Consider the following 70,934-nt stretch of genomic DNA (forward strand, 5'->3'; position numbering starts at 1 on the left):
TATTAAAATATTAAAATATCTAACTAAAGGAGTTGTCCCTTTGCAACTGAGCCCAACCTCTTTGTGTGGGTATATGTGAACACTGCCTTAGGACTGAGACTGCCACACTCATTATAGGTGGGTGTTAGAGGGGAGCTGCTCTACACTTGGCAACTACATTTCCCAGCCCCCTTTGCGGGTAGGGCAGAGTCACGTGCCCAAGTTCTGGCCAATGGGGTGTTAGGACGCTTCACACTTGGTCTAGATGGCTAGAGTCAGTCCCAGACTTCTCTTTTGCTACCATGGTGGTTGAAGTTGCAGGTGTATTTGCCAGAGGACATGATAAAAGGTTTTGAGGTCCTGGTTTTACCTGATAGACTTTAGAGATGAACCACCACGCCAGACTTCCTTGTGTAACAAACTTATATTAAGTCACTGATAGTCACTAAAGAGTGTTACCAAATTTAACCAACTGTGATAAGCACAGTCTCCCTTTTCCCACCAGACAAAAACCCTTACCAACTTTTGTTCCCCACCAAAACCTCCTGGATCAGATCCCGGCCTGGAGGAGGTATATGATAAACACTCATCTCATGGAAGTTACAAGCTTCAAGTCACTTCTAGCTTAGTTTCCCTAACTGACTTTCCACCAGTGGAAAAACAGACAAGAAAGCAGAAGAGGACAGCTTGGCATGAGAAACACTGGTTGTAGAAAATGAAAAAGAGAGAAATTGGCCAAGCAGAGAGACCTTCCTACAGGGAGAACTCTAAAAAACCCCAGGAGTCAATAGAGAAAATGCACCCAAGTAAAAGGGTAGCTCATCAATAAAGACACAGGAGGTGGAGGGGATGGGACCAGGTGTCCTGGGGGAGTATGTGAAATCTGAAATGTGTGGGAGCTTCCTCCCATCTCCCAGGCTCTTCTATCCCTGAGGAAATAAACTCTATGTCTTCTGCTGTCCAACCAGGTTCAGTCCAGCACCCACACTGAAGCTTAGGTTCCTTGGGCCTGCAAGATGGCTGGTTTTATGTCAGCTTGACGCAAGCAAGAGTCATCTGAGAGAAGGGAACCTCAATTCAAAATGCCACCAAAGATTAGGCTATAGGCAGGCAAGCCTGTAGCATATTTTCTTAATTAGTGATTGGTGGGGGGAAGAAGGTCCAGCCATTTGAGGGTGAGCCCACCGCAGGAATGCTAGTGGTCCTGGGTTCTGTAAGAATCCAGGCTGAGCAAGCCATGAGGAGCAAGCCAGTAAACAGCACTTCTCCATGGCTTCTGCATCTCCTGCTTCCAGGTTCCTGCCTTGTTTAAGCTCCTGTCTTGACTTCCCACAATGAGCTATGACTCAGGATATCTAAGCCAAATTAACCCTTTCCCCGTACAAGTTGCTTTTGAGCAATTTGCTTTGACCACATCGACAGTACTACTAAATAAAACAGATCATGGGTATACTTGTGACAGACATGACTGTGTTGTTTTGGGTAAAGATTGTGTAAGGGTTTAGTACTTTGGACTAGGGGAAGCATTGAGTATTGAGTGTTGAGAGCTTGGAAGGTAAGAGTGTTGAGAGCAATGGAGATGAGGGAAGTGGCATTTCAGAAAGAACCAACGAGTCTACGAAGTCATTTGTGGGAACAATTCATGGTGTTTAGTCTGCTGGGGCTGAAGAATCAACCATTATTAACAAGAGACCAGAACTACAGAAGTGAAACATTTGCTTTGTTGGATAATTGTCCTGGTTAGCAGGTGCTGATAAATAGGCAGTGATTAAAAAATGCCCAGAACCATTGTGGTGAAATGTTCTGGGAAGTGTTTCCTGAGAGTCAGCGCACAGAAGCTGTGTTGTAAAGGTGACCTAGGCTGTGCCTTTTGCTGGCAGCTACACTTGGTAATGTCTAAGAGTTTCCCAGGTGGTACTGGTTTTGAAGGAACAGTGAGCAGCCAGGAGAGACCACTGGTGAAGGAGCAGCCTCAGTAGCAGTTGAAGCCCCAGGACTGAGGGGTCATGAAGAAAGTCCAAAAGAGGATATTGGTGACAGTGCAGTCCAGCTGCAGCCGAATGCAAGAAACATTTTGGAAGATGCCAGCATATGAGATGACCACCAAGAACAGCAACAGCTGCATGGTGGAGCCCGCCTAAGCTGAGAAGACAAGCCGTGTGTGGCAGAGGGCAGAGCCAGAGAAGCAACCCAGGCCCCATTGGAGGAGCCCAGAAGATCCTGAGTTGATCCCAAATGCTGGTCTTTGAGTTATTTACACTGCTGGAATTAATTTTGCATTATTCAGATTGTGACTGTGCCCTGGTTCTTTCCTCTTGAAGTAAGAAAGTATTTAATTTATTTTTGATTTTATAGGAACCCTCAGTTGGGAGACTTTTAAAAATGAGATACTGCTTTCTCATCTCTCCCCTTCTCTCTACTTCCACAGTGGCTTCCAAAGTCTGGCTCCATTAGCCTGCCTGCCAGCATCACCTCCTTTCTCTTTGCTCTGAAAAAAAAATTACAAGTATCCAATTCCAAGAGCAATATTCAAATCACTCAACAGACATTACCCTATCAGCACACATGTCCTGACCAACCAGAGTGTTTGGTTTCTGACTCCTTACACCTGTAAGGCTCAGTAATGGGGAAAGCTGAGCAAGCCGGATTTCACTTCCTGCTTACAGTGTGATGTCTTAATGATCTGTTTGCTCTTCCTTAGCTGTCACCTAGGTCATCACTTTGTCAAAACGTGACGCTGCAGCCCTGAGGCCCTCTCCTTCCTCACAGTTGTCACAATCTAATTATACCTGCCTGAGACTGAGTGTCCCCAGCACCAGCCCTGAGACAAGGATTTGAATACAATTTATATATATGGACCTCAATTCCAGGAAGCAGTAGTCTGTTCAGGGAGATGGATACAGGGGAGGGAAGGGAAGGGAAGGGGAAGGAAAGGGAGGTGAGAGAAGAACACAGGCTCTATTGATGAACAGGTTGGCAATGGGATTACATCTTGTTGAGAACCCTTGGGAGATGTGAACTGTACTTCCGAGTTGTCCAAATTAATAGACCGTGGAAATTGGGAATATGCTTCCTAGTTTCATCCAGCCAGAGGCTGAGGGCTCACTTTTCTCTGGGGCTTCTGGCCACAACAAGCTGACTCCATGAAACTACCCATGGGTAGCCAGGTATAGGGAGTGCACATACACATATACACACACAAACCACTCCCCATACCCATGCATAACACAAACACACATGCACACATACATACCCATGCATAACACAAACACACATGCACACATACATACCCATGCATAACACACATAAATACACACATACCACCTCAGAGGCTATCAAATGGCCCTACACTGGGTACTGGCTTTCTTCTCTGCCCTTTGTCACTAAGAAGCTACAGTGATCTGGCCCCTGTGCAAGATTCTTTCCAGCTTACATTTATACTCTGTCATGGTTTGAATATGCTCGTCCCAGGGAGCAGCACTATTAGGAGGTATGGCCTTGTTGGAGTAGGTGTGTCACTGTGGATGTGGGCTTTAAGACCCTCATCCTAGCTGCCTGGAAGTCAGACTTCCACTAGCAGCCTTCAGATGAAGATGTAGAACTCTCAGCTCTGCCTGCACCATGCCTGCCTAGATGCTGCCATGTTCCCCACCTTGATGATACTGGACTGAACCTCTGAACCCGTAAGCCAGCCCCAATTAAATGGTGTCCTTTATAAGAGTTGCCTTGGTCATGGTGTCTGTTCATAGCAGTAAAACCCTATGACATAACCCCGTGTTGTTTTGATGTTGAGGGTTTAAAATTGTGTGTGTGTGTGTGTGTGTGTGTGTGTGTGTGTGTGTGTGTGTGTGTGCAGAGGCTGGGCTGTGCACCCCACTGCATGCTTATAAATGTCATAGGACAGTTTTCAGGAGTAGGTTCTCTCTTTCCATCATGTGGGGCTCCGGGATCAAACTCAGGTTGTGAGGCTTGGCTGCAAGCTCCTTTGCCTGCTGAGTCACTTCATAAGCCCCTTGGATCCGAGTGTACCAAAAGACTACATAGTAAAGTCATGGTCGCCACAGTGGTGCTATAGAGAGGGGGTACAACTGTTAGGAAATTGTGCCGAATAGCAGGCTCTTGAGTCATTAAGGGCCTGCCCTTCAAGAGGATTATGGGCCCCAGCAGCCTCCTTTTCTCTCTTATTACATCTTGGGCTCTTTGCCATGGTACTGCCTGCACAAGAGCAAAACAACCAGGAGCAAAGGATCATGGACCAGAACCTCCAATACTAAGCTGATAAATTGATTATCTCAGGGATTTTTGTCACAGTGACTGAATGTTGACCCCTCCTTTTAAAATGACAAATGTCTGTTTCAGAGACAGGACATGACCTTTAAAAGGCACTGCCAATGGCCAAAAGGCCAGCAAAATGGCTCAGTGTATAAAAAAAAAAATGCTATGAAGCCTGATGACCTAGGTTTGATCCCCAGGACCCACATGGTGGAAAGAGAAAACTGACTAACAAAAGTTGTTCTGTGACCGTCATGCACACCTTGGCATGAGTGCATGAACACACACACACACAAATAAATGTAATTAATTTTAAAAAATTGTAAAGGCACAGTGCAGTTCTATAAGACTTCAAGTACAGCAAGGCCTTTAAGAACTGTGTATTTTTGTATTATTTACATCTTTGTTTGGAGCTTCTGTCAGAAGCCAGCTAGAGTCTCCCTCCATAAGGAGGCAGCCTTGCCATGCAGTGAAGTCACTATTTCTCTTGATAGGTTGTATAATTAATTCTTTCTGCAAACTTTGTTTCGATTAATTATTTGCAATCACGGCAGTGATTTGCTGAGAGACTCAGTTCCTGCTCTGGGCCTCTTGGGTGGCCTGAGAACATGAAGGGCTTCTTACCTGAAGGATGTCAGCAATTAGTGTCCATTTCGATCGCCAGGCACGAGCTGACTGCCCGGGAGAACATCAATTAGCTCACTGGCTAAATCGTGCTCAGAAGCACGGGTTACCAAGGGGACTGTGGTCAGTGCCAGGATTTAAGTGGCACTTGTCTTCGGGGATCGTCTTTCCTGAATTGCGGCCACGTTCTGGGCCTGGTGATTATCGGCAGGCTGATTAGACCTCATCCCACATGGAGAGTGACTTCCTAATCGCCATATGCTGGGGAGAAGAGTGTCCAGGCACTAGCAGGTACGCCCCATGTGACATTCTGGGGGCTGTTATGGGTCCTACACTGTTGCTTTGAGCCTATGGCCTGAGGGTGGGAAGCACAGGGCACACTTGTGACTCAGCTGGACACCTTTGGGTGGAACTCAAGGGGCTGGCAAGGCCCCAGAGGGATTGGAACCATGGAGCCATTCCTGGAAGGTTGCAGATGCTGTCTGTGGATGTTGGCCTGGGAAGAAAACTGTATGGCAGTGTCAGGCACTGGGCTGAAAACAGCCATGTGTCATGTAAACAGATGATCCGTCAACCATCAGCTGCAGGTTCTGCTGTTTTCCCTTCAGATTCTATAACCTGCAGGATGGAGGTGCTCAGTAGCAGAGCATTTGCCTAACAAGTCTGGAGTTCTAGGTCCCGTTCTCAGAATTACTAAATACTGGGGAAAAGAAAAATATAGAGGATTATATCATGGCTGGAGAGATGGCTCAGCGCTTAACCATGCTGCTCTGGCAGAAGGCCCAAGTAGGGTTCCTGGTTCCTGAGTGAAACTGCTTACAACTGCCTTCTGTAACTCCTGATACCCTTTTCTGCCCTCTAAGAGCACTGCACTCATGTGTACACACCTACTCACACGGACATAATTAAAACAAAAGAAAAATCCTTAAAGAATGATTACATCACTTAGTGATGACATCGTAGACACAATGTTGCTATGACGGCCTCACAATGACAAGTCTTCCAGTGAGGCATTTCTGACAGTACAGAATAGGTCTTTGATACTTTATGGGTTCTTCTTCTTTCCATCTTTTATCCATCTCCAACCACCACCACATATCACTAGATAGGAGAGAGGACAGAGTGGTGGGGGTGGGGGGAGAGATCCTTGACACAATAGCTGAAACTATCTGCAGTCGGCAAAGCCACGCCTCTGCTAGAGCACGAGGCAAATCTTAGTCAGCTGCTGACGATGGTCTGAAGCAGCTCCAACCCAACACCTGGGATTATAACAAAACATGTTCTCTTAATAGTTTTGTTCTTTCTCTCTCTTTTTTTTTAAGAAACCAAAATCCCAGAATTCTCACTACAGTCCCTAGGACTGCAGTTAGCACCATCTGTGGTTACTCAGCTCTAGACACAACGCAGGAAACTGAGGCACACAACTGCAGAGCTGGATCTCCTCTTGCTTTACATAACACAGCAATTCCAGAGTTTGCCCCGGGACCCGTGGCGCTCCTCCGTGTCTTCACTTTCCTTGTTTGGTAGGAACCCAGCAACAAGAGAAGGCTGACAACACCCAAAGAAGTCCCACCGTGTACAAAATCAGATACTCTTTCACAGTTTGCACAATTATAGGCCAGCACCACTCAGCAAATTGCTTTCTTTTGAGAGATACAAGTATTTTTATAAACATATAATTTATGTCAATAGGTCAGGATTTCTTTATTTTTAAATATTTATTTGTTTTTACGTTATCCGCATGAGTGTTTGTGCATAAATGTATGTGTACAATGTGTGTGTCTGTTACCCTTGGAGGTCTGAAGAAGGTGTTGGATGCCCTGGAACTGGAGTTCTGTGTGGTTGTGAGCTGACACGTGGGTGCTGGCAACTGAATCCAGGGCCTCATAAGCACTGAGCCATCCTTCCAACCCCGTGGTCATGATTTATTTTTGCTCTCAAATTTAAAATTGTAAGGGCCAGAGAGATGACTCAGCAGGTTAAAAACACTTGCTGCCAAGGCCAAGTCCAATGCCCAGGGCACACAGGGTAAAAGAGAGAACTGAGACCTGCAAGCCACCATCTCAGCTCACTGTGGCACCTAAGTGCCCCCGCTGGAACACAATAAAAACTTTTTTTTTTTTTTTTTTTTTTTTTTGAACTGGGGACCGAACCCAGGGCCTTATGCTTGCTAGGCAAGCGCTCTACCACTGAGCTAAATCCCCAACCCCGGGAACACACAAAAACTTAAAGGCCCAATTTTAATTTCTAATATGGGAAAGATCAATAGCTATAACCCACATAATAAAATTTTCTTTGGGCATTCAATACTTTTGAAGAAAGCAACAGTCTTGAGGCCAGAAAGACTGAGAGCTGTGACATTAGCTGTCTTAAGAGCCTGTGTTTTATAGTCCCTAGATTAGTCACTACTCTAAGTATAGTCTTTAACTTGCATTTCAGTCCACAATGGACTGAATATGTGACAGCAACCAGGGTGACCTCAAACAATTCATGTGTGCTTTGTCCTAACCAAATCACTTTTGTTTGTGTAATCACAGGTTCATCAGGGCCCCAAGCATAGAATTTGCATAGCTAATGTTACCAGTAAGAACCCTCACCAAACAACCGATATGGAAATGAAATTTTAAAAATGATTAAAGGGGAGAGACACATCCAGAGCATGTCCAAAACAGAGGTCAACGCTAGGAGCAAACCACTGAACTGAGAACAGGACCCCCTTGAGGGGAACTAGAGGAAGGATTGAAAGAGTTGAGGGAGCTTGCAACCCCATAAGAACAACATTGCCAACCAACCAGAGCTTCCAGGGACTAAACCACTACCGAAAGACTGTACATGGACTGACCCAGGGCTCCAACTGCATATGTAGCAGAGAATAGCCTTGATGGGGCACCAGTGGAAGGGGAAGCCCTTGGTCCTGCCAAGGTTGGACCCCCAGTGCAGGAGAATATGGGGTGGGGGTAGTAAGGGAATGGATGGGGGGGAACACCCATATGGGGGAGGGGGAAGGATGGGGGCTTATGGACAGGAAACTGGGAAAGGGAATAATAACATTTGAAATGTAATTAGAGAAATATATCTAATAAAAAAAGAAAAGAAACAAGCACGTGCACACACACACACACACACACACAATATATATATATATATATATATATATATATATAAATAATGATTAAGGGGGAGAGCCAGTGAGGTAGTTCAGCTCGTGAAGGTGCTCGCTGGGCAAACCTGGCCCCTGCATTCACCTTGAAATCTGCATAGTAGAAGGGGAGAACTGGCTCCCACAAATTGTCCTCTGACCTCCACACATGCCTCCCCAAAATAAATAGGATGATGTAATAAAACATTTTAACGATTGAGAGATGGAGGATGTGGCTCATCTTCATCACACGTTTGCCCAACAGGCATGAAGTTCCCAGTTCCACTCCCAGCACCACAAGATGGGAGGATTAAGAATTATGCTAAGAGGTGTGATGGTTTGTATGTGCGTGACCTAGGGAGTGGCACGATTAGAGGATGTGGCCCTGTTGGAGTAGGTGTGGCCTTGTTAGAGTAGGCGTGTCACTGTGGCTTTAAGACCCCCATCCTACCTGCCAGGAAGTCAGTGTTCTGCTAGCAGCCTTCAGATCAAGATGTAGAATTCTCAGCTCTTCTTGCACCATGCGTGCCTGGATGTTGCCATGTTTCTGCCTTGACGGTCATGGACTGAGCCTTAGCCTGTAAGCCAGCCCCAATTAAATGTTGTCCTACGAGTTGCCTTAGTCATGGTGTCTGTTCACAGCAATGGAAACCCTCTCTAAGATAGAGGGTGTGGTGGTTATTCTCGGTTGTCAACTAGACTGTATCTAGAATGAACTACAATCCAGAAATAGAGGGCACACCTGTGAACTGGATCTTGAGACGGGAAGACACAAGGTTTTGATGCATATTTTGAGGTGGATGACACACACCTTGAGGCCACCTTTAATCTGGGCCAGACCTTCTGCTGGAAGCCTACATAAGGACAATGGAAGAAGGAAGGTTCGTGTGTCCTTCACTGGGTGGCCTCACTTTGCCAGCACATCCACTCCTTCAGTGGGGCTAGCTTCTTCAGGATTCCAGTAGATACCGACCAGGTGAGACACTGAACCTTGTGGGACTGAGCGACTACTAGATTCTTGAACTTTCTTTTCACAGCTAGCTTTTGTTGGGTTAGTTGGGCTGAAGCCTGTAAGTCATTCTAATGAATTCATATACATATATATGCTGTTGTAAAAATATAAAAAATAGAAAGGTATCTTTTATCCACACTAGATCTGGCACTGTGGCGCCCCATGATATCTGATAGATATCTTAAGACTCAGTCAGCAAAGTCTCTCTCCTGCTTTGCTCCATCCCTATCGCACTGCCAAAAGCATCTCTCTGAGCCTGGCAGCAATCTTTCTACCTATCTAGTTCCCAAAGCAGGTTTCCATGCCAGAAACACACATACCAATTCCGCGGCGGCCCAGTGTCTCCAGCCACTGCACACTTTCCTACACTCAAACTGTCACATAAAAGAACACACAACACAATAACCTTTGACCCAATTGATAAGATATAATTGCCCAGCTAAACAAACAAAGCCAATTACACATCCATCCCTTAAGAACATTAATAACAACCTGTAAATACACAGAGAAGAATCTTAACGTTGGCTTCCATTTTCTCTCTGCCGTGACAACCCTCTCTGTCCCTCCTGTCTCTCCTCTTTCCATTCCAGTCTCCTCTTCTTCCCTCAAACTTTTCTCCGTCCATCCTTCCTTCTTGTCCAATGACAGGCCTCCTTCTATCCTGTACCTGCCCTCATCTGTATTTTACAAATTAAGTGGGGAGAAAGTTCTGGTGAAGTCACCTGAGTCCTGAGTTCGTGACTAGGCAGCCGTCCTTGGGGCAGTGGAATTAGCATCAAAATACAGATAACTCCAGGGCAAACCACAAAGAGAGAGAGAATTTAGAGAACAATAACTAATACACTAATTCAAAGTGGTTGGAGAATTGACTCAACAGTTAAAAGCACTGGTTATTCTTCCAGAGATCCTAGGTCTGATCCCCACCACATATACATGGTGACTCACAACTGTCTGCAACTCCAGTCCCTGGGGGATCTGATAAACTCTTTTAGTTTCTATGATTCTACACATGCATGTGGCCCACAGACATGCATGAGACAAAATACCCAATATGTAATATAAAATAAAGAATTTAAACAGGATATCTTTTATTTATTTGTTGACAGTTTCACATATGTAAAATGTATCTTGATCATACCCATCCCCCAAAGTCCCCATGAGCTCTCCCCAGACACCCCCAACACACCCCTATCCTATCATCATGTCCCCCCTTTTATTTATAGTTCACTGAATACAATTAGTGCTGCCTGCTAGAATGTTGGCTTGATGGAATGATGGCTTGTGGGAGAGCAACAGCCATGTCATTTGAGCAGACAGCATTTCATAGCACTCCTCCCCAGTCTCCAGCTCTTAATTGTCTTCCTTCTCCTCTTCTGTGGTGTTTCCTGAGCCTTGGCAGTGGTAGAGGGAGTTGACACAGACGTTTCATTTAGCGATGAATAGTCAAAAATCACTTATTCTTATCACATTGACCACTTATGAGTCTCCGTTGTAACTGCTGACTACTGCAGAGAGAAAGGTTTTTGCCCAAGGTTGAGGGTGGCACTAATCTGCAGGTATAACTTTGAATATTTAGAAGTTAGTTTGACTACATGTCCAGCTAGAAAGACAATAATAGTAGTAGGTTCCTCCCTAGGGCCTATGACTTCCAAGCCACGGGTTTGGACCATGTTTACAGTACCAGGCATGAATTCTCTAGTATAATGCTCGAGTCTAATTCAAACATGGTTGGTTGCCTCTCAAACCTTCATGCCATTATTGCACCAATGGGGTCCAGCACACAGGTTCCAGTTTTGGGGAAGGCCATTGATGACTTTGTGCCCTCAATGGCCTGCACAGTGCTTTCTGACACTATCAAAGGCAGGTCATTTCTGCAGATCAATTTCTCTATGTCCTGCAACCAAAACATGTTATGTCCTCAGCGACTGAATCATCCTTGATACTATATTGAACTTGCTTTTGCTCTGGCTGGCTTGAGAGATTCAGAATTCTCTGTGTATTGCACAATGTCTGCGTGTGTACATACAGTGAGCTACAACAGGAGAGTCTAACATTTGACACTGGAACACATTGTTATACTTGAGAATGGTGTGACCTAGTTACAGAAAAGATTTTTTTTCCTTAAATCTCATGATGTTATTTATTTAGAAACAGGGCCTCACTATGTCACCCTAGTTGACCTATAACTCCCTTTGTTTACCAGGCTGGGATCAAACTCACAGATACCCTCCCACCTCTGCCTCCCTACCAGGCTCCTTAGCAGAATGTTTGAAGTTTCAGATCATGTTGGGATGAGTTTTTCCTCACATCCTGGGGTGGCCAAGCTCTGTGCTACCAGCTCCATATTTGCAGTTGGGACCAACAAGAATCAAGTCAATCCACACCTTGCCCCTGACCTCTATACTGGACTATACCAGCAGAAGAGCAACCTCCTCATCTTGGTCCTTCCACTTGGAAATTAGGGACAGAAGACTCATGGAAGATTAATTGATCTAGGCACTTAGATGCCAGTTGGTTGCCAGATATATAAAAGTTTTTGAAAGTGTCTATGCAATGTGATCAATTTGTGTTTTACTTTTACTGGTCAAGGATTTTGAGCTGTTAATAAATTCTCAGAGGAATATAGAACCAGGTCAAGAATAATGGCTTAGGGGTCACAGGAGCTGCTGGAGGCTCTGACTGGAAGAGGATGCTACAGTCAGCATCCACCCATCTGTGGGTCATGTGTGAGGCAGTGCTGTTCTGAGGGGGGGCATGGCAGTGTCCTGATTTTGCACAGCTGATTTCCAGCTTTTTCACTGTTCTGTCCAGGCCTGGATCCTTTGACCTCCTAAGCTGTCCACAGGCCTCCTGCTATTAACCTTGAGAGCAGAGCCTGAAGGAGTCAGGGATCACTACAGCTGTCAAGGTGAAACAACAGGGACAGTTTTTCCCAGGGGCTAGCACTGTGTCACCCCACCACTGGGTTCCCCAGGCCAGGCCCAGTTCTTCGCCAAGGACAGGAGAAGTACCAGCCTTTATCTTCCATGGGTCACTCAATCCTCTGACCCTTCTTATAGCATGGTGCAGACAGTGATCTTGACACTGAGGGGCAGCTGGGGTTTGCACTGCTCCAAAATCTTGCATGCTTGATAAGCTAGCCAGCTGGCTCCACTTCTGGTCTGGGCTTGTCTTCTTTTACAGGTTGGAAGAGACCTGGACAGTCAGGGAGGGACACAGAGGATGAACATGTTTCGGGGAAGAGATTTGCCCTGAAAGTCAAGGCTGACCCCTACCATCTCCCATTTACACTCTCAGCACCTCAGGAAGGCCATGTTCAGTCTTCTGTGACCTAGACCCATCAATTGCTCAGCCTTCATTCCCTGACCCACAGGATTCTTCCTGTTTCACTTGGGAAACCCCATATTCATAATCATCATAGGCACCTCCTTTTCCAGGAAGCCCTCCCTGACCTCTTCCATGGCACCAGGGTCTTCTCAGTGTTCCCTCTTGCTAGAGTTGGGGAGATCTAGGGTCAGAAGGACCCTTAAAGTTTGATCGAAGAGTTGCACAGCTCCAAGAGTGATCCAGCATCCTCTGGAAGCTCACTCACAAGACACCAATGAGCAGGCTCCCTGTGGGTGAGGGAAGTAATTGAAAAAGTGGGCCCCTGAGGTTGAGAAGCACCAAGCCGGTCCGGGCCTGTGAAGACCAGCTAGAGCTCTGAGTTTGCAAGGCCCCATTAAATTACCTGCCAGTGTAGGCTCAGCACTTGGCTGCACTGTGAGTGCGCTGGGGTCTGGCCGCCCCACCGTCGGGGTCCTTCTGCTACTGGGGTTGAGGCAGAGCAGATAGACTTCACCCCAGGTTCTTCTCCCACTCCCTGCAGGCCCAGCACCAATTTCAAAGTGTTGTTTCCTTTTATTGGCAAAGAAGACGTCTGGGCACCTGTCTCATTTATTTCTCATCAGCCTCTCAAGGTCCCAATTCTGTCAAGCAGGAACCTGCTGGGCTGGAGAATCAAACTACTGCTTATTGGCAAGTTATAAATTTTATGGGGCTCTTGCTAAGCACACCAAGCATGATCTGGAAAAATACAACTTCTCTCTTCTCTTGGTCCCATCCCACTGTTGCTCAAAACCCGTAGCAAGTGTCTCTGCGGGCCAGGTGGTCTCTGTACCATCTTCGCCTCTGGTGGGAGGAATATGCCTTCCCTCAGCCTCCCTCCACTAACCTATGGGACTCAGAAGTTCTTCTTGGTGTCTAGTCTGTTTATTGCTGCCACTGGTTTCAAACTAACCTGTGACACAGGCATTTTTCATCCCCACTTTATAACTCTAGCACAGGCTAAGCACACAGTAGGCACTTACTGTATATGCATTTAGAAACTGGGTATTAGGTGCACCTGCTTGTAATCATAGCACTCAGGACGATGAGGGAGGAAGAGCATGAGTTTCAGATCAGCCTGGGCTACACACTCAGATCCTTCTCAAAAACATCACACACACACACACACACACACACACACACACACACACACACACACACACACACACTAGTTTAGTATGTGGATGAATAAACGGTATTTATTGACAATTGGAAGCAAACATCCATTTTGAGGATTTGGTGTCCTGGATATATTCAAATGTTGGGGGTAGTGTACCCCGCCTTGTGAAGCTTTCACTAGGGACAGCTGATAGGGGAGCTGCAGCTGACCAAGAAACAGAAAGATACAAACCCACCTTTCCCAAATCTCCTCCTCCTTGCCAAGCGAATACTCCCCCAGGGCGTGAACAAAGAAGGGAAGAGCAGGTCCTTCAATTGTTTTTGTTGATGGTTTGGTTAGTTTTGTTTTGTTTTAGAGAGGATCTCACTTTGCAGTCCTGGAATTACTGTGTACACCAGGCTGGCCCCAAACTCACAGAGAGCTACCTGCCTCTGCTTCCCAAGTGCTGGGATTAAAGATGGGCACTGCTATGCCTGGCTTGAATTTTTAAAAGTTTTTCTACTTCTGCAGACACAAGAGACCTGTGTGGCCTGATTGTGAATTTCAGCATTTTTTTGGAGAGCCCAGGGTTCTTCCTTCCCCAAGCACCTGTAGGTTTCTTCCACGGTTGATCTTTTTTTCCTCTCCATCCTATTTGCATGACTACATCCAGCCAATTAGGGCCCAAGTGGGCCTGGGTTGGGGGTGGGTATAAATTTGAGCTACAAGACAGCCAGGGCACTCAATGGAGGATGAAAAGAAGGTAGGCGGCTTTTGAATCTCATCAGGGACAGAAGCGACCACCTTGCTTGGTTTGAGGAAGGGAATTTGTTCCTGTAGCCCTTTGCAGCCTCCACTCATGGAGACGCGTTGCTTAGAAGTCTGTTGCTCCGGCCTGCAAGAATTATTAACACTACTCAGAGCTGCACCAATGGAGCTAGTATCTGTGACCTAATGACGTCCAGTTGAGAGCGGGCTACTGTTGCTACCTTCTGAGCAGGTGATTGTGGGAGGAAGCAGCTACCAGCTCTGGGAGGGGCAAAAGGGGTGGGAGCAGGAGGGAGTCTTGGTGGATCTTTTCATAAAACCTGCAGTGCTTGGGCTGGGGATTTAGCTCAGTGGTAGAGCGCTTACCTAGGAAGCGCAAGGCCCTGGGTTCGGTCCCCAGCTCCGAGAAAAAAAAAAAAAAAAAAAAAAAAAAAAAACCTGCAGTGTAGGGCTGGGGCTGAGGAGGGTAGAAGCAGGAGCTGGGACAGAGAAGCAGGCAGGAGCTGGGCACAAAGGAAACCAGTAAGAAAAGAAAAGCCTATTTAATTAGGCAGTGGTGACACATGCCCATGCCTGGAGGCAGAGTCAGATAGATCTCTGTGAGTTTGAGGCCAGTCTGGTCTGCAGAGTGAGTTCTAGAACAGCCAGGGGTAAAGTAAAACACTGTCTTGAAAAAACAAACAAACAAACAAACAAACAAACAAAGCAAGGAAAGCCGGACTAGAGAGATGGCTCAGAGGTTAAGAGCACTGACTGCTCTTCCAGAGGTCCTGAGTTCAAATCGCAGCAACCACATGGTGGCTCACAACCATCTTAAGTGAGATCTGATGCCCTCTTCTGGTGTGTCTGAAGACAGCTACAGTGTACTTATATATAATAAATAAATCTTTAAAACAAAACAAAACAAGGAAAACCTATTTCCACTGGGCCAGGGATGGTATGCTGTTAGAGGAAAGGGTAGCCAGACCAGTGAGGAACCCTGTGATTGGCTTCTCTTTCTTCCCAACCCCTTAAGAGCTAAGGAGCCCCTCCCTTTCTCTTCTCTTCCCTCCCAACCCCCTGCCTCCCCATTGGTATTTAATATTTTAAATTTACTCAGTAATAATGTTGACTCATTCTAAAAAATTCCCAACATATATAACTGTCTAAAGCCAAAATTAGGTTCCCACCTAGCTTCCCTCTGAACCTGACAGTTTGGACAGGACTGGCGGCGGCATCTGTCTAGAAGCCGTGTGAAAAGTGTCTGAGTGTAGATGCTCCGGAGGTGGAGGGAGCTATGAAATTATATGGAGGTTGGTACCTGTATTCTCTGCCCCACGGTCATTCTTGCTTATACCTGACATGTGGAACATGCTGGGTGGGTCCCAGAAAGAAACTTGCCTGCAGTGGCCAAGCAGAAGAGGAAGGGACAAGCCCTCAGGCCCCTCCCTTGTCCTGCTCTGCTTCATGGAGATAGGGCTTCTTGTCCTTCTGGCAATGCTGATGTGTGCTAGGGCTCTCGGGTCTTCTTCATAAGGTGCAGTTTCATGTGTGGAAGAGGGTTTGACTGTGGGTCAGGAAGGGTAAGGCTCCAGGGCAGGTGGCAAGCCAGCTAGGGCGGAAGGCCTTGGCATGCTCTGGGTTAAGGGCTATCTCAAATTATTGGTGGCCTGTAGCTACAGGGCCGCTATGGGCTTCACATGAGGAAGGCTTGTGTACAGCCAATCCCCTATCATTCTCTGGAAGAGCAGCCTGCTCATATCCAGCATCTCCATATGGCAAATTATCAGGAACACAGGCTGAAAAGGCAGTTAGCTCACGAGGCCTGTGCTGGCCATGGTAGTACACGCTGGCGGCCAGCGGGGCAGACAGGCCTCAAGGGACATGGTTGTCTGCCTGCTGTGTCTGCTCTCTCACTACTCTGCCAAACCTCTGAACTGTTTGTGGACTAGGCCAGATAACAGATTCTGAGGCGGCCCTCTAGACCTCTAACTACACTTGGGCACACTCAAGGAGTGTCTCTCTGTATTGTCTCACACATACTACCTTCCTTTGCATAAACTGTTCTAATACTTTTAATTAAATTAATTATTGAGTGTGTCTGTGTGTGGGGGTGAGTGTGGAGGTCAGAGGACAAACTTTGGATGTCACTCCCAGTCCTTCCACCTCATTTAAGATAGGGGTTTTTTTTGTTTTGTTTTGTTTGTTTTTTGTTTTTTGCTACTGCATAAGCCAGGCTGGCTGGCCCAAGCGCTTGTGTGATTCTTTTTTTTTTTTTTTTTAAACAACCCAGATTTTAATTTTTTTTTTAACATTTATTTATTTATTATGTATACGTCATACAGCTTTCTGCCTGCATGTATGCCTGCAGATCAGAAGAGGGCACCAGACCTGATTATAGATGGTTGTGAGCCACCATGTGGTTGCTGGGAATTGAACTCAGGACCTCTGGAAGAGCAGACAGTGCTCTTAACCACTGAGCCATCTCTCCAGCCCGCTTGTGTGATTCTTATTTATTTATTTATTTAATGTGTATGAATATTTTGCCTTCATGTATGTCCGCGCACCATGTCCATACTTGGTACCTAAGGAGGCCAGAAGAGGGTGTTGGATTTCCCAGAATTCCTGGAACTGGAGTAAGATGGTTGTGAGCCACCATGTCCGGTGCTATATAACCATGAGCCATGTCTCCCTCCCCATCCCCAAGACTCTGTAAAGCTACCTCGATGCCGTGCCATTTCCCTCAGATCCCTAGCTTGTCCCTGTCTGTTTTCTTCACTGACAGAGATCGTTAGGATACAGCACAATTCATCCACACATTCCCCTATGTTGTTCTGGGTGCATCCTGGTGATGATGCCTGGTGGAGAATGAAAGCTTTTGTGGGATGAAACTCTTAGAAGAAAAACCACCTCGGCCGGGTAGAGGGGCATTGCTATAGTGTGAATCTGGAATATTCTTGCCTGGAGTGGCCAAGGGGAGACCCATGTGTTGAAATCTTGCTTGGTACCAGGTCCTGGTCCTCTCAGGAGGTGACGGAATCTGTAGGAAACTTTGATGGAATCTATATTTGGATACATGCCCTCGAAGGGGACTGTGCTCTCTTCCTGCCGCTCTCCTCCAGTTTATGGTTATGAAGTAAACAGACCTCTACCTCCATACACACCTATGATACACTGTGTTCACCACAACCGCGGGCTGAAACCTCCAAAACCTCTAAAACATCAACCTTTTTCCTCTTTAAGTTGATGTGTTTAAGGTATATGGATGCAGTAACTGAAAGCTGACTAACATAGGACTAACAAACACATATCAGGGATTGAGCCAGGCCTATGCTTGCTAAGTCAGTGCTCCCGTCCCCACATTTTGTAAATATTGTTCACTGCTCTACTACAGGCTGTATTTGATTTATATTTTTACCAATAACTTGTGGAATTTGAGCTAGTTAATTTCTTCCACAGTTTTATGCCTTAACCTTTTTGAAATTGACCTTTTTTTTTGTTTAAAACTCTTTTTTGAAAAGACATTTATGGGGTTGGGGATTTAGCTCAGTGGTAGAGCACTTGCCTAGGAGCGCAAGGCCCTGGGTTCGGTCCCCAGCTCCGAAAAAAAAAAAAAAAAAGAAAAGAAAAGACATTTATTTTATGTATATGAGCACACTGTTGCTCTCTTCAGACACACCAGAAGAGGGCACCAGATCCCATTACAGATGGTTGAGAGCCAACACATGGTTGCTGGGAATTGAACTCAGGACCTCTGGAAGAGCAGTCGGAACTCTTAACCACTGAGCCATCTCTCTAGCCCATTCACTGTAATTCTAAGACTAGGTTTCCACTAGTTGCTACAAGCCAGTGGCTGAGTGCCTTGAGTCAGAATGTGGGTCCTATCCCCTGAGACTCAGGACCCTCTGTGGGCTTTACAGACACTTTCTTAGAAGCTCCCACTCCCTATTTAGAACGTTTCCTCTCTGTATGTTTTCTTTTGCTGCCACAACAAGTTGCCACAAACGTACTAGCTTTTAAACAATGTAAATCTGTTCACTTACAGTTCTGGACACCAGAAGTTGCCTTGTGGTTGTTGGAAATAGAACCTGAGTTCACTAGAAGAGCAGCCTGTGCTCCTAACTGCTAAGCCATCTCTTCAGCCCTGGTTGGCTCTTTCTGAGAGTCTCACAGGGTAGCCCAGGCTATCTTTAAACCCCTGATCTTTTTGCCTCTGCTAGGAATAATGGGAACGTGCTACCATGTCTTGATCTGATTTAGAATTTAACTAGCTAGGTGTCCTGTATTTTTTTCTCTGTCAATTTTTGTTCCCTTGGTGTAGGGCCTTTCCCAGTTTTCTGCATGGTAGATATTTCTCTCAGCTAATCACGGCTAATCCATACTAGTGTCTGCTTCTCAGAGGCAGCCCTGCGGTGAGAGGTGATGGCATGGTCACACAGCAAGATTTAGGCTCAATGTCTACTCCCAGGGAAGGACATGTTTGCTGTCAGAACACAGACAGAGCAGACATCAACAGTTGGTCTAGGAACCCAGCCCACTGACTCCCAGCCTGGGATATCAGGCTTACTCCCTATACTAAGTAGATGGTTCAGTCATCTGCTTAAAAGTCTACAGACTATTTCTGGGAGGACTGGGGAGGTAGACGGTTGCCATGGAGAGGTCCAGGATGAAAATATATGTGAGAGAAACTGTTTTCACTTTGTTGCCTTGCCAGCCTTTCACAATTCTCTGCATATTTTTAATCTCTTAGAAGCCCAAAGATCACTAGGGTCACATTAGAGGCTGCTGTCTGAAAGCCACTGGCTTGAAGGAAGCCACCCTCTCCACATTGCTCAAGGATTTTGTGGAAGGTCTTGTTCTTGAACCAGTGTAAAGCAGTCCTTCGGGGAAGACGGCCTCTAAGATGTCTCCAGGCACCCTCTGTGGTGCTTCTGATCCACCAATGGTCTTCTTAGGGAGGTAAAGTGTAGGTGTTGAGGTAGGGAGTTGCCTCCCACCTTCCTTCCCATGTCCTTTCAAACCGACGTCATGGAGCTGGAATTAGAGTAGTCAGGTGAGTAGAAATTCAAATAAGATAGAAAATTCCATTTAAAAATGATATTTACTTAAAATTACATTTATTTGGGACTGGAGAGATAGCTCTGGAATTAAGAGCACTTGGCTATTCTTCCAGAGGATCTCAGTTTGGTTCCCAGAATCCGTTTCAGGTTGCTCACAACCATCTGTAACTCTAGCTCCAGGGAGCCAATGCTATTGGCCTTCTCAGGTACCTGTACTCATGTGCAATACCTGAATGCAGTCACACACACACCTATACATAATTAAAAACAAAAAGAAATGCTTAGAAAATCTATTTGAGTTATAGTCTCACTGTAGAGCTGAATGAGCTGGTTTTGAACTTGTGGATGAGTCTCCTATCCCAGCCTCCCTAGTACTGCTGAGTACAGGTGAGCCATTCTCTACTTCCCCTCAACTCACATTTTCCCAGTCAAAGCTTTAAATGCTTCTAATGATGGGTACCTCATGCTCTCAGGGCAAACCTTTGTAAGTACAACCCTGCTCTGCCAGGAGTGATTGGTTCTCTTTGACTCCAGACCAGGTCCTGATTTCTCTCTTGGGACATCCTGTGGGCCCTTTACTCTGAGCTCCGTGCTGAAGAACCTCTAAAATGCCTTCTCTAGATTTATAGGGTCTGGGCCTTCCTGTCCTTTGCTTGCCCACAGCCTTTCTCACAAGGCCCAGCACCCAGGGGCCTCATGAGAGCCAACATATATCAGACATCACTTCACTATGCCCGAGTTCAGAGCAATCAGAGAGTCTTTCCCCCTAGAGAAAGCTGTGTCTACAGCAGAGAGCCACAGGTCTAGAGCTACCAGAATACTAGGGTACCCCTGTGGTTACAATTTTGAAATTTTAATTTCTTTAAAAAAAAAAGAGAAATATTATAATATTATGTTTTCATTTTAATCCCAGGTGTGCGATATGGGGCTGCATCAGACTGTCCACAGCAAGTGTCTATGATTTGCCTCATGTTCTAGTGGGGACATGATTTTGCCAGCTGCAGATGGTTTCTGCGATTGTGTGACATTTGGAATTCTGGGGACTTTTCAGAGGGTTTATAAAGGCCCTGAAAGGGGTTGTTGGTTGTTTGTTAGTTGTTATTGGTTGTTGTTGGGTGTCGTTTATTAAGTGGTTGTGCCCAAAGAAGAAACACCAACAAGAAGAAATTAGATATTCTGATGGCGATGATCAGACTTGCTCCAAGGAACTTGACACCCCTTATCAGCAGGAAGAAGACTAACGATAACATGACCCTCTTTCAAACCCCTGACTTTATTCAGGGATCTCTTTCCTTTCCTCTCTATTTCCCCCTCCCCCTTCTCTAGTGTTAGGGGGTTTAAAGGATGGAGACAGATGGAGAAAAGAAAAACCTACAAAGTAGCCAAAGACAACTATGGCCTCTCCCTGGATGGGCCTGAACTCTCTGGCATGGGAGGGCTGTGGGCATGGCTTGAACGTAGAGTACTTGCTTCCAAGTGAAAGACCTGAGTTTGATGTCCAACACTATAAATAAGATAAAATTAAAACAATCAATCAATAAATGAAATACATTCATTTTTAAAAGAGAAAAACAAAAGAAAACAAATACAGGCTCAAATAAACAAAGAAAACAAATATATCTAACCTAGGATTTTACACCTAGAATGGGGTTAAAAATTTTGAAAGTGAATTGTTTTCTTTTTTTTTTTTTTTTGGTTCTTTTTTTTGGTTCTGGGGACCGAACCCAGGGCCTTGCCCTTCCTAGGCAAGCGCTCTACCACTGAGCTAAATCCCCAACCCCGTGAATTGTTTTCAAGAGAAGTGACAGGCAACTTATAGATCTTGCAAGACTGGATCAGAGATTCAGTCACAGCTCAAGCCGGGAACTTCTGAGGCTTGTGAAAGAGAGGGAGACTGGGGGATTCACTCGGTGGCAGCTGGCTCTAATGGTAGCTGCATAGTGGAGGTCACATGAGTGAGTTTACAGCCTCCCAGCTGTATACCTTCCAGAACAGTCCAAGAACTTGGCGCTAGCAACAGAGCTCCCCTGGCACTGCACCCATGGGAGCTGAGTGTCCCCGCAGCTCTGTGCGCCCTCTGCTGGCACCTGAGAGTAGCCTCCTCTCACTGAGAGAAGGGACTGGGACTCTAAGCTGAGGGCAGGAAGGGCGGTCAACTTATATAAGCCATGGTCTATGATAGACATTTAAGCAGAGGATGCTATTTTAAGTGGCCAGGAGACACTATCTGGCACATGGGTGCAGGACTCAGGCAGAAGTGGGCGGCCCCTAATTCTAGTCATCAGAAGTGTCACCAGATAGAAATAGTGTCTCAAATAGAAATAGGGGCTGAAGGCAGTGGCCAGACATCATGGGGGCATGGAGAGCAGGCTTTAATTAAAGTGCTTAATGCACTCAGCGATGTTTCTATTTTCTCAGGACTGAAGTCTCACCCATTCCCATCCAGAGTTCCACTAATGACAAGCAAGGGTCATTCATAGCTTGTTGAGTTCAGTAAATAGTTCCCAAGGCCAGCCCCTGTGCAAGCACAAACCAACAAACTGCAGGGGAAAGGTGTGCTAAGAATAGCTCACTGTGTGTCAGGCGTTGTGGCCCTGCCTACCATAGTTCAGTCCTCACTTGGGTCCTCAGAGTCCCATTTTTAAAGGAGAGGAAAGTGTACTGGGTTCAATAACTCCCTCAAACATTCATAGCTGGGACAGCATTGGAGGAGCAAGGCTCTTGCAGAAGTTCCTATTTTCCTGGCCACAGGTTTGTTCAGGATCTAGACATGTGTCCTTGGTAATTCAAATAGAGTACCTGCTCTGGGAAGGGGCAGGGAGAATAAACACTGGAAATGGGGTCTATCCGGTGAGGAAAGGTGGCTACTGAAAGGTCAACCATCCTCCAGTACCTGGCCACCACCCAGGAGCTTATAGGCAGCACAAACTGGACCCAATGGATTATTAGGGGAAAAAGAAAAAAGCAACCTGTTGGTGTCGACACATGCCTTTACTCCTAGTCACAGGCAGGTGTATCTCTGGGAGTTCAAGGCCATTCTGGTGTACAGCATAAGTCCCAAGATAGTCAGGGCTATACAGAGTAACCACGTCTTAGAACAACAACAATAACAGCACAAAGCAACAAAGAGAGCACATGAAGGCCTTGGGGAGGAGATGGGGGTTATGTCTGGAAGGAATTAGGGGAGTAATTAGGATGAACATGACCAAAACACATTGTATGAATCTGGGCATGGGGGTGTACTGCTTTAATCCCAGCATTTGGGAGGCAGACAGGCAGATCACTGTGAATTCGAGGTCAGCCTTGTCTATATAGTAAGCGCGCCAGGCTAGCCAGGGCTACACATTGAGACCCTATTTCAAATTTAAAAAGAAAAGAGAAACCAAAGACAGTGTATGAAATTCTCAAAGAATTCATTAACAATACTATTGAAAGAAAGAAAAAAAAAAAGAAAACCAAAAGAGGAATTAAATTAAAAGAAACATGAGTACATCCTAATCCTTATTAGAGAACAATCTGGATAGAAATATTTATAAAAACCAATCATGTGAAGGGAAGGAGGAGACAGCTATCCAAAAGCCAAGGAGAATGTCACAGAAGGAATTCCACTGCCATCTATGTCTTGGGTCTATCTTCTGGAAAGGAGCAGTTTTAAGTCCCCTGAGCTTCTGTAGCTGGCGCTGGCTGAGGAACCATCCTTTGTGGTAATGAGAAGGAGGTCATTCTATATTTCTCAATGTTTCAATGTAGGCTGGCCTGGTGACTTACTTTGGCCAGCAGAAGTATGTAATAGCTCCGAACTCAGGCCTAAGGGACCGCATCAGTTTCTGCCTGCTGCCTTTTTGTGAATAAGTCCAAGTTTATCTGCAGGAACAGTTGAGAAAGAGTGGGAAAGAAGCCATTTGTCAGGTTAGGGCCTTAAGCCTACAAGAGTGCCCTGATATTGACAAAGATTGTTTCTCCTAAGCCTGTCAGATCCTCTGGGGCTGCTGAACAGAGAAGGGGGCGTTCTGACTGAGGTAGCTCAGGGAGAGGTCAGAGAGGAGGGGCAGTGGGGAGGCTGCCACAGCTGTCCCATGAGAGAGGCAGGGTGGCTGCAGTGCTGTGAGAGTAGACATTATTCAGATCTACTCAAAGTGGGTTGGCGGGAGGAACCTGCTGACGGGTTGGATGTAGGAATGAGCAGAGGTTTTCACTCAGAGCATTGTGGGCAGAGGTGCTCACAAACTCTGGCTTCAGGCCTAACAGGCTGTACTGGGGCTCTGGGCAAAAACAGATATCCAGGAAGGCCCTGGTCCAGTTCAGAACAGGAAGGTGTGTCATGCTGTGGCATATCATACATGTATCTGCTGTTCAGTGTAGCCACCGCAGGAGAAGCAGCTTTATTTCAGGCCAGCAATTTAGTGGTGTGTGTGTGGGGGGGTGCGCGTGCGCGCATGTCTTGGGGGTCAGGGGCTGGCATTTCTCTGCTGGAAACAGGCAGCTGATTGAAAAGAGGGACTAGCCAAACCTTTTCCTCAGAAATCTGGGTTGTTTGCATGGGTCTTAAGTAGCTACATGGCACCCTCTGGTGGCTTGCATGGCTCTTCACTGCCCTCTGATTTTGGGCTCCTACAAACTGTTCTTCAGGCAGAAGGCTTGTGAGCCTGGGGGATGGATGCTCCCCATCCCCCCTCGTTTGTTGAGTGGACCAGGGAGAGAGAGTGAACCTAAATCACAGATGATCGTGACCGACCCTAGTTCTTACTGAAGCATAAGAGCTATTGAGGTTTGGCCTGGTAGAAAGTAGGTGGGGTTCCTGTGAAAGACCCTAAGGGCTTTCACCAGCTTTACACCCACTGCCTCAGGTCAAGATTAGGCCAAGTACCAGCTTCCAGCCTCAGGTCATGGCTAGGCCAAGTTCCATTCTCCACCTACAGTTCTCGGGAGGAGCAGGGACATTCTTGAAAAACCGAAGAATGTACTGACTGATAAGTCACCTGACCCTCCGGTCCCAGATAGAGTTCGAATGCATGTCATATGCTTGCTAGCCAGTAGATTCAAAGGTCAACATGCTTAGCCAATAAGTTTAAACTGTAACCTTGCTGATGTAACCTGTACCCCTAAAGAAGTATAAAAACTGCTTGTTATAGCCATTTGGGGTTGCCTTCTAGTCACTTGCCACAAGGGAATGATTGAAGTTCGACCCGGACACTCTGGAAAATAAACCTCTTGCATTTGCATCGAACTCCGTTCTCATGTCTCACTTGGGGGTTGGAGGCGTGTCTCCTGGTAGTTAAGACTCACTTCGAGCCTTACAATCGAATGGGTGTACCTGGGGATGAAAGTCTGGAAGAGGAGGTGGCTTGAGGGGCTAGTCCCATCCATGGTCAGCTTTTTGCTTACTTCTTAATTGTTCCCACTTATAAGTGTTTATTTCTGCTTTTAATATATTTGAGGAAAATACACATGAAAGAAACAAGCAACATCCACTATGAAGAGTAAGCCTCACTCTAATCTGTTTCTCTCAGACCTAGGGGCAATGCTATAGTAAGTGATGTTTCAAGCCAGAGACCTGGTATGCACCCTTTAACTGGCATTTATCTGGCACTTGATAAGCGCTAAATACCCTTGTAATAAAAAAAATTACTTGTGTGTGTGTGTGTGTGTGTGTGTGTGTGTGTGTGTGTGTGTGTGTGCGCGCGCGCGTGCATGTGTGCATGTGAAGGCCTGAGGTCAAGACTGGGTGTCTTCCTTATTTACCATTCACATTGTTTTTGAGATAGGGTCTCTCAGTGAATCTGGAGTTCACCAGTTTGGCTAGACTGGCTGTCCATAGAGCCCCAGGGATCTGCCTGTCTCTTTGTCTTCAGTAGGGAGGAGGAGGAGGAGCAAGCACTTTCTCCACACCCATTGTATTATAGGCATGCCCTGACACAGCTGACATTAATGTAGGTGCTAGGGGTCCAAACTCAGGTCCCCATGCTCAAGGGTTACACACTTTACTGACTTAGCAATCTCCTCTGCTGGCTGGCTGGCTGGCTGGCTGGCTGGCTGGCTGGTTAGTTATCTGCTTTTACTTGTTTAGTTATTTGGTTGGTTGGTTGAGATAAGGTCTGTGATAGTGCAAGCTGAGCTCAAACTGTGGAACTGCGGCTACACCTGAACATTTGATCTTCCTTCCTTCACTTCCCAGTTGCTAGATTTCCAGGCTTGTGCTACCACAGCCCCTCACTCTCAGAACTTTGGACCCCCGCATTTTGAATCAGTTCAAGGTCCCAATCCCTTGGACTTAGAAGTTTAAGACTTGCTGCTACCAATGACTGAAGGTTTAGACACTCTGAACTGAGCTCTGTAGTACCTTTGAGGATACCTATGATTGAGGGTCCCAGCACCTGTGGGCTTCTCCCTCCCTACTCATCCATCTGGGTAAAAAGCCCCTTTCTGCTTATTTTCTGAGCCATCCTCTGTAGCTGCCCTATACTTCCCTTGGACACAGCCCAGCTCAACATCCCACCTGCCCTTTCTACAGGCCAAGGTAAGGGCCTTCCATAGCCAGTCATGTTTCCTTGTGCCATCAGCAGGGTGTGCCAACCTCAGCTTTCAGCATTAGGCAGGGGGCTGGGCCTGGTGTTGGGTGCAGCCCGTCCTTTGGGAGCCATGCTCAATTTCCTCTGATGTAAGTTTCCCCACACCACCATTTCCCTTCAGCTCCTTTTTTCTTAATACCTTTTCTGTGCATGGTCTGTGGCTGATGCCTCCAAGATGCTAACCAATACAGGAAATCTCAGAGGTCAGGCCTTCACAGAGGAAGGGAATGTGAGTATTGTGAAGGCCTCAAAGCAAGATGACAACATTCTGCTGTCACCTGAAAGTGAGTCTTGAGCAAGGAATCTAACTTGTCCATTCGAGGCTTCTTCATAGAATGATATGCACCTCATAAGACAGTATGGGGTTGAGATGTTTAAAGCCCATAGAACTAAATATTAGTCACTGTTATAATTAAAAAGGAAACAGTAATAGAATTGCCCAAAGACCAAATTAAAAAAGAAAAACAGTTTATAAACTATAGTTGATCGATGCTGATCTATTCCGCTATCATTTTTAAAAATTTTTATGTGTATGGGTGTTTTGTCTGTATGTATGTCTGCACCACATGCATGTCTGATGCTCATGGGGGTCAGAAGAAGGTATCAGATTGCAGTTTTGGTGCTGAGGCCCAAAGTAGAACCCTCGGAAGAGTGACAATTGTTCTTAATCATGGATATCTATGTTTACAGCCCCTGTTTTTTTTTTTTTTTTTTTTTTGTTTTTTTTTTTTAAAGACAGGATCTCAAATAACCCAGACCTTACTCTTACTAGGTAACAGGGCTTTCTTAAGCTCCTGATCCTTGGCCAGTGCCTCTCAAGCACTCAGATCTCAAGTGTGCTCCACCATGCCCAGAATACCACTATCATTCTTAAAGTGTCAGTAGAGGGCTAGAGGTGCGGCCAGGTGCCTGCCTAGTGTGTGTAAAGTTTCACTCCTAGTGCTTAAGAAACGAAAATCAGCTCAACAGTAGTAGCCAATCCACTGACTTCCATAGTCATCCACAAGCTGCCCACCATGCTGCCATTGTTTTTGAAACAAATGACGGTTGAGTGTGATGTTGGTTTTGTAAATGACAGGCTAAATCATGACTGAATTAGGAGGTCACTCTCTGGACTCAAATAGTCCTGCCCATCAGATTATGCCTCATTCTGGGTCTATGTGCATATGGGGGGGGGCGGGAGGGAGGGTGCAGTGCCAAGGCAGAGGTTGGTGACAGGCAAAGCTAGACTCACCTCTGACATATTAGCAAGAGTCCCTTTCTCTGCAGAGTGCCCAGTTTTAGGTAAAGCAGATTTGAGTCGCAGCTCAATGGTATAGCATTTATCTAGCCTGTGTGCAAGACTCTGGGTTCCAGCTCCAGCACCGGAAAACAACAAAGCCAAAAACTAAACAGACAAAAGAGTTATCAATTTGGAAATAAGAACAGACTGCCCATTTGAAGCCCACTTTGTGTGTGCATGTGGGAGAACAGAAGAGCAGAAGGCGATGTTCAGAGTTACAAAGTAAGGCTTTCTGGGAGGCAGGAGCTCAGGTCTGTGGAGCCCTAGTTCTTGCTCTTTTTCCAGGAGTTGTCCTCCCCATACTCAACTTCATCTGCACAAGGAGGTAGAGATTGTGACCACTTTCAGCCTTTCTCAGAGTCAAATGGGTCAAGAGCCACAACCATGCTAGGCAGGGATGGAGGCAGGAGGGACAAGAGGCCACTCTCTGGTTCCAAAGCCCTGGATCTTACCTGAAGGACCTGCTTCTGGAGCCCAGGTCACTGCAGTCTAGACAATATGCTGGCTACGAAGCAGACAGACCTAAGTAACAGATGAGTCTGTCTCTGTACCCTGTGGTGGTTGCACGGTGCAGCTAGGTGCAGAGATGGCTGATTTGCTATACTGTCTTTTGTAAATGCCACTTATTTTTCGGGGATCTAGCCATCCCGCCCCCCATACTTTTATGCTTTTTGAGATGGAGTCTCATGTATCTCAGTCTGGCCTTGAACTTGCTATATAGTTGAAAACTACCTTAAACTTCTGGTCCTCCTGCCTCCATCCTTAGAGTGTTGGGGTTACAGGCATGGACATGTGGTGGAGATTGAGCCCCAACCAGGACCAACTGAGTCAACTTCCAATCCCTGACCTTCTCAACAGTCTACTCTCCTAGGCTCAATTCCTTGTCTTTCTGTCTCCTCAGTATGCTGAACATAAATAACTTATAGTCTCTCACACTCAGAAACTTAAAAACATTTTTTTAAACAAGGACATTTTATGTGTGTTTTGTCTGCAGGTCTGTGCACCAATGTGTGCAGAGCCCATGGAGGCCAGAAGAAAGCATAAGGAGCAGACAAGAGGTTTTTCAAACCTGGATCCTTTGGAAGAACAGCCACTGTATTTTTAAGGCATCTCTCCAAAAACCTCAGAAACTTTTCAATGGTCTCCGAATAAAGTTAGCGCTGCAGGCTCATTGTTTAAGAGCCAAAGCCTCAGTTTCCCCACCTATATGATGGGTGAAGGGCTAGTGACAGGCTTCACAAAGCCTGCTGTGTGCTGCTAGGACCTGAAGGAACTCCGCAGTTACCACTCTCCAAACTCCTCCTACTGAGCCCGCCCCGTTGCAATGGCGCGTGCGCAGCATCCTCTTTCTTCTGGTTTCAGTACACTCGAGGACTCGGCGCTCGACCACAGCGTGTCAGTCTGTCTTCCGGTTTCTGCCCGACGCACCTGCCGAGCGCCGAGCCACCGATGGCTATGGCTGTCGCGGGTCTCTGAGGAATCTCGAAGGCCGGGAGTCGGGGGCTGGAGCTGGAGAGTAGGCTACCGGCTGACTGTCGGAAGTCGCAGGGAGAGAGGAAGGGTGTTGGCTTGCTCGGAGCCTACACCGAGAGCGCAGCGGTGGCTGAGGTAGGTGTGGTGTGTGGTTTGAGGTGACGATGCGGTCGGGAGATGAGGCTTTGCGGGCCTCAGCGGCGGGTCTCTGCCCGCGACGTGTTGCGTGGCGCCTGCAGAGTCGCGTCCCGTGGATGCGCGTGGCCGTGCGGACCTCTACAGTGCTCCCGGCTGGGTTTTTTCAAGTCAGTCGGGATGCGAGAGTTTGCACAACGGGGCTTCTGGTTGCGGTATCTGATTTCGGTGGTTTGTGGTGTCGCATTACTAAGCGACTTTATGTTAGGGTCCTCCACTTCGTTCACGGAGCTTTTTTGTGTCTCTCTGTGTGTGTGTGTCAGATAATGCACCAGACCACTGAATTCTAGTGGTGATGGCGAAAATCACAGGCTCTCCTTACTGACTGCAGTCTTGTATTGTTTAGTCACTTCACTTCTGTGCAGGCTATGGCACCCCCCAGGCAAATCTTGGCGGGAGGCTGCCTTGAGTAAGGGGCGTTTCTCCAGGTTGAGAATTGTGCTGCCATGTGTGGCCAGAGTGGGAGGGGATGGCTTCTGTTTAACTTTTTCTTAAGGATGAGTGTAGGCGGGGAGGAAGCGGCAGTCACATGCAGAGATCCTGTCAGCGACGGCTTGGGAGGGAACCGGTCCGACCTGGCGCTGGCTGTTTAAGAGATGACTCTGATGCCTTTCTGGACAGGTCTGCATGTGTGTAGTCTCTAGATTTATTTATTTAGTCTCACTATGTACCTATGTCCGGCCTGGAACTTGTCATGTGTACCAGGCTGTCCTCAAACTCACAGGTATCTCTGACTGCTTCTGCCTCTCAGAATGCTAAGATTAAAGGCGAGCACTACCATGCCTGTCAGATTTCTTAATTAAGGGAAACAACAGGCACCTTGTGTCCCGTTTATTTATTTTCTGAGTTGCTGCCTCCTTTCAGGATCAGATGATTGGTACCTTCTCTGAAGCACACCACAATTCTAGGTACACAAACTCTCCCACTGTGTGCTGTGCCTCTAAGGTCTTGGAAACAGACTTCTTTGCTTCTGTGAAATGATTTTGTCCTCGTTCTCTATGGTTAGGAGTCTTTCAAGGTCACATTAACAGTGACTTTGCTGTGGAAAAATTTAAGTTATTAAGCAAAGTGTTTAAGTATCCGATTTTTCTGTTGAAGGGCAAAGAACATCAGATTTGCTGTCCTACTGTTCTAATTTATAAAACCTGTAAGTGCAAAATATAATTTTCATTAATTTTATCCATCCATTCATCTAAACTAAGAGACAGTTTGCTATGTTGGCCAGATTGGTTTTGAATTCCTAGATTCAAGTGAGGATCCTTCTGCCTCTGCCTTTTCAAATTGCTGGAACTGCATGCACATATCACCAAGCTGCACTGATTCCTTTTTTTTTTTTTAATCCTAATTAAAAATATACATTTATTTTGTGTGAATGGGCATGCATATGTCACTGAGTGTGTGAAGGCTAGAGAGCTTTCAGAAATGTATTCTCTCCTTCCACTTTTATTTAGCTTCTGATGATCAAACTCAGGGTATGTAGCAAGTGCCCTGAGCCATCTCTCTGGTTCTTGGGTTTTTTTTTTGTTTTGTTTTGTTTGTTTATTTTTTTTTTTTTTTTTTTTTTTATTTTTTTTTTAAGGGAAAGTTGAAAGTTTTTTTTTTTTGTTGTTGTTGTTTTTATTTTTGGTGTATAAAAATAGCATTAACTTTTTCTTTTAAAAATATTTTGTGTGTATGTATGATGCCACTTCCTTTTTCTTTTAAATTATTTTGTGTGTGTGCATAGGTGTGATATATATATATATATATATATATATAAAGATGAGAGGACAACCTTTATGGTAGTTCTAGCAATCAAACTTAGAGGAATATACTTTACTCACTGAATGGAATAGGCTTTACCCATCTTGCCAGGTCTTGTTTTGGTTTCTTGAAACAATGTCACTGTGACGTCCAGGCTGGCTTCCAACTCAGGTTCCTCCTGACTCTGCCTCCACTTCCAGAGTGCCAATATTATAGTCATGAGCCACGACACTTAGCTTCTGGCCTTTGTATTTCTAGCACATGTTCCTAACAGTTATCAAAAGCTCAGTATGTGTGGCAGAGTAAATGTAGTATTCATTGATAAGTATGTTACATATTTTCCTCAGTGACTAAAATGACATGGCATGATGGTGTTGGCCATGCTGGTGGCATAGGCCTGTAATTCCACAAGTCTAAAGCAAAAGGGTAGCAAGTTCGGGGCCTACCTGGGCTACAAAATGAGTCTAAACCAGTCCAGGCAACTTAGCAAGACCTGTCTTACAACAAGAACAACAAAAAGGATGGAGGTGTAATTAGTGGCAGGGGACTTGCCTACTATGTGCTAGTTTTACATCATATCCTTAGTACTAAGGAAAAAAATCCTTTTAAATAATGAGGTCAGACCACTTAAAATGACCTTAAGGGAAGTGCCCTGGGATCCTGTTTGCTTCTCTGTAGGACTCTACTTCCTGCTTCATTGATTTACCAGTGTGCTCTGTGCTGATCTCACATCTTGGGTTTTGTCTTGGTCTTGTTACAAACATGTGCCTTTGTTGAACTGTGGGAAAAACAGAGACCTTTGTTTGCTGCTTATTTGCTTCTGTTGACATTTGTTTTTCTTAGATTCCTTCTGCTGAAGAGAGGAAAGCTCATCCAAGGCCACAATGTCACTTCCCAGTTATCCAAGAGCTGCCTGCTCAAGCTAACACTGCCAGAATCCTGCTCCCTTGGGAGGAGTCAAGCTGACTTGGCATGAGGTCCCTGCCTTCCTGGGGTTGAGAGAAGTACAACTATGGCATCTTTGGATGACGCAGGGGAAGTGAGGGAAGGCTTCCTGTGCCCTCTGTGCCTGAAGGACCTTCAGTCTTTCTATCAACTTCAGTCACATTATGAGGAAGAACACTCAGGAGATCGTGATGTCAAAGGGCAAATTAAAAGTAAGAAGTGAGCGTCTATCTCATTTCATTCTATTAAAGAGACCTTAGTTAATGGAATAGATTTACAGGCTTTCATATTCCCACTTGGTGAGATATCTAATGCTTGTGTTCTGTGTTGTTGATTCTCTGTGTATTTATTTACCTGTGTTGTTATTGTTCTGAGACCAGGTCTCTATGCAGACCAGACTGGTCTCACAGAGATCTGCCCACTTCTGCCTCCTGAGTGCGGGAAGTTAAAGGTGCTCACCAGCAGGCCTGGTCCTTATGTATCTTACTTAATCCACATGACAGCTATGCTGCTGTGAGTTCTGTTTTGCTGGCTAGGACACCAGACTCAGAGAGCCTACCTGAAGCTAACAAACTTTCACTGTGGTCTGCTGTCTCTAACCAGATTACTCAGATTATCTTGCCTTCAGCTGGGATGATTTGGGCAAGAATGCTTATCCTTTGATATAAAAGTGGGGGCCTAATACATATCATTTGCCTGTCACTCATTTAAACCTTCCTGCCATCATTCCTTCACTGGCCTCTACAGACCAGAAAAGGAATGTAACAGTTGAGGGCAAAGAAAAGCAACCCTCAAAGTTAATTTAAAAAAAAAAAAAAAACTTCCAAAGAGAGAAAGCTTCAAAGGTAACGTTAATTTTACCTAATGTTTTAACCTCCAAATAAGTCACTTTTCCTCTGGAGCTCACTTCCCTAGTGAACTAAGTCACATCTCTCATTCCAAGAGTGAGCTAAGTTGCATTTCCCAGTTAATAGCATTTCTGGAGGCCACAAAAGACAGTGTGGACACTGGATTTATAATCTGTTCTGGGTAGAGAGAAGGGCTGAACCACTAGATGGCATTTCTAGTGGACTCTGTCCTCCAGACACATAACTCGATTATCAAATATTTGTCCCTGGACTTCCATACTCCGTTTTTCAGTTCATTAAAAAAAGAAAAAGAAAAAGAGCTGGGCAGTGGCAGCACATGCCTTTGCCTTTAATCCTAGCACTCTGGAGTCAGAGGACGGTGGATCTCTGAATTCAAGGACAGCCTGGTCTACAGATTAAGTTCCAGGACAACCAAGGCTATACAGAGCAACCCTGTCTTTAAAAAAAAAAAAAAAAAAAAAAAAGAAAGAAAAAATGCTGAGAATATCAACAAACATTAGTTGCAACTTTCATACAAAGACATGATGAAGTCAGATGTTTTTAGAGTTCTCAGAGCTGTGATTGTCCAGAAACTCCTGACCGCAGGCACTGAAGCAGAACCAGGAACTGCTAAGGGGAGTACAGGAAAGGGTGGTGCTTTGTAATGTTGGCAGTTTCTTTCATGTGCAATGTCATGTCACTTGAGTCTCCCAGGAACCCTCCTGGAGCCTACTTAGTGTCATTTTATAGAAGAGTGTGGCTCAGAAGTGTCTAGTATTGTTTCCAAAGTCACACAGCAGTTGGCAGAAATAAGCATGGAACCTACCCATACGTTCTGACACCTGGAGGTCCAGTGCAGCTTTTTCTACAGAGGATTACTTATGGTGGAAATCCCTCTATTCTGATCACAACATACATTGCAATTTCCAGAAGGTTGCAGGGGTGTTGAGGAGAAAACCCCAAATCAGATTATCTAAGCTTCCTGTGAACAGCCAAAGGGTTTTCAAAGAGTTTCCTATCCTGGCATTGCTAACTTCAGTCATACACATGCTACTCAGAAGCCTGGTTAGGCCAGCTTGTAGAAAGGTTAGAGGTGTCCTCAGACTTCTATAGTAACCTTTTACTTTTTAAATTATTATTTTTATTTTACAGATATGGGTGTTTTGCCTGTATGTATATGTACTGCTTGTATACCTGGTACCCATAGAGGCCAGAAGAAAGTATTGAATGTCTTAGAACTGGAGTTGCAGATAGTTGTGGATGCTGTGAATTGAACTCAGGTCCTCTGAAGGGTAGAAAGTGCTCTTAACTATTAAGCCATTTCTCCAGCCTCTTACAGGAACCCCTCCTCTTCTTCCTTTTCCTCTACCTCTTCTTTCTCTTTTTCCTCTTCTTCCTCCTTTTTAAAGATTTATTTATTTATGTATTCATGTAGATATGGGTACTTTTCTGCATGTACATCTGCACACCTGCAGACAGCCACAGACAGTTGTCAGCTGCTGTGTGGGTGCTGAGAATTGAGCTTGGGACCTTTGGAAGAGCAGTGAGTGCTCGTAACCATTGTAGAGCCATCTCTCCAGCCCAGGAACCTTCTTAAAAGAGGGAAAATGTATGACTGTTTAAGGAATGTTAGCGATGTGAATCTAGGAAATATACATAGCATGTAAATGCTTCTTAGAAAGAGACTCATGAAGGTCTTCCAGGATGAACCTTCTGCAGAGTTGGGCAGGGCTCATAGAGCGATTGCCAGACTTTGGCTTCCACCCAAAAGGAAAAAAAAATCTTGTTTTTATTCCTTTTGTTTCTAACTTAGAAGAACCCATATTTCTTTATTGCAAATAGCAATTTGTTAGTTAAGTTTTTTTTTAATGTTTCTGGTTCAAACTTTTTTTTTATTACATTTATTTATTTAGTATCTGATGTAGATACACCTACTAAGGCAGTGTGTGGAGAACAGAGTACAGCTTGTGATAGTTGGTTCTCTCCTTACACCACGGAGGTCCTGGAGGTTAAACTCGGGCTGCCAGGTAATGGCTATAAGCATTATGTGCTGAGCCACCAGGAAGACCCCCATTTTTTGTTTTGTTTGTCAGACAGAGTTTCTTATAGTATCCCAGGCTGGCCTCTAACTTAGTGGAGGATGTTCTGGTACTGATCCACCTGCCTCCACTTACAGATTCTTGGATTACAGGTATGTCTCACATGTCCTGCTTGGGTAGAATTCTTAGCTTGTAGTTTTTGTGCTTTAGTAGTCCTAGTGCTGGAGAGGCAGAGTGGTAACATAGCTGCAGGTTAGAAGCCGGCCTGGACTAAATAGGAAGACCCTGTTTCAAGAGGAAGTGAGAGAGAAAGTAGGAAAGATTGACGTAAAAGTTTTTTTGAAAGCCCCTTTAAAACCAATTCATCTCTCCATTTGGTCTATTGATTCTTCAAATTTTTGTGCTATTTATTTAATTTATTTTGAAATATGGTCTCTCTGTGTAGCTCTGGCTGGCCTAAACTCACTGTTTAGATCAGTACGTTCTTGAACCCACAGAGATCTATTTGCCTCTTTTTTTCTGAGTGCTGGAACCAGAGGTGTGTGCCATCATACTCACAGGTGTTTGGGAATTGCTGCACAAGCCACTCGAACACCAAGCTCAGTCTAAGAGGGATGACTTAATGAATGCCACACCCCAGACTGATGGATCAGGGCCACAGGTCAGACTTGGCAGCTGACTGTGACTATAAGTCAAGATCCTGTAGGGCTTTTTAAGCCTGAAATTTACAAACATCTGTGACAAGTTATTTCACCAATCAGGATTTAGGGATAGGGGACTTCTTTATAGAACATGCCTTTGTTGTACACTTATCCTGCTCCCATTGGTTGGAGTATTCAACTATAGTAGAAGACTTGCCTTGTCTGAACTTGTCAACCAAGATGGGACTTGTCTAACATTCATGTCTTAACCAGGATGTCAGTTACCCACATACATTTTTCTTTCTGCCAAGTAGTATGTCAGTTCCCAGGGAAGTCTTGGGAACTTAAAGTTCACTTGACCTCTATTTAAAATGGAAGTCTTTTCCAAATAGTTTCTTATAGTGGTACAGGCGTCTCTCTTATGTTAGGGTCCATCCCAGGGGCAGTTTATAAAAGCAAATACCATAAAAGCTTATACACAGGTTCAGGAAGTGCTGCTGGGTGGAGTTCAGGTCCAAACTTCTTGTGGGTAACTATACAAAGCAGTTTTACTGACTTTATCATGATTGGTTTTCAAGGGTACAGAGCATAATAGAATTCATAATCAACTTGGACATGAGAAAGTTTCCTAGTAACAGAAACAATATATGAGAAAGTTTCCTTATAATGTTAGTAACAGCACTAGACAGATAACAGGCCTTAACATTCTATCTAGACCTTAATATTTTATGTAGGCCTTAATAGCATTTATATTTATAAACAAAAAGAAATGGAATACCAAAATATTGCATACAGGTATCAGGTTTCGAAGGCAGCTTTTAAAATTACATTTATTCATCTATTTTGTGTTGGTTGGGGCATATGCCATGGTACATCTGTGGAGGTCAAAGGATAGTTTCCTGGAGTAAGTTCTTTCCTATCATTTGGGTGCTGGTGGTCAAACACAGGTCTTTAAGTTTGGTGGCAAGTACTTTTTTATCTATTGAGCTATCTCACTTGCCTCTTGGAGTCAGTTTTAAGTAGACAAGATCAACTCACTATTTCTGAAAGTGTCTGTGGGTTTGAGCCGACTCTGGTCTAGCAGTATTTAAGCCCTTTTACAGTAGCCAGAAGAAAAGATGGTTGAAAATTGACTGTAGCTTCTGTTTTATTTTCAAAGATGCATGGATGGGTTAACTGGGCTCCTTTGGAAAGGCTACATCTAAGGGGTTGGGGATTTAGCTCTCAGTGGTAGGCGCTTGCTAACAAGCACAAGGTCCTGGGTTGGTCCCAGCTCCGGGAAAAAAAAAAAAAAAAAAAAAAAAAAAAAAAAAAAAAAAAAAGGAAAGGCTACATCTACTCAGCCGACAGTCCCTTTATTGTCCAAAGTGGTTAAATAGTGGGGACTGCCCTTTTTGTTTAGGATAGTTTAGTCGTGTTTACAAAGTGAAGACTATGTTAGGCATGGTAGTACACACCTTTAGTTTTGGGTGGGAGAACTAGTTTAGTTTAGGAGGATGTCTGCTAGTTCAAGGTAAGTGTAGTGTCATCTATGTAGCAAGTTCCAGGATAGTTAGGGCTACATAGAGACACCCTGTCTGAAAACAAAAATCTACCATCCTGGTTCCCTCATTGAATTTGATTTGGCTCTTTATGTTTAGATGGACTATTAAACTTGGCAGTAAGCAGGTACTTAGCCTGTATGTTGGAAACATGAATAGCATTCTGCTGGTCCTGACTTCTGTGGGATTGGTAAGAAGGTCTTTACTTACTGCTGTATTTCTCTTGAGATCTGAATATTCTTGTGCATTTTTAAAATAAGGTTGATTTCTTTTATATAATCTTGGGATTATTTGTGGTATTTGTTTTATTTTTTCAAGATCTTGTTCAGAAGGCTAGGAAAGCAAAGAACAAGTTGTTGAAACGAGAAGGAGATGATCGAGTGGAGCCAGGGACCCAAGGATACGAATCATTCAGCTATGGAGGGGTTGATCCTTACATGTGGGAACCTCAAGAGCTTGGTAAGAACATTTATTAATTCATTCAGTGCTTATGAGATACCTACCCTGTTTTAGGTCTTTTTTTTTTTTTTTTTTAATTTAAAATTTTTATTTCTCTCTCAATTTTAAAATTTTATTTTTTTTTCTCTCTCTCTCTCTCTCTCTCTCACACACACACACACACACACACACACACACACACACACACACACACACACACACACACACACACACACTTTGATTATATTTTCCCTGTATTAGTCCGGCTTCTCTAAAGGAACAGATAGAATATAGACTATGTTTCTAGTAGTTCAAAACTGGCTATCTCAAGACGGAGAGGCTGAGAATCTTGTAGTTGTTTAGTCTCTGTAGTCACAATCTGATGGATTCCTAGAGAGCTGCTGGGCTTCAGTCCGTGCTGCAGTCCTGAAGAATTTGGATTCTGCAGCGACAGAATGGGCGAATTTGCCATTGAGATTGAGGACAAACAGACTAAAAAGCAAAGTTCCTTCTTCCATAGCCTTTTATGTGGGCTGCCACCAGAAGATGTGGCTCAGATTTAGGATAGATCTTTTTGTTTTAAATAATCTAATTAAGAAAATTCCTCATAGGAGTCCTTGACAGCTTGGATTTTAGTTGATTCAGATACTGTAAAGTTGACAGCCAAGATTAGTCATCACACCCCCGTCTGTCATCCTCTCTGATCCTCTCCCTCTCCCACTGAACCCTTTCTTCTCAACTGGTCACCCTCCTACTTTGACTGGGTTAGGTATTGTTCTAGGAGCTGACTGAGAAATCATCAATCAGTAAACCCTCAGGGCTAGGCATCTTACTGGCCTTAAGTCCTGCTAAGGAGAGAAAGTGGAAGGGAACGAATTGAGATCTCTTAATTAAGCACTGTGCTAAATGCTTTGTATGCGTGCCTTCCTTTGAGTGTGTGTGTCTCTAGGAACCTTCTGAGGATCAAATAGTGGCCAAACTACAGCAGCAGAGGGTCATCATTCTGGGGCTTTCTTGTGTCAGCCTAGCCGCAGACCCCACTGACAGATCTGTCTCCTTTCAGGTTATCTGACAAGTGAGGGCACTGTGCAGCTTACTTTCCTCATGTGCACAGTTATAACTTGTCCTTGTTAGTTCCTTTTTAAACTGTAAGAGCTGGGAGTAGAACCTGAGGGCCTGGCAAGCGCTGTACAAGAGGTTCGTTCCCAGCTCTATTCTTTTTTTGAGATGGGGTCTCACTATATGTAGTCCTGGCTGTCCTGGAACTCATGATATAGATCAGGCTGGCTTAGAACGTAGAGATTTGCCTGCCTCTGCCTCCTGAGTGCTGGGATTAAAGTGCATACCACTATGCCTAGCTTCTTCTCTACTTTCAAACTGATAAAAATGGTCTTTCTTTTGGTTATTTAATTTTGTGAACATATTAAACAACTTTCCCCCAACAAAACTCAAACCATTGAATTAATATACTTAGAATGGCACTTTTTTTTTTTAAGTTGAGACTGGAACTTACTATGTAGTCCTGATTGTCTAAGAACTCTCTTTGTAGACCAGGCTTGAACTCAGATCTGCCTGACGCTGGGGTTAAAACCATGCACCATCATGCCTGGCAGGATTACTTGGCTTTAAAATTATATGTTTAGGAGATTACCTGTCAGTAAAGCTGTCAACCAAAATATGTCACGTGCTGAACTAAAGTGTCTCATCTTACTTATTACTTAGCTGTGGAATGGTAAAAATCACTAATTTTGTTTGCTGGGATTGAATCTCAGTCAGCAGCCTGGTAAGAAAATTTATTAATTCATTTATTAGTTCATTCAATACTTATTGAGCATCCGTGTGCCTCATCCATGCTGAGTATGTACTCTGACACTGGAGTACATACCTAGCCCAATAAAGTACTTTTTATCCACAGAGTGGATAAGTAATGCTTCTTTCAGAGTTCTTTACTTTTGTATTCAGAACTCTTGTGAGATAGCTTACTCTAACTGAGCACACACATGGCATGCACACACACAGACAGACAGACAGACAGACAGACAGACAGACAGACACACACACACACAAATAAAATTAATAAAAACAAATCTTTAAAAAAATACATGAGAAAAAAGGGACACTGACCAGGGTCACTGATTGCATCTTTATTAATACCACTGGGGAAGGTGGTATTGAATCTTTGAACTGTTCTATCCAGTTCAGTAGCCATATGTAGCTATTGAAATTTCATTAATGAATCAAACAAAATCTATACGCACTTCAGTTGAGCAGTATCCCTCTGTGGTCAGTGGCTTCTCTGTGAGTATGCAAAAATATTTTTATCACTGTAGAAAATAGCTTTATAAATACTATTGTTACATGATTTTCTGGGACATGTAAAAGAAATATCTGTTCACTTCAAATAAGGAGGGTGCAGACAGAGCAAAGAAAGTTCCCTCCAGTCCAGTTTGATGAGATAAATGAGTTTATTGGGGGTTATTTACAGGAACATGGGTGACTTGAAGCTGCATCACCAAAAAGCTCCAACCCCTTGCCCACCAAGATACCGTTTTACTTTTAATGTTTAAAGATTATTTAGTGTTTAAATTGTGTGTGCCTGTGTGCAAGTGTGTGCACATATGTATGCTGTTTCCTGTGGGGTCCAGAAGAAGGCATCAGAAGTTACAGGTGCTGGGAGCTGAACTGGGGTCCTGCAAAAGCACTGTGTGTTCTCAACTCCTGGACCCTCTTTCCAGTTCCCAGCTCTGTTTTATCTGTCTTTAGTCTACAGCAAAGTTTCTGCAGAGCTGGATTCAGAGCACTGTCTAGGAGTGAAGTAGTGGTGATGGCTGTAGGTTCAGGCGACGTAAGGCACAGACAGAACTGATGAAGTACCATGCTTATGTGTACCTGTCCTTGTTCCGATTGGGGACTCTGCTGGTCTCAGCAAGCAGTGTCTAGCCAAGGAAGGATGGCCTGTTCTGCAGCAGTCAGACGCACAGTGGCTTACTGCAAATTGGAGTTACTCTGGCCAGGGTTCAGAGGTCTACTTCTTTTTTTTTTTTTTTTTTTTTTAAAGATTTATTTATTTATCATATACAAGTACACTGTAGCTGTCTTCAGATACACTAGAAGAGGGCATCGGATTCCATTACAGATGGTTGTGAGCCACCATGTGGTTGCTGGGAATTGAACTCATGACCTCTGGAAGAGCAGTCGGTGCTCTTAACCACTGAGCCATCTCTCCAGCCCCCAGAGGTCTACTTCTACTGCAGATGTATATCAGCAATTATAAATCACATGTGAAAGCTGATTAGAAGCATAAAGGAGAAATTTCTGACAAGTGAATTTTAATATTTTGTGATGGCTTATTTTCTAATTGCCACAGTCCTAATTGCTGGTGTGGTTTTCTGATTAACCTGCCCAATTAAACAATGGAAAGAAGTGCAAATGGTGGATGGTCAACTGGAAATTTTAGAAGTTATTTATAATTATCCCTAGGATTTCTAGACTAAAATTTAGATTCCAGTGCATGATTAGGAAAGACAGACATGGGTGAGTAAGAGTACAGTATGGAGATGGTCCGAAGAGGCTTCAAACAAGTACAGTATAGCTATGGTACAGCACGGTAACCACAGTGAAGAGATATTGTACTTAAGTTGCCAGGTGAGTAGGAGTGAAGTGTTCTTGCTACAAAAAATGAGTGAGGTAATGTATGTTTTAATTACCTTCATTTAGTCATTCCATATCTATCTGGCTTTGTATCCCCAGATACTTCAGATACACTGAGGTCAGATACTACTTGGTTCCATTTGTATTGGGAACATTTCTGCTAGGTCTTAGGTGCTAAACTGAGGAAAGTATCCATTTAACTGAACTAAGGGCATACATTACCACTTACTGGTCCCCCACCAGTAAGGGTTTATTGTTGTTATTATTATTACTATTATTAATTATTTTGGTTTCTCAAGATTTTTCTGTGTAGTCCTGGCTGTTCTGGAATTGATTATGTAGATCAGGCTGCCATCAAACTCAGATCTGCCTGCCTCTGCCTCCCTCTCCCTAGGACTAAAGATGTGAACCGCTACCACCCATCCCCTACCCTCTGCTTTTGAAAAGGGATTGTTTTTAGTTTGATAAAAAGCTACATTGTGTTAAGTCACAAAACTAGTCAAGCAACTTGTCTAAAGTGACACAGTGTGTAGCATATTTAAAATTTGAGCTCAGGCTAACTCTAATAAGAACTTACCTGCTATGCTTTGAGGTTTCTCATGTTGTATTTTGGGTCTCCAAGAGCTAGGGTTAACATCGTAATGAAATTCCTTTCATCTTCTTTCTAGTTATTAAAGTTTTGGTAAGGTTCTAAAATCCTGCTTTTTTTGTTTTTGTTTTGTTTTTTACATGCTTTTAAAATTCATTGAGGATCTAGAGAGGCTCTATCAGAATCGTTAACTTACCACTTCTCTTCCCCTTTAGGTGCTATGAGAAGCCATCTTTCTGATTTTAAAAAACATCGTGCTGCAAGGATTGACCACTATGTTGTTGAAGTCAATAAATTAATAATCAGGTTGGAAAAGGTAAGTTTTGTAGTTTTATTTTGTAAGTACATATGTGTTGTGTAAGTGATGAGTATATGACTCTTGAGAGAACTGCAGAGGACATTGAAGACAGCTGGCCTAGCTGGTCTCCCTGAAGTGAATTGCTCACGCTGAAAGACTTGCTAAGTGCCCAGCTCCCCTTTTATGCCCATCATCCCTACTTGCTGTGGTATATTTTCTGGAGTTGTCCCGGGTAGTCACTCAGTGGGCACAGTGTGTAATGTCATCTGATAACAGCTCTGTGTATTGAGTTGTGGCTAGGGCTAGTGTGTGTCATGGGGCCATCTAGTGTAGCCTTTCTTATCCTGTAGTGCTAGAGTATATTTGCATGATTGGCTTACACTCTGACCCTAGATACACTTGCTGTGCATCTGGATTGTGGGGCATTGGTAGTTATAGTCCTCTTTTTCACTTTTGTGGTGCCCCAGCAAGCACTCTGCCACCAACTAAGTCCCAGATCAGGAATGCTCTTTATGTAGACTTTGTGGACAGAAATATGTGGCCAGTCTAATTTTCCAGGAAGACTGGAAAGTCAGGAGTTCACCCATTGCTTTCAGTGGCTCCCATACCCCACCATGACCATGTTTATTGGAGAAACTGGTAACTGACAAGAGGTTGGAAGTGAGCTGTAGGTACCGAGATTCCTTCTGGATAGGAAACCAACGTGTCCCAAGTGAAATGATATGGATAACAGGATTGGGGCTGGCTAGTGAGCCTTAAGAAGTTTGAGCATACATTTCCTGCTGAATGTGAGTGGCAAAAAATGTAGAGAGTGTCCTTTAACTTATTAACTCCATTGTGTTTTCTTGTTTAGCTTACCGCATTTGACAGAACAAATACTGAGACCTCAAAGATTAGAGGTAAGTTTAGACCTTTGCTCATGATCATTTCTTTTTGGCTTTCTCCCTGAAAACAACTTCAGAATGCTGAGCTGCTTTTTTTGGTTTGTTCTTCCAAAGCAATAGAAAAGTCCGTGGTGCCTTGGGTCAATGACCAGGATGTTCCATTCTGTCCAGACTGTGGGAATAAGTTCAGCATCCGGAACCGCCGTCACCACTGCCGCCTCTGTGGGTCTATCATGTGCAAGAAGTGTATGGAGCTCATTGGCCTGCCCTTGGCAAGTAGGTGATGTGGCTGTGGCTTTGGGCCCTGATCTCTTCTGCGACTAGTGGGTGTGCCTAGACCCTTGGGACCACTTGTAAAGTGAGTGGACCACAGAATCTCTCTCATCTACTTAGTTCATTAGGCTCACTAAGACCTAAACACTGTGCCGAAGCCCATGGCTATATATAGTAGCCTGAAACAGGCTGGGGAGCACTTTTCTTTTTTTCAGAAAAGGGTGTTGGATCTCCTGGAACTGGAGTTACAGATGGTTGTCAGCTACTCTGTGGGTTCTGGGAACTGAACCTGGGGTCCTCTGCAAGAGCATTCTTTTTTTTTTTTTTTTTTTTTTTTTTTGAGCTGGGGATCGAACCCAGGGCCTTGCGCTTCCTAGGCAAGCGCTCTACCACTGAGCTAAATCCCCAACCCCTGCAAGAGCATTCTTAATTGATGATCTATTTATCTAGCACTGAGATTTTTGTTTGTTTGTTTTTGTTTTTGTTTTTTGAGACAAGATTTCTCTGTGTCGCCCTGACCTGGAACTCGATCTGTAGACTAGACTGGCCTCAAACTCAGAGATTCACCTGTCTCTGCTTCCCAAGTGCTGGGATTAAAGGTGTATACCACCACCATTTGGCCCTGAGATTTTTTTTAAATGAAGGATCAGATAGTAACTATTTTAGACTTGTAAGGCACACACGGTCTCTTCCCATTCTTTTTAATTTAAAAATTAAAAAAAAAAAAAAAAAAAGGAGTAACTTCTTAAAAAAAACCATCTGGATGGGTGCACACTTGGGAGGCAGAATGAGAAAGTCCCAGCATGGCTAACAGTAACCGGGGCTACATAGTGAAGCTTGGTCGGTCTCAAAGTAAAACCAAACAAGCAAATGTAAAACAAGCCAGGGTTAGTGGCTCCTGCCTGTAATCTCAGTACGTGTGAGGCTGAGGCTGAGGCTGAAAAACTATCATTAAGTTTGAGCCTGGGCTACAGAGTGAGATGATCCTGACTCAAAAGGAAAGTTAAGCATAAAGTGCATACTTAGTTTAAGAGCTATGCAAAAACAGGTGGAAGCTAGATTGGCTTACAAGTGTTATTTGAACTTTACTAGTCTACAAGGCATTGCGTTTCCTCAAGGAACTCAGGATCTAGCAGGGGAGATAAGAGACTCACACAATTGCTTCATAAAGGAGAGGTAGAGCAGCTCTTTGGCACCTTTGCCTAGAAGTGCAGGGGAGGTTTTTAGAAGAAGTTTTGGAAAATAAGCAGAGTGCCTGTCCCTGTCCTTATAAATCTCAGAGTCATTCAGAAAGAATAGTGTCATATAGAAAGTGCTAAATACCACGGAGGCTCCAGTGAAAGCAAGCATGGATGTGTAGGGTGCAAGTGATGTCTGAAAGAGAGTGGTTGTACAGGAGGTGGGGAAGGGTGGTACCCTATGCAGGGTAAAGAACATCAAGGAATCCTGGCACTCAGTGTAGTGGAGCTGAGTAGGTAAGGAGAGAGACTTGCAATGGGAAGTGTGCAGGACGTGGGTGAGACCTGGAAGAACAAGGCTGTAAAGTGCAGGGGGTGAGACACTGCAGTACTTTGTGAGTCAGCTGCTTGCACACAGCTGATGGAAGGCTATGGTGCAGCCCAGTAAAAGAGCACCTGCCTAGCATGGTCAGGAGTCTGGGTTCCATTCTTTTTTTTTTTTTTTCTTTTTTTTCGGAGCTGGGGACCGAACCCAGGGCCTTGTGCAAGTGCTCTACCACTGAGCCAAATCCCCAACCCCTCTGGGTTCCATTCTTAGCACAGATTAGAACACCAAAGAGTTCTATTATTTGTACACACTTGGCTGTAAGGCCTGTAGACAACATGGGCCAAAACTCACTTTTTCTCTGCCTAGTTCCTGTGTCTGCCTACTTTACCTTGATAGTTTCCTTTCTCCCTGAGACCTACCTACTTCCTTTCAGGACACCGTTCACTTTCTGCTCTTGAGCTTATTACCCGGGCAGTCTGTTAGGTGGCATTGATGGCTATGTTAGGGCCATGAGTGTAAGACACAGTTCCTACCCAACAGTTGCAGATTCCAGGGCAGCTCTGTACATACAGGTGTTGGACAGGAGAAAAAGGAATTGCCCCAAATGGTTAATGGGAGGCGATGTAAAGGGCAGATCTTGGCTTGTGGGAGCCAGGGAAGGCATCCTAGAGAATGGAGAGTGAGAGCTGAGTGTTAGGGACTGGTAAGATGGCTGCAAAGGAAAGTGTCTGGACAATGTGATCATTTGGAGAAATGGGGCAAATGGAATGTGTTATAAGTCTGGGATGACCAGGTTAAGATCAGGCTTCTGAGCCCAAAGACAGGTTACCACAAGCTGTTTGGATGTGATCGCTTGGCAATGTATTCTTTTCCCACCAGAGTCTCACCCCTGATGCCAGAGTAGGTTCTTTTTGTCCAGAGGTGAAGCCTGCTCTCCCTATTTCCCAAGCCACATTTGTGGCCTGAGTGCTACAGTCGCAGGTGTGGGATAAGTGGCTGCTGAGGGGTCACTGCTACCTGTCTGTTGTGGTTTGTAGATAAGCTCACCAGTGCCAGCAAGGACTCCCTGAGCACCCACACCAGCCCCAGCCAGTCACCTAACAGTGTCCATGGCTCCCGCCGAGGCAGCATCAGTAGCATGAGCAGTGTCAGCTCAGTCCTGGACGAGAAGGATGATGAGCGCATCCGCTGCTGCACGCACTGCAAGGACACGCTGCTCAAGAGAGAGCAGCAGATGGATGAGAAGGAGCACACGCCTGACATCGTGAAGCTCTACGAGGTGAAACATGCCAGACAGATTTGGCTATTTGCTGTATGCCTGCCTGTAGATTCTAGAGAATCCTCTGGGAAGGTGTTCCCTTGACTCATTTCCTGCCCAAGGGCCATGGTATGATTTCCCAATTAGGGCCCTAGGTGAATCATAGAGTCATCCTGGGTGTGTAATAACAAACTTATTTCCCTACCTTCCCTTACCCACTTGAAGGAGGCCCAAGACAAGTAGGAAGAGCAGTTGTCCTGTGCATGGCCAGGTTCTGTGGAGAAGACAGAAGCTGAAGGTGTAGCAAATCATGGGCTGCAAGGGTCCTGGGAAACTCACTTGGGTCCAGTCTTTATCGGCTTGAGCTTGTATGTATTTTCAGGGCTTGTATGCTTTTTGCCTGTCAGCCGAGCATCTCCTCTGAGTGTCAGATGCCTTAGTCTTCATTGCCTCCAGTGATCCCAGAGCACCTGAGTGGAGGCATGCTGAGAATAAGAGGTTGTAGCTCTGTGGTAGACCTCTTGCTGTAGGTTCCATTTTCAGTACTTTCTAGAAATTAGCTGGCATACAAGAAGAAATAATGTATGCAAAGAGCGTGTGGGTTGGGCATGGTGCTATGCCCCTGTAATCTCAGCACTTAGGAGGCAGAGGCAGGTAAAGCTCTGGAGCTTGATGATAGCCTGGTTTACGTACCACCTCCTAGGCTAGCCAGGGCTACATAGAAAGACCCTATCTAAAACAAACGAAAACAAATAAAAAACAAAAGGGGAAAAAAGAAAAAACGTCATAATGAGACGAGGTCAGCCTCCCAATGACCAGGTGACATGCCACTGTGGGCTGAGGAGAACTAGTCTAGGAGAAGAATGGGAAAGTGAAGGATACTGGGAACAGGGCATCAGCCTGGGCGGAGGAAGCTACTTGAGCAAAACCCTTAATCAAGGCAGAATGTGTTTTCTCAGTGAGCATTGACTGAATGGCTACCAAATGTCTCTTCAGATCACCATGGCTGCTTCTGTTCCACCCTATTTATATTATCACTGCCAGAGGTGGTATCTCACTAGTTCTGAGTTGCAGGGGCAGCTTTCTTCTACCCTGCATGGTGTTTGTGACCTGATATCTCTTTTTTGTAACTAGCCATTATATATACTTACCTACTTTTTGAAGAAAGCCCTGGCAGTGCCATGTGCTGGTACGTTGGCTGGCATCACCTGGCAGAGAGCACAGTGGCTGATTCCTCTTCCCTGTCTAGACACATTGTACTCTGAAAGGCTGCCTCTCAGAAACATTTGGTCAAAAGGTTCACCCTGTGTTCTTTCCTTCCTGCAAAATTTTATGCTTAGAAAATAGGTCAATTCATAAGGGAACTAACAAAACCAAACCCCAGTGTTTTAAAATTGTCCTTTTATATTTGTCTCTGATGTAGGGTGGCTTCTAGGTCACAGTTTCTGTCTCCAGTGCAGCACTCATCTCTTCCCTTTTGTTCTTAGAAACTTCGACTTTGCATGGAGAAAGTTGATCAGAAAGCTCCTGAATACATCAGGATGGCAGCATCATTAAAGTAAGCTACTCCTCGCTGTTTTTTTTCCTGAATCAATGGTGAATATGATCTGGCTGGTGAGGCCGATTCTTCACTAGCTGACAATGGAGGTATCTTTTTACTTTTTTCCCCTCTTTGGTGCCAAGAATGGAATGGAGCCTTGCTTAGCACATGCTCTGCCAAGAAAATAGAATCTTAATGCTGAGTTTTCACATTTGTACATCAGTGGACACATGTTATTGTCACATGTTTGTAAAGACACTGACCATGTTCAGGTGTTAGGTCCATTCTGATTTAGTGGATTTGGCAAGGGCCTCAGACCAGAAGTGCTGTGGCTCCATGGAATACTTGGAAACAGATGAGGGAGGGTAGCTCAGCTTCTGCCCAGCTTGTCACAGTGCCTCTTAGTGAATTGTAATTGATTACAACAGGCATTTCCTTTTGAGCCCAGGTGGGCACACAGAGCCACTGGACAGATACAACCTGTCTTGAGTTTCTTTTCTAAAATTAAGATGTGGCTCATATGCTTTTTATTGAATAGTTGAGGATGTTCGTGATAGTGTCATCACAAGGTTGTGCAGTTGTCACTACCATCTTAATTCCAAATGTCTTTATCACTTCGGCAAGTAACCTCAGACTGTAAGCAGTTTTCCATCTTCCTAGCCATCACTGACCTGTCTGCACTTGTCGGTACGTGACACTTGATGTCATGGGGTCATATTTACTTTTGTGTCTGGATGCTTTTATGTGCGTCAGTGTTTTCAACACTCACCTATGTTGTAGCCTGTACAAGGCTACTGTCCTTGAATTAAGATGTTATAGAGTTAATTATGAACTTTGTTTATTCATTTGCCAATTGATGTTTATTTAGGTCCCCCTGCTTTTAACTCTTTTGGACAACACACGTCAATTTTTCTTTCTGTTTTTGAGATAAGTTTTCATGTAGTTCAGGCTGGTCACCTTCTGAACTTCTGATCTTCCTGTCTTCACCTCCAAGTACTAGGACTGCAGACATATAGCAACATGCCTGACATGTACACCTTTCTTAATTGTTTGTGTGTGTACATATACATGTTCATGTGTGTATGTAGGAGTATAACTTATGCTAGATTTTCTGGTAACTCTGCGTTTAATTTTTTGGGAGACTGGAAAATTATGTTTCAAAGAACTGTGTGGGTATTTCTTCCCTCTGGCATTTTATAATTTCGTTTCTCCACCCCTGGCTAACACTTGTGGCCACCACCTATTTCTTGTGTATTTACTGAGTATGCATGGTGCATGTATGTATGATGTATGCAGGCTCATGCATGCATGGCTAGTGTCGCCTCTCCACATTCCCTGGCTGGTGGGGACAGCCCATCCTGAGCACATTTCCAAATGGTTAACTTCCATTGCTCCTCCAGAGACTAGCTTTCCTGGGTTTCGTATCCGTTCATTTATTCACTGAGCAGATGCTCTGTGAGTATGAGTTCTGTGCCACACATTGTTCTCCTTCTGTTCTGTGACAGGCAACAAACAGAGACAATGTGTATCTCAAGGACCATCATCAAGGGAGCAATAATTGAACAGGCTACCTCCAGCCAGGACAGTGCTCTGAGGGAGTAAAATTGATGAGTTGGAGACTGTGAAAGTGATTTCAGGCCACAGATAACTTTTTTGGTTTTTCTATGAGGCACTAGTACAAAGCCTTTATCCCAGCTACTTAAGACGGGAGACAGGATCCCTGGAGCTGAGTTCAGCGTAGCAAAGTTCTACTTCAAAAGAAAAACAAAATCCAATCCAAACCAGACAAAGCCTCCTTCCCTCTCCCCTTTTTTCCCCCTCCCCGTTTTTCCCCCTTCCCCCTTTTTCTTTCTTCTTTTCTTTAAGACAGGGTTTCTCTGTATAGCCCTGGCTGACCTGGAACTTGCTCTGTAGAACATGCAGGCCTTGAACTTAAGAGATCAGCTTGCCTCTTTCTCCTGAGTTTTGGGATTAAAGGTGTGCACCACCACCACCTGGCTACCAGAGCTTGCCTTCTTATTTCTAATCTCCGATTTTTGTAAATTTTGTGGTTGAAAGATGATGTAGCCACTGTATTGAATTCCCTATTTTTTTTTTTTTTTAAAGCCAGAATTGTTTTTATACACAGCAGGTTTGGTAATGGTAGTGGTGATGAGACTGATCACAGCTGGTCAGAGCCAAGAAAGCTCCTGAGCTGTTCTCATGATCCAAAAGTTCATCACCAAGAACATGGTAAAGAAAAGCCATAAAGATGGACTTGATTTAGCAGCAGTCTGACAAGCTTGGGTAACAAGCTTCCAAAGGAATAATTGTAGTGCCATAAGATGGGAAGCTGCATCTGTCTTTTCTGATATCCCTTCTCCACCCTGGGCAATTAATCCCATTCTGCTGGGCTTGGAGTCTAGGTTCTTTTCTCCTGTATGGAGCAGTTGTATGTGTGAGGCAGAGTGTGGGGCAGTTGTGTGTGTGTGAGAGAGAGAGAGAGAGAGAGAGAGAGAGAGAGAGAGAGAGAGAGAGGGAGAGAGGGAGAAGAGTTGTGCGTATGAGGCAGAGTGTGGGAGGGGCAGAGTGTGGGGCAGTTGTGTGTGAGGTTGGGTGTTGAGTAGTTGATGGGGCCCAGCATTCCTGTCCACTGCGTAGTCACTCTTCTTAGGCAGTAGCTGAGAGTAAAGCCGAGCTGCTTCCAGCTCTTGTATATCTTCATTGGCTCATTTACTAAGTCACTTTATACAGCCTATGAGATGCTATGAGAGATTGCTCAGGAAGTGAGTCAGAGTGGACTCAGCTGCATTTCTTCTGTTGATGAACCTAAGAGCTGGTGTTTGGGGGCTGAAGATGTGGCTCCGCAGTTAAAAACATGTACTGCTGCTGCTTCTGAGTTAGGTTCCCATCACCTATGCCAGGTGGCTCATAAGCTCAAACTCCTGTAACTCCAGCTCTAGGAGATCTGACACTTTTTGCTTCCAAAGGCATATGTACCCACACCCATACACATAACTAAAATTAGTAAATAAATCTTAAAAACTAAAAGAAGTGGTTCTCAGAGACCCAGGCAGTGTCCCTGAGGTGTCTGCATAATAATGACATCTACTTGATTACCGCACTGTCTCCATGAGTCTAAAATGCCTTAGAATTAACCACCTGTCTCTGAGACCTTAAACACCGTGCTCCCAAGTTATTACCGTGAAACTTAGGTCAGACATTTATGATTTCTCCTTAGTGCTGGGGAGACGACCTACAGTCTGGAGCACGCCAACGACCTTCGAGTGGAAGTGCAGAAAGTGTACGAGCTAATAGATGCTTTAAGGTAAAGTTTGCTACGTCAAATTTCTACTGCTGGCTGATGGGAAAGAGGTGATGTATTGATGAGACGGTGATGGGAAGTAGATTTGGGCTTATCTACTCATTGGTGAAAGCGAGAACACTGGAGGAGGAAAGGGGCCTGCTTTGCTATTTACTATTGTTCTGTAGCTTCTGGTTAAAGGTTTGGAGAGCTTAGGTAAGAGATAGAATACTTTCCTAGCATGTATGCGGGCCTGGGTTCTGTCCCTAGCACACAAGGGACCAAAGAAAAAGATTTCTGATGATTATTAGTAATAAAGAAATAGGAGCAAGCTGCTGTATGCTGAACTATCCATCTGCCTCTCTTAATGGGACAGGTCAGGATTAGCACCTCCATTTCATAGAAGAGGATCTTTGATAGAAACTCAGATTGTTTGCATGACTGAAGTCTTGAACATCAGTGATAGCAAGGCATGAAAGTATGGATTTTTAGCTGCCACACCCTGTGCTCACCTGGGAAACTAGGCTTTCCCATATGGCCTCTTCTGTGACCATTTTTCTGTGCTATGTAGCCAGAGTAGCCAGAGGGAAAGGAATGGGCTTGCTATAGGGATACTTCAGTTTCTTTCTTCTGTGTTGTCCACACCCTCATGGTACAAAAGCCTGGCAACTCCAGAGACGTCACTGTTTCTGAAGCTGGCAGCACCCATTACACTGATGCGTTTGTTCCAATATAGTAAGAAGATCTTAACCTTGGGCTTGAACCAAGACCCTTCACCACATCCAAACACTCTTCGGCTACAGAGAATGATCAGATACTCAGCTACACTATTTGTGCAGGTAAAGCCATGCTGGGGTGACATAAGTGTGTTTAGCTTGCTTGTTTTCTTTTGATACACTTTATTTCTTAAAATTATGAATTCCACATTTGGAGAAAAAGTTAAAACTTAGGTAAAAGTAAAGACACTTTTTAGACATTTTTGACAACTTCATACATGCATACAGTTCTTGTATCCATATTTACCCCCATTACCCACTCTCATCCTGTTGCATTCCCGCTGACTCCTACTTCCCAGCTAGTCTCCCCCTGCTTCATGCCTGTGTGTGTGTGTGTGTGTGTGTGTGTGTGTGTGTGTGTGTGTGTGTGGTGGGGAGGCCTAGTGTTCTTTATTTTTAGATTTTCCTTTATATTGTATGTATGTGTATCTGTGTGTAAGTTGAAGCACATGTGACTTCAAGTGCTCCAGAATCCACAGAGGGCATTGGATCCCCTGAATCTGGAGTCACAGATGTTGTGAGCCACCTAATATGGGAGCTGGGAATGGAATTCAGGTCCTTGTCAACCCTGAGCCATTTCTACAGGCACAGGTCTTGTGCTTAAAACAGCTTTTAGTCCTTTGTCTCCAATACAGTTGTTCTTCATTCTGGTGTGTTTTCTTTCTTAATTTATTTTTCTTTATATTTTTATATGCAATATTTATAGTTCATTGTTTAGTTTTCTCATTGCTATGATTAAATACTTGATAAACATAAGGAAGACTGTTTGAGTCAGTTTGAAGTCTGCCTTGATGGGGTCATGGTGGCAGGAGCTTGAGACAGCTGGTTATGTTGTGTTTGCAGTTACGAAGCAGAGAGAGGTGAGCGCTGGTGCTCAGCTTGCTTTCTCCTTTTTATTCAGTCCGGCAGCCTAGCTTGGACCCACCCACACCAGAGGGGGTCTTCCCACCTCAGAGTTTTCTGGAAAGACCCTATGGACATACCTAGAGGTGTGTTTTGATTCTAAATCCACTCAAGTGGACAAGAAAGATCAGCCCTCACAGACACTCCTGCAACTCTGTCTCAGTTCCATCACTGACTCGCCTATGCTTGTTTGGCTGTGGACTGCTACTGTGGCTCTGTCTGGTTTTCTTTATTGAACTATTTCATCTTAGTTGGGGAATTGATGGCTTCTAATTTTGCTATTATGATAAGTGATATTTTCTCATCAGGGACTCTTTCTGGGCCATTGGCTAATGATTCAAGGACAGCAGGCTTAACGTATGTGACTAGATCTGAGTTGCATTTCTCTACCTCTAATGTCTTCTGCATATTAGAGTCCCAGGATGACTTGGTTGCAAGTCACTATAAGGTGACTCCTCACCTGGCAGTTGTTTCTTGCTCAAAGCATCTTAGGAAGGCCAGGAATTTTAGAATTTTCATTAGTTTTTTGAGTCCTGTCAATTTCTTGAAGTTTCATGACTTTTTGGCCTCAGTCCTCTCTCCAGGAGGGGTCTTTCTTTTAGTAGAATGTGAATACATAGCAACAAATTATAAAACATGTGGTATGTTAGAGAATATGAAATAGGGAGAGATCTGGGGCGGTAAATAAAGAAAAGGGGTACCAGGGACTGCTGGGGTCTAGGTAGATGTGGGCGGATGGGCTCAGGGAACAGCCTCAGAAAGAAGCTGGCACCGGCCTGGGGACATCTTCAGATCTGGTGCAACCATCTCATAAGGAAAAGGCAGGTCAATTTGAAAGGTGACTTCCAGTTAGCATGCATGTCCTTCCTGTCAGTGGTTGGAGTGGCTTGCCCTAAGTGTATAAGCCTTAAGGTCCAATTTTTCTCCCCATCTTCCCAAAAACACTTGTCTAAATTGTCTATTACTCTCCTACAGGAAAAGTTATTGGGTTTGATGTCACTGCCAACCAAAGAACAGTTTGAAGAACTAAAAAAGAAAAGGAAGCAGGACCTGGAGCAGAAGAGGACCATGGAGCGACAGGTGCCTGGGGCTCAGGCACCTAGTGGCTTCGGCTTCCCTGCTCTCATACCCTACCCCTTGGCTGCTAAGTCTCTTCATCGCAAGCTGGCTTCTGTTATGGCCTTAGAAAACAGTTGTTTTCCCACTGAGTCCTAGTTTTATTTAGTATTTCTGTTGATGCTCTCCTGTCTAGACCATTACAGGGACGGCAGTTTTCCCTCTGTTAGGCTTGCAGGCCAGTCCAGGAATACATACTGTTAGACAATAGAGGTGCAGTAGTGCATGCCTGTATCCCGGACCTCAAGAAGCTGAGACAAGAAGGTTTTAAGTTCTGGACCAGTTTGTGCTACATAGTGAGGCTATATCTTTTAAAGAAAATGAGGGGGTTGGAGATTTAGCTCAGTGGTAGAGCGCTTGCCCTAGGAAGCACAAGGCCCTGGGTTCGGTCCCCAGCTCGAAAAAAGAACCAAAAAAAAAAAAAAAAAAAAAAAATGAGGGTGCTGTTTTTATACTTCAGGAATAGAATACTTGCTTAGCATGCTTAAAGCACCCTGGGTTCTAGCCCCAGTACTACAAAACCCAAAATGAAAACATAAAGCAGTGTGTTTATTTTAGTATTGTCTGAAATTCTAACCTTGATGGAGATAAGGGTGTCAGTCATTGGAAGTTTAAGGAAAGTATACAGTTGATGAAACTAAGAGGGAAAGAATCTTTTCAACTCACATTGCTTTATTGTTGAAATCTAAGCCTGTCCTTGTTTCAGCAGTTGAATTATCTTAGTATTGCTGAGACCATAGAGGGTAGCAGACAGGGAAGGCTGCTGTCTTAGTGACCATGGTGACCCTGGTGATGTGTGATGTCTCTGCAGGCTGCTCTGGAGTCCCGACGGAAGCTTGAGGAAAGGCAGAGTGGTTTGGCATCTCATACAGCCAATGGGGACATGAGGTCTCTTCAAGGCATACCTGCCCCCTTGCGAAAGGCCGAGGGCTGGCTCCCACTGTCAGAAGGTCAGGGACAGAGTGAAGACCCTGACCCTCTCCTTCAGCAGATCTATAACATTACATCGTTCATCAGGCAGGCCAAGGCTGCAGGCCGCACAGATGAGGTGCGCACACTTCAAGAGAACCTGCGGCAGCTGCAGGATGAGTATGACCAGCAGCAGACTGAGAAGGCCATCGAGCTGTCCCGGAGGCAGGCTGAGGAGGAGGAGCTACAGCGGGAGCAGTTACAGATGCTCCGCCAGCGGGAGCTGGAACGAGAAGAAGAGCAGTTCCTGGCAGCATCTCTGCAAACACGGACTCGTGTTCTAGAACTCCGAGAAGTTTTACCCTTCCAGTCGGAGCCCAGCCGAGGGCCTCACACTGATCTTGCCTATTCCTTAGATGAGGACTCCTCCCCAGTTCAGAGCAGCACAGCTCCTGATATCCTTTCACCTGGCTCAGCTCTAGCACCCATCCATGTGTGGTCTGGGTCCCCAGCCCTTAGCCAAGAATTACTCCTTCAGAGCACCATATCACAGCCAAGTAGTAAGACCTCTCTCAACCCGTTTGATGAAGAAGACCTCTCCAGCCCTACAGAGGGTGCTGTCAGCCCTGCTGCTGTAGAGGCTTTCCAAGGCCCTCCAGCTGCTGTCACCAAAGAATACAATCCTTTTGAGGAAGATGCTGAGGAAGAGGAGGTGGCAGAGTTGGGGGCAGGGAATCCCTTCACTGACCCAGACAGTCCAGCACCCAACCCCTTTGATGAGGATGAGCATCCCAGGTCTGCCAGTCCAGCCGCCCCTGGAAACCCTTTTGAAGAGTGTCCATGCACCAACCCCTTTGAGGTAGACAGTGATAGTGGCATGGAGGCTGAGGAACACATTGAGGAGGAGCTGCTCCTGCAGCAAATTGACAACATCAAGGCTTACATCTTTGATGCCAAGCAGTGTGGTCGAATGGATGAGGTTGAGGTTCTGACGGAGAACCTCCGGGAGCTGAAGTGCACCCTGGCTAAGCAGAAGGGGGCCCCTAACTGACAGCAGTGGGCAGGAACTGGGCAGAGTCTTTGGTAGCATGATATCAAGTGGGAGGAGGAGATGGGCAGGCGCCTGAAACGCACACAGGTGGGAGCTGGAAACAGTAGTCTCTTGCTGTGCACTTTGAGACATTTCCACTATAGTTGAACAAGAACAGGAAAAAAATTGGCATTATTTGCTGGTTTTTCTGTATTTCTTTTAATGAAGTGTTCCCTTTTCAGGGGACTTTACCATTTTATTTATTGAGATACAGAGCTGGGCCAAGGCAGAAATGGCTCCTGGGTACCTCTTAGTCCATTTTCTGCTGACTGTTCTTGGTCATTATGCAGTATTATAGGGAAGCCCTTAACAGACCCCTTCCTCTAGCCAAGATAGGCAGGGGCTCTAGCAGGAGTCTGTCCTGACTTGGTTGCTCCCTTTCAGCACCTCCCTGCTTGGACTATCTCCTGGACACTTAGGGAGATGCTGTGTGAAGGCAGAGTCTAGACCCAGTGGGCACCAGTGCCTCTTTTTACAGATGGCAGGAATGTTGCCAGTGTTGTCCCCTCCCAGTTAAAGGAAGTAAAGTTCCCAAGTGTGAGGGTGGTGGGGTGGTGGGGTGGTAGTGTCAGTGTGAGCTTGATTATGAGACAGTAGTGATCAACTTCTTGGTGGATGTTATGGTTTGGAAGAACTTTCTACTTGTGCAGTTGACAGCCCCTGGGGTTTGATAGAACGACAACTATATAGGTCACATTCAAGGTCCTGTTGACTTGGGAATTGTGACTGGTAAGTTTCTGTGGAGTATTAGTAGGTGATGGAACACTTCTGAGTCAGGAGATAAATTCTAGTAACTTCCAAGGCCCTCAAGTCAGCCTTCTTCCATGTGGTTCATTCTGGAAACTGGTAAGGTGTTATTTTACTACTTCGAGTACTAAAAAACAGAAATATTTGAGGCATAGCCTGAGATCATTCCACAGCCCTGAAGTACTTGAACTCTTGATAGAAGACAGAAAGGGAAGTTATGTAGCTTAGTACTTTGGTTTACAGGAACAGGTCAGTTGACAGATGACCTTGTAAGATCCTTGGTGTGCTCAGCTCTGGGTCATTTCTTTAGTTAATGGACAATAACTGTCTACTAGTCACTTTCCCTTTAGCTAACTCTGGGCCGTGCCTTTTGTTCGCTACTGGTGTGCAAGCTCAAATTCTTCTCTCACATTCTGGTGAAGATCTGTCTTGGTGGTAAGAATACCATGTGGGTGCAAAGATCTCTATTTTGGCAGCTTTAATCCCAATTCATTAGTACCTGTTGGGGCTTTGGCTGGATAGAAAGCCCACTTGGAGAGGAAGGGTAAGAACTCTTTGGGGTTCTGGAAGGTAAGCAGCCTGGCATCGTATGTTACCTGGGGCTGGCTTCCCCTCTTTCTAAAGCCTAGTCTCCAGGCATGCCCAGCACATCACCCTGCTTCATCTGCTTCTGTCTGATGGAAAAGGAGGCAGCTCTAACATAAGGATGAAGCTGAATACTGGTTTTCACCATTACTTTTCCTGACACAGATCAGGTGCTCAAGGTGGTTCAACTGCAGACATTGCTTTTCTTATAAGAATGGCTTTCTTAATTAGCTAGTGACTCATTAAATGTACTCCTTTCTGGAAATCACTCTAGATAGCAGTCTAACAGAGCATGGGGAAAACAGATGCTTTTCAACAGCCATTTTTTAAATCCCGATTGAATTTTAAACCAAGTGAACTCAGATTCCAGAGGTTTAACTGAGTTTCTTATTGAATTCCTCTTTGATCATATTCTGAAAGTCAGAGACATAACAAGAGAGACATGTCTACCCATTGGCTGTATCACTTCCCAGAATTCCTACAGGTCAGTTGGTTTGCAGAGGGTGTTTGGCCTGTGAGTGAACCACAGTGCCAGCTTCTTACCTTGGGTGAATATTTCATGATTCCCAAGGTCCCAAGCTCCACCTCAGCAGTGAAGGAGCACATCCTTGATAAGGTATTGGCAGATCCCTTAGGTGTAGGTCCTGTTCACAGTGGAAGGGCTTCTTGCTTTGTTCCCTTCTAACACACTAAGGAACTGGAGCCTCACTCATTGCACTTACCACACATCATGTCTTTGTTGTCAGATGTTAAAACATCTTTCTAAGTCATCATGAGCCATGTTGCATAGCAGTGCCATGCAGTTCAAATTGTGGAATTGGCCTCTGGACAAGGTCAGACTAGAGGAGCACGGTGTTCTGGTAATCATGATGACTGTCAGCAAGATGGTCATTGACGCGCATGCACTACACTGGGGCCTTGTATCAGAGGCTTTTATTAAAAAAATATCATTTATGTGAGGCTTTTATTAAAAAAAAAATAACATGTTCATGGCTGGGCTTGTGTGTGCTTAAAACGTCCCTCCACTGCCTTTTGTAGTGTGTGTGTGTGTGTGTGTGTGTGTGTGTGTGTGTGTGTGTGTGTGTGTGTGTGTGTGTGTGTGTGTGTGTGTGTGCACATGGAGGCCAGAGGACAACCTTGGATATTAGTCCTAGGAAAGCTGTCTGCATTCTTTTAGGCAGGGTTTCTCATCCTTGGCTCCAGCTTTGCCAACAGGCCCGTGGTATGTTGTTTGACAGAGGACAGGTTGGACACTTACAACTCACTTTGCCATCATTATCTAGGTGGGTTTGGGTTGGCTCAGGAGTGGTGAAGAGGGAAGGGCTTAGCTACTATATAGACCAAAGAGACAGCATGAACAATCTGGAAAGAAGTTGGGTACAGCTAGCTGGGTTTCTACAGTGACTTCATCTGGGCCTGGAGCCCGAGGAGGGGCCTCATATCCAGTGCTTATGGTGGGGTGGGTCGGAGTTCACTATGATGGAAGTCATCATTGAATCTTTCTAACAAGCAGAGTTGTACTTCTGGGACCCTGCCCAGGTCTGTTTGATTTGGGACACCAAACTGTTTGTGTAAGATACTGGGTTTTTCCTGTGGGTGCAGTATCATCTGTGACTAGACTTTAAAACCTGCAGCCTCCTCAGAAGCCTAGCAGAACTTTAATCACTTCAGAATTTTAGTTTAGCACTTTAGATTTTAGTTGTGATATTTTTTGGAAGTTATCAGTCTTCTTACAAGCAGCAACTGGTTTGAATAAAAACCAATAACCTGGGGCTGGGGATTTAGCTCAGTGGTAGGCGCTTGCCTAGGAAGCGCAAGGCCCTGGGTTGGTCCCAGCTCGAAAAAAAAAGAACCAAAAAAAAAAAAAAAAAAACCAATAACCTTTCTTGGAGTCATTAGGGAACTGATTTGCAGGGCTCACTTTCCTCCCAGCACTTGCAGTGGTGAGTTCAGAGTAAGCCAAGACCTGATAGCTACAGCAGAAGCCACGACTAGTAGGAAAAGCAGGAGTAACTTTGGGTTTTGTTATTGGGCTGTGACTGAGGATAGGGCCTTGAACATACTAGGCATATGATCTACTACTGAGTTATATTGCTAGCTTTTTATTCTTCAGACAGGGTTGAGTTTGAATTCAGTGTAACCCATGCGGGCCTTGAACTTGTGATCCTTCTGCTTCAGTCTCCAGAGCTTCTGGAATCACATGTTTGCATGACCAAGACTGGCACATAGCCTTGACGAGTCCTGGATGCTGACTGTCCGCTAGGCACAGTGAGGGCCTGCTTCCTACAAAGGCGGTTCCTTGTTGGTTCTAATGGTGAGCACTGAGAAGGCTCCTCCTATAGCCGGGGCAGAAGAATTTTGTAACAAAAGTATCGTAGTAAAGCCTTCTACAAATGAAGAGACTTCACCAAACCTACTTATTTGGGCAAAAATATTGCCGCCACCCAGTTCCCTTTTGCCTTCTTTGTCTGCCTTCTTTGTCTGAGGGAGAAGTATGAAATTAAGAAACACATTCAGGTCATGGCTTGAGACAGCCTAAGATCATAGAATCCAACCCTCTTTACCTTATATTCCCCTAGGGCTCCAGGATAGATAGTAAGAGGATCACAGCTGCAAGAGACTGCAGAGGAGGACCCAGGAACTGCAAGCTTCTGATATCTATTCCTACAGCAAACAGTCCTCACACTAGAGACTTCAGCACCTTAGTTTCTACTCCCCACATAGCCAGTGACTCAAAATGGTTAGAAGCGTTCTAAAAGGTAAGCAAGTGACACTAGACTCATGCCGGAATTACCAGACAGTAAATTTAACTGCAGGTTATGCATTACAGAGACTAATATGAATAAACAATGTGTAAGAACAGTTGGGTGGCAGGTACTGCTTTGAGTGTTGTGTGTGCTGTTGTTTGTTTAACAAAATTCCATTCGATTTTACCAATGAAATCTTGGGAGCCAGATGCTGGGGTGAAAGCCTGCTGGCTCAGAGAGGCAGAGGAAGCATGCAGCTGACCTTCCTCCTCAGCCTATCTCCCAGAAGGAGTGCTCCTCTGTCACACAATCTCAAAACCTCCTTAAACTGAATGTCCCTCCCTTCTATCTTTTGCGTCTTTCTATCCTCCTGACTCCCTTTTTAGTGTCTGTGGATTTCTCTTATGACTCCTCTGTTCACTTCCTGTCAACTGGCTGCTGCTCCTCTTGATCTGAGGTTGACTTTATTTAATCCTGTTTAAAATATTGAAGCAGAGAGCTTGGACTAAAAGTGTATGCTAAGGCTGAGCCATACCACAGCCAAAAAGTTTTTTCCAGTAAACAACACAATCTTGGGGTTCATAGTGTGATTAAATACCCTGCAAGCACCTGCTGCACTCTCAGGGTATGCTCAAGAAGCTTACCCTTTTCCTCCTTTCAGACGTGTAGTTTTGGCTGAAACTTATTAGTGATGTATCTACATGTGTACAGGAAGAACATCATATAGAGGAGCTGGAGAGATGGTTCAGTGGTTAAGAGCGCTGACTGCTCTTCCTAGAGGTCCTATTCTCAATTCCCAGAACCCACATGGTGACTCACAACCATCTATAAGGGGATCCAATGCCCTCTAGTGTGTCTGAGGACAGTTAGAGTATGCTCATAAGTAAAATTAATAAATCTTTTAAAAAATATACACATAAAATAAATATATCTATTGGTAGCTGGAGAGATGGTTCAGCAGATGGCTTAGTGAATAAGAGTGCTTGCTGAACAAACGAGAGCCTGAGTTCGGATCCCAGCATCCACATAAAAAAATCTAGGTGAGGTCATCTGTGCCTATAACCCCAGAAGTGTGGGTTGCAATCCCAGTTGCTAGAGCTTGCTAAGAGAACATGTCTCAAGGAGATAGGCAGAAATACAGCAGCACACTCTTCCCTTATCCTTCACGTGTGTGCACAGGACATGCCTAGCATAGTTGGGTTACATGAGCAGAGAAAAGAACACTTAAGTGTTGAAAGAAAATACTAGAAGCAAAAGATTAACAAATGAAAAATGCTCTAATGGGCTAATCAGTAGACAGTTCATCTATGAAACTGGGGAAGTTAGTTGAAAGTTTTCTACTGAAAAGCAAAGTTTAAAGCAGGATTGGGGAGAGCGGTTTTAAAACGTAAAATACATGCCTATAGTTCCAGCACTTTGGCAGGCTTCAGGGAAAGGACTATTAGGACGAGTCCATCCTTGGCTACATGAGATCCTGTCTCAACCAAAAAAATGAGTGATACATTCAAAATCAGGAAGCTCAGAGATTACAAACCAGGACAAATACTAAAATTACCTTGCATATCTCAAATTACATAAGTCAAGCACAAAGGGAAAATCTTGAGAAGCCTGTAGAAAGATTCATTTCACCCATAAACAGCGATTAAAAATTACAGTGTGTGGGACTGGGAAAATGGCGCAGCAATTAAGTGCACTTGCTGCTCTTGTAGAGGTTCCGAGGTTCAATTTTCCCTAAGCTCCCACAGCTCACAACTCTCTGAGAGGTTAATTTCAGGGATCCAACGCCCTCTTCCCGCCTCTGTGGGCATTGCGTGTATGTGGTGCACAGACATAACACACAGGCAAAACACTAAGGTAAAAATAAATCCTAAAAAAAGTTACAGCGCAGTGACCTGTTGGTTGTTGACTTGCCACATCTGTCACAATCACTCTTCACAAGCGAAAGAGAAAGACCCCACCTTTAAGCAGAATCCTTTAGAGCAGACCCTGATGAGCCAGAACAAGCCACTCTTTCCTCCTTTACAAATCAGTTTTTCCTTTGAATCAATAGAGACTTCTCCGTCGAACTCTTCATTTCAGAACTGGAGATCTTGGGAGAAGACACTTGGTTTCTGTGAAAGCAAAACGACCGGTTGTTTTCCAACGCGGTTGCGGCTGCGAGCCCGGGAGAAAACTACGAGTCCCAGGCTGCCCCGCGGCCGCGCTGCCCGCAGGGAGGTACCTCCTGAGATTCCCGGAGCCTCGCTGGTCCGCGGCTAGAGAAGTTCCTGTCTTCACCATGCCGATGAAAGGCCGTTTCCCTATCCGCCGTACACTGCAGTATCTGGGTAGCGGAGACGTGGTATTCAAGGAGTCGGTGAAGGTCATGACCGTGAACTACAACACGCATGGGGAACTGGGCGAAGGTGCCAGGTCAGTGTGGGTCACAGCTCGCGGGGTTCAGTGAGAGAAGCTGAGGCGGTGGAGGCCATCCCGACTGATCCCGATAGAAACCGGAGATTCACTCCACCCGAGGGATGGGTTGCAGCTGGAAGGCTGGCAGCTTGTGCGAGGCTGTGGCGCGGGAAACGCGTTGGGAGCGGAGTGGTAAGTTTCCGCACCTGTACACAGCATGGCTTGCTGCTGCTTAGGACAGTTAACGAATGAAAGGTTTCATTGACCTGTTTATCATCTCTGAGCAGTGCCTTGGACCCTTTAGAACTTACTGAACGTTTATTGAGCACCCGAAACGCCGGGTTCTGTACTGGGACTTCCCAGCAGTACGGGAGAAACATGACTGTAGATAGGAGTGGATTTGTGGGACAGATCAGTAAGAGAGAAGAGAATAATTCACGGTGGAGTGGTCCCTGTGGCAAAGGCCTTTAGGAGAGCCAGAAGCCTCCTCCTAGCCATTTTCTTTGGTCAAATTGACCCCTAAGAACTAGGGTCTGCTAGCCTGGGATCTGTTGGGGTGAGGGCTCTCAGGAAGACTGGATGTCAGTGGACCAGAGAGTTCAGTCTTTACTTACTCCCCTCTTGTCAGGAGTTTCTGCTCTTAAGATGAAGCTCTCGGGGTGCAGAGGCCTCTTAACTAGTTGTGACCTTGGGATCACACACCTTCTCTCAGCTTCTGACCGCATTTTTCTTAGGCGCAACACTACAACATCAGTATTCTCGTGGTGGTGTCGGGGTGCTGGAGAAAGTGCCTGGCAGAACGCAACAGGTGCTTGCCTTGATGCCTATTTGATCTAGTTGTGTCTTTATTAGTTTGTTTGCACAAGGCTCTGTGCTTTGGGATGGGAAGACACAGACTTGATAGTAAGTTCTGCCTTCAAGCTTTTGGGTGGTGTGCAGTGGGATCTTCAGAGCAATGTTTCTTCCCTAGAAGCAGGACTTTCTTCTCCTTTTTAAGTTTTGTGTTGATTTAGTTACTTAAAGATCTACCCACCTCGCGTGTGCTCGCTCTAGCACTCGCACTCGCTCTCTCTTCGCTCTCTCTTCTCTCTCTCTTCTCTCTCTCTCTCTCTCTCTCTCTCTCTCTCTCTCTCCCTCCCTCCCTCCCCCTCCCTCCCTCCCTCCCATCGTGTGTGTGTGTGTGTGTGTGTGTGTGTGTGTTGTATGTCATGAGAGTTTATTCACACTAATGTGTACAGGTGCCCACGGAAGCCAGAGGGTGTTGGATCCTCTGAAACTGGAGTTACAAGTGGTTGTGAGGTGCCAGATGTGGGTACTGGGAACTGAACTCGGGTCCTCTGGAAGAACAGTAAGCACTCTTAATTGCTGAGCCATTTCTCCAGCCCCAAATACAATCTTCCTTAAGTTTTAGTTGAAATAGGATCTCACTGTGTGCCCTTGGCTGGCCTGGAACTCCTATATAAACCAGGCTGGCTTCCAGCTCACAAGAGCTCATCTTGCCTGTCTCTCTTCCTGACTACCGAGTTTAAAGATGTGTGCCACCACACTTGGATTTCTTCATAAGAATTTATATGAGTGTTTTGCCTCTATGTATGTATGTGCACCACTTGGGCCCCTGGTGTACATAAAAGTCAGAAGAGGGAGTCAGATTCCCTGGAACTGGAGTTACAGGTAGCTGTTAGCCACCATGTGGGTCCGGAGACTGAACCTGGGTCCTCTACAAGAGCAACAAGTCCTCTTAACCACTGAGCCATCTCTATAACCCCTTACCTGTTTTTTGTTTGTTTGTTTTGTTGTTGTTTTTAAGTGGGTTCTGGGGCTCAAACTCTGGTTGTCTTGCTGTGCAATAAGAACCTTAGTGACTGAGCCATGTTGCTAGCACCCTTTTTAGACCCTGCTGGAAGAGGAATGTGGTTCTCATGACTATTGGCACTGCCCATACCCACATCTGCATCCTGTTTAGTCTGAACAGTCAGAGAGAACTTGAGCTCTCTGATAATTTTTTTTAAGATTTATTCATTTTATGTATGTGATACACTGTTGCTCTCTTCGGGCACACTAGAAGAAGCATCAGATCTCATTACAGATGGTTGTGAGCCACCATGTGATTGCTGGGAATTGAACTCAGAACCTTTGGAAGAGCAGTCAGTGCTCTTAACCGCTGAGCCATCCCTCCAGCCCCCGCTCTCTGATAATTTAAACACTGCAAATACTCATTTTCTGTGACTTTAAGCCAAAGGGGTGAGGGAATGTATGATTAATTTTCCTTTTTGGCTTTAACAAATCCTTGCGTTTTACCTATATTTAATCATTTCATTTTTGGCCCTTTGTTTAATTGCAGATTCTGTCCCAGTTGTGGTATTGTCCAAAGTGGTTTCAGGCAGGCTTTCTGTTGACTCAGTCTCATCCCTGAAATTATTTTAGATGCTTCAATCTGAACTGGCGGTGTAGGAACCTCTTGGCATAATCATTGAGGTTAAGAGCTGGTCTTTGCCCCAGATCATGTGACTAGAAATAGAAAGCCTAACTCCTGTTCCATGGATCCAGAACCCTGTCAGTGGGTGTGGAGCAGGCTGAACAGGAAGCAAAGGGTACCTTTGAGTGAGGGCATTTGAGGAGCCTTAATTGAGGGATTGCTTACAAAAGTGTGGTAGACAGAAATGGGGAAAGGAAACCTCGAGTGAGGGAAAGCATGGGCCCCAGCCTATGCTGGGCAGTGAGGGAAGGAATGTCCATTGGAGTCTGAGGACCAAGGGGTCTGGCCATGCCAGGGCTGAGCCAGGCAAAGAAATAGCTGCCTTTTACCTGTCACTGGTACTTCCTGCCCGCCTGGATTCATGCTGAGGGTCAGTGCGCAGAGCCAGGATTGGCCTGGATCTGCTCTGTCTTGTGGGCAGCTATGTATCTTTATTGTTTTGTGGTTCTGAGATGGAATCCCGGACCTTGTGCCTGCTAGGAAGGTGCTCTGCTGTGGCATTACACTGCAGTTGTGTCACAATTTATTTAGCCAGGTCTCTCCTGCTGCGCCATGCTGATCTGAATGCTCCAGCCTGAACCTCAGCATCTTTGCCTTCTGTTTCTCTTTGCTCATTCAGGTGCTGAGATATCTAAAAGGGGAATGGAGTTAGAGCTTTAAAGCTTCTGGTCATAAATTGACTGCCAGACAGGATAAGGCAGTTAACCCACTCTCCATAGCCCAGAATCTGTTTTAATGATGATGTGAACCATGTTGTTTTAGCAGAATTTGCACTTTTTAAATGTTTAACAGATATTTTTCTTATAGTTTGGCAAATGTCAGTGCTTTTTGTTTGAGCCCTGTGTAGCCCAGGCTGGTCTTGGATGTCTGTCTTCCTGCCTCAGGCACTGGAATGCTGGGATTACAGATGTGTTGCCCCACCCACTCAGCAGATGTTGAATTTGGTTTTTGACATTTTCGCCATGTAAATATTTTAGTGTATTCAAAGTTATCTGATTTCACCCTTGTAGGAGTCAAGGCTTTCTTTCACGTCTGTATTGTAACACTCATGTACTGTTGCCATTCCTTCTACACAGTATTCTCTAAGGGGCCTCTCAGTAACATGTCCACTGCACATATGGAGATGCAGCTCTGTTTGCACAGGACTCTGGGCTTGGTGCTGAGGAACTCTGTGAGGCAGCATTGATTTGTTTTCCTCAGTGAGCAGACGTGGGTCCTGATATTAACAGAAGTGCAAGTGTTGGGGACACACCAGTCTTCTATGCCCGTTTTCCCTCACCTTTTTGACAGGTCCCTCCAGTCTTTGTCAGGTTCCAGACTTTCTCCATGGAAAAGGTATGCACAGAATTTCAGGGAGAAAACTCTTATAGATTTACCTAGGTTCATTTCTAGAAAGCTGTCACATGGTGTGGTAGCTTGAATGAGAGTGTCCCCCATAGCTCATATGTTTGAATGCTTAATCACCAAGGAGTGGCACTGTTTGATGAGGATTAGCCGATGTGGCCCAATTGGAGTAGGTGTGGCCTTGTTGGAGGAAGTGTGTTGCTAAGGGTGGTCTTTGAGGTTTCAAAAGCTCATGCTAGGCCTAGTGCCTCTTGCTCAGCATGAACCTTGCAGATCATCTATAAGCCCTCTGCTACTCCAGCACTATGCCTGTCTGCCTGTCACCAACTCCCCTACATGATGATAATGGAATAACTTTCTGAACTGTAAATAAGTCCCTAATTAAATGTTTCTTTTTATAAAAATTTCCGGGGCTGGGGATTTAGCTCAGTGGTAGAGCGCTTACCTAGGAAGCGCAAGGCCCTGGGTTCGGTCCCCAGCTCCGAAAAAAAGAACCAAAAAAAAAAAAATTTCCTTAGTCATGGCGTCTCTTCACATCAATAGAACAGTGATAAAACAGAAGTTGGTACCAAGGACTGGAGATATTGCCTCACCATTATGTTTGTTGAAGGAATATGGAAGACTTTGGAACTTTAGACTAGAAATGTATTCAAACACTTCAGTGATGTTTACTGAGCCAAATGAGTAGGAACATGGAAGACAGTGGATAAGGAGGGTAATGAGGACTGTGGGGGCCCAGCTCATGAGAGTTCAGAGGAAAAATATTAGCAGCTGGCCTAGAGACCATTGTGCTATTTTTTTTTTTTTTGGTTCTTTTTTTCGGAGCTGGGGACCGAACCCAGGGCCTTGCGCTTCCTAGGTAAGCGCTCTACCACTGAGCTAAATCCCCAGCCCCCATTGTGCTATTTTGGCAAAGAATATAGCTGCTTTTTTGCCCTTGTCCAAAAGATCTTCCAGAGGCTAACTTGAAGTGATTTGGATTTATGGCATTGGCAAAGGAGATTTCAAGACAGCATAATATTGACCTTGTTGTGTGGTTATGCAGATACAATGAAAAGGGACAAGTCGGGCAAAGAGAAATGCAATTTGCATATTTGAGTAGAAAAAGTGCACCAGGAAATGTAATTAGGGAGCCGAGTGCTGTACTCAAAGGGTAAACAGTTGAAAGGCCTGGTAGTAAATGGAATAAAGGATTTACTACCTGACCCTTAAGTCAGGATAATCTCTGCTAATCCTGCAACAATTCCTGTGAACGGAATTAACCTTGTTAATTCTAAGCAGAAGAAACCATCAACCAGTTAAGACTTATGCAAATGCAAGTCTTGGAGAGGCCACTTTTCAGCCTAAACAAGCAGAAGAACTTTACAGCTTCAGCCACCTGGTTCTAGGTTTAGTCAAGGATCCAGGAATGAGTTATGGAACCTTCCTCCGTAGCTAAGGAAAGCTGCTGAAGCCAGGCATTTGTGGGACAGTTCCCTCATGGAGTTTCTGAGAGCCCGTTGTATGAAGCTGTAAAGGTAGAGAGAGCCTAGATTGCACTGTAGAGCCAGAGTCATGGGATACCGATTCAGGAGAGTTGCCAACAGAGTGTGGGACCAGGGTAAGAGAGAGGAGTAAGTTGCAGTCAACAAAGCTGGAGTTGGAGATCTGGAGCCTTTTGACATCACACATGGAGACGCACATGGATTCATTTCTAGAAAGCTGTTACATGGGTTCATTTCTTGCCTTTTGCAGGAAATTCGTGTTTTTCAACATCCCTCAGATCCAGTATAAGAATCCTTGGGTGCAGATCATGCTGTTTAAGAACATGACGCCATCGCCCTTCCTGCGGTTCTACCTAGGTGAGTGAGGATGGAAGGACTGCCTGTCCCTTTCCAGCTGTAAGCGGCTGTGGCCTTAGCTTCCCTTGTCAGTTACCCAGTGGCTGCTGAGATCTAGCCCAGCTCCCTCACCTGTCTTTCTTCAGCTTATCTCTCATTGTTCTTTGCCTATCATGTGGGCCAGGTAACCACATTCCTTTGTTGCTCTGTGCTACAGTGTTTTCCCTCTTTGTCTGTGAGCTACAGAATGGAAACAGAGATCCTTTGCTGGAGATGTATGTCCATAGTTCAGTGGTAAAGTACAACACACTGCAAGACCCCCGAACCAAATGTCCTTTAGGTCTGGACTTGGCCCTCAGATGGCTAGTACCCCCAGTGCTGGCCACAGCCTTCTTCCTGCTCCAATCATTTGTCTTGTGAGTAACCTACTTGCTTGTTCTGATGCACTAGCATTCCTGGCTCATGGGTAATAGGTAGAAAGTGCCATAGAGAGCACACTATGTGTGCTGCTCATCTGGAATGTCACTAAGGGGCAGCTTGGGGCCAGGTGCTAGGTAGTCAAGGAACCCAGGGGCAAAAACCTCTGCTCTGTGTGTATGGAGTGGGGAATGGGGCGCTCTGTGTATGAGGGGGACAGAATGCACAGAAAAGAAGCAAAATGGTCAACAAAGTCCTGTGGTGAAGAAAGGCAGTCACAGGATTTTGTGTTCTTAGGGCCTCTGTATGCTTGCCTGCAAGTATTACAGCTTGGAGCCACACTTGCATATGTGATGAAGCCATTGCATGGCCTATAACAGGTTTGTAGTGAGAACCAAGATACTTCCCTTTGGCATTCAGTCCCTTTCTTCAGGGACTGTAGGTTAGGACTTTTTGAGATGGGATTGTGTAGTCCTCACTGGCCTCAAACTTGTGACAGTATTTCTGGCTGATCCTCTTAAATGCTGGGGTTTGCTATGGCCACTATATGTCTAACTGCTTTGCCTCTGTATTTCATGTAAACAGGAATCTCATAGGAAAACTCCTTTTCCATTTCTGGAGAGTAGAGTCAGTAGGAGAAAAGGACCTGTCCCTGGTTGGGAGCTGGGTGGGTATCTGGGCTTTGGAGCTGCCCTCAAAACTGCCAATGACATAGCAAAGCCATTTGCTTGTCCTGGTAGTTCCTTGGCCAGCCCTGTACCCTGTGGGAAAGGCAGGATTACACTACAGGACTGCATCTTGGCCCCAGGGAACAATAGTCCAAGGCAAGGAAGGCTGGGAGGAGCCTGTTATAATTTCTTTTGAAAAACCCTTTTTTAACATTGTTTTTGATAATTATCTAAGGCCAGAACCCAGGGTCTTTCAGGTGCTAAGCACGTGCTTTACCACACAGCTACATCCAGTTCATCTTCCTAGAGATAGGCTTTCATTGTATTTTCAGGCTGACCCCAAACTCCTGCGTTCCTGCTTAGCTTCTTGAGTGTAAGGACACCCAGCTCGAGGACCCGAGATTCTGGTGATTTGTTGCAGCTGAACATCTTCCACCGTATCAGTCTCTCAACTTCTGCAGTCACCTGCTGATGAGCTTTGGTGTGAGGTTTAAAGCGCTGAGACCTTGAAAAGGAGATTGGAGGATGCTAGGGAAAGTGGCAGGACCCACACCTTGGGAGAGGGAATCTGAGTGAAAAGAGCTGTAGATGGTGACACAGCACTGAGAGGCATGCTCAGGCCAGGGCAATGTTTTGGTTCTGTAGTGGGCATGAGCAGCCACGGAGAACAGATAACAGAATGAGTGCATAGGGTGGGAGCGTGGACAGTGAAAAGGCCACATCTAAACATGTTCTTCCTGTGTGACAACAAGGTTTAACCTGACCAGAAAGCAAGCTGGGGACTTGTCTCTCCCTGTCACATACCATCCTGGGACCCACCTTCATGACTTCAGCCAATCCTAGTCACCTGCTACAAGTCCTACCCTCGGGTGCCATCAGGAAGTGTCAGTGTAACTTTTAAGGTCATATTCAGTTTAGTACATGTACAAAGGCACTTCTCACTCCAGCAGTATCTTCCAGTGTGGACTGTCTTATGTTCTTTGTGCTCAGTGTTCTGGGAACAGTTCTGTGTGAGACGGAATATCTCCCAGCCTCCCATGTGTAGGCTTGAACAAGTCTTACTTTGTATCAATTCTGGGTCATCCACTTTTTTCTGGTTTAGTAGGTTTTTGTGTCCTGTCCGTGATGCCCTTCCTTACCCCAAAGCCCCTCTCATTTTTCCTTAGAGCAGTATAATTACATCTTATGCTCCTGTGATACTTCAGATTTTTAAATTTATGTTATGTGGGTTTGCTTGCCTGAATTTATGTGTACCGGATGCATGCAGGAGTCAGCAAAGGCAAGATTTTCTAAAAACTCAGGTTGCCAGGTCCTCTACAAGAGTGGTAAGTGCTGAGCCATCTTCCCAGCATAAGATATATTTATTAAAATGTGTGTAATTTTTTGTGTACTGGCACACAAAATGTGCTGTGTACATATGTGGAGGCCAGAAGAGGGTTTTGGATGTCTTCCTCTCTCTTCTGTCTATTCCTTTAAGGTAGGGTTTCTCCATAAACAGGGGCTTGTGTTTTTAGCTAGACTGGAAGCCAGCAAACCCCAGCCATCCTCACTGCCACCCCTGCTTGGACCTAGGATTAAAGGTGTGTCAGGATCCTCTTGTTTTACGGGTGCTGGGATCTTAATCTGGCCCTCATGATTGTGTGACAAGTATTCTTAACCAGAGCCCCTTGCACTCTGTCTATGATACACTTTTCGAGTTCTTTTCCTATGTACTAAAGGCAGGGTTGAAATTGAGTTTTGTTTTCTGCATTGAGGATATCCAGCTGTTAAAACGTACATGCTGTACTTTTCCTCACTGCATTGTCTTAGTACAATGGTCCAAAATCAATGACCATGGTGGGGAACAATGTATTCTCTCGGTGCTGTGGTGAAGGACTGAAGTATTTTACCTGCTTCAATCTGGTAAACCAGTAAATTTCCCAAAGAGCTAACGTTCAAAGCATTGAAGTGATAGCCAGGACTGGGGATAACTGTGAGTGTGTACCAGGGTGTGTTTGTATTATTAAAACCACCGAGTTGTTTTGGTTAAATGTCAATTGTGTGCTTTTTAAAAATTATTTTATATGTAAGAGAGTTTTACCTGTGTGTATGTATGTGCACCACATGCACACCCAGTACAGGGAAGGGGAGAGTTCAGAAGGGGGAACCGGATTCCCTGGAACTGGAGGTACAGATTTGCTGTCATATCGGTGCTGGAACTGAATCCCTGCCTATGGAAAGCAAGCGTCCTTAACTGCTGAGCAATCTCACTAGATGTATATTTTACCCTACACAAAAGCTACTTTCTGAATTTCTGAAGTTTCATTCACTCATCTTTTTATCATTGCTTTATATTGAAATTGGTGCCAACTTTACCCCCCCTTCAAGTTATTCTAGCCTTTTACTGTTTTTTGTTCGTTTGTTTGTTTTGATCCAGAGGCTAGCCTAAACTTGTGGTTCTCCTGCCTTGGTCTTCTGTGTGTTGGGATTGTATAAACTTGAAGATGTTTGCTAGGTTCTAGAAAAAGGCTGGCTGTGGTTTTGTCACAGCCATCTTTTATAGTACTGAAGATGTTTTTAGTATTTTAAACATTTTGTTTTCTTGTGGTTTGATAGTAGTTAGTTTTTGTATCTACACTCAACATTTCAGGTAATTTTATTGATTGCTT

General features: G+C 44.9%; 2 protein-coding genes and 1 long non-coding RNA gene across 5 annotated transcripts in view; all 3 read left to right on the top strand.

Moving 5' to 3' along the window:
- The first annotated feature begins 28,523 nt into the window (after nt 1-28,523).
- On the top strand, nt 28,524-57,410 carry Rbsn (rabenosyn, RAB effector). 3 transcript variants are annotated; one of them, XM_032906067.1, is made up of 12 exons: nt 28,524-28,757; nt 31,404-31,724; nt 36,893-37,033; nt 41,468-41,568; nt 42,404-42,449; nt 42,549-42,710; nt 45,251-45,492; nt 46,959-47,029; nt 50,232-50,318; nt 51,031-51,133; nt 52,949-53,053; nt 53,901-57,410. In XM_032906067.1, exons 2-12 carry the CDS (start codon nt 31,670-31,672, stop codon nt 55,047-55,049), a joined length of 2,262 nt encoding a protein of 753 aa, XP_032761958.1. In that variant the 5' UTR covers nt 28,524-28,757; nt 31,404-31,669; the 3' UTR covers nt 55,050-57,410. The 3 variants fall into 3 exon arrangements, with proteins under 3 accessions (XP_032761958.1, XP_032761957.1, XP_032761956.1); XM_032906066.1 differs by having other exon boundaries at nt 28,525-28,757; nt 31,404-31,717; nt 42,555-42,710; XM_032906065.1 differs by having other exon boundaries at nt 28,527-28,757; nt 31,404-31,717.
- An 880-nt stretch (nt 57,411-58,290) lies between these two features.
- On the top strand, nt 58,291-59,282 carry LOC116903489. Its single transcript, XR_004388280.1, has 2 exons — nt 58,291-58,734; nt 59,000-59,282. It is a non-coding gene; the product is annotated as an uncharacterized LOC116903489 (long non-coding RNA).
- A 2,106-nt stretch (nt 59,283-61,388) lies between these two features.
- Mrps25 (mitochondrial ribosomal protein S25) overlaps nt 61,389-70,934 on the top strand; it is an 11,839-nt gene continuing 2,293 nt past the window's right edge. Inside the window, exons 1-2 of the mRNA XM_032906068.1 lie at nt 61,389-61,579; nt 67,116-67,222. Of these exons, the coding sequence (XP_032761959.1) occupies nt 61,446-61,579; nt 67,116-67,222 (241 nt within the window). The 5' untranslated portion in view covers nt 61,389-61,445. The remainder of the gene's footprint in view (nt 61,580-67,115; nt 67,223-70,934) is intronic.

The sequence above is a fragment of the Rattus rattus genome, chromosome 6, assembly GCF_011064425.1.
Source record: "Rattus rattus isolate New Zealand chromosome 6, Rrattus_CSIRO_v1, whole genome shotgun sequence".
Taxonomy (NCBI): Eukaryota; Metazoa; Chordata; class Mammalia; order Rodentia; family Muridae; genus Rattus; species Rattus rattus.

What these genes read in the sequence shown, in the direction of transcription:
- Rbsn (XM_032906065.1), top strand. Translation starts at nt 31,573, where the DNA reads ATGGCATCTTTGGATGACGCAGGGGAAGTGAGGGAAGGCTTCCTGTGC. An exon ending in TAATAATCAGGTTGGAAAAG is followed by an intron (nt 41,569 to 42,403) that starts GTAAGTTTTGTA and finishes TTTCTTGTTTAG; the next exon opens with CTTACCGCATTTGACAGAAC. An exon ending in ACATCGTGAAGCTCTACGAG is followed by an intron (nt 45,493 to 46,958) that starts GTGAAACATGCC and finishes TTTTGTTCTTAG; the next exon opens with AAACTTCGACTTTGCATGGA.